Genomic DNA, 72089 nt, shown 5'->3' on the forward strand with positions numbered 1-72089 from the left:
TTCAGCCTGCAGAGGACCAAGGCCTGGTACAAGCAGGGAGCCAGAGGGAATGGTCCTTGGGAGCTGCAGACCCGCAGCCCAGGTGAGTGCACTCTGTCCTCAGACTTGACCAACATCAGCCAAAGAGGCCATTTCCAGAGACAAAAAGGATTTTGTAAGAGGCTGGAAATCCCCTACCTATGGAGTGTTTCCTTACAAAAATAGGCAGGAAATTTGAAATACTAGTAACAGTGCTGCCCTGATTTCTCCTGTATTTTGAACTGATTCAAGGCATTAACTACCCCTGCTCCCTCCCACCCAATTACTGCCCTCCCCTGTGCTTTTTTTTTAAAGGTTTCCTTCATGATCCCTGAATCACAAAGACAACCACTTCACTCATTCCTCTTTATCCTGTAGGGGTCTTGTCTTTGCTCCCTTTATCCAAGCCTAGCACCCTTCCCCCACATGCATAGGACTCCCCCCTCCCCTTTGCTTCTTTGACCAAACTCTCCCTGCCAGACCTTGAAGGCAGGATGCTTAGCTTGTCCTCCAAGGTCTGAGCTCACAAACAGTTTATTGGTCTGGTGCACACTGACCAGTCCTATCTTGTAGCTGGTTTGACTCTCAAGGGCACACTCACAGGGCAGTGACTGTTGAGAGGAGCAAGTGCTATGAGCTGGGGCTGGGGTGGGGGCAGGCAGAATGAGAAGGGTGTGGGAGCAGGGTCCTGGCCTCCTGTATACACTCGTGCAGTGTTTCTGGAAAATATGGCAACTGAAGAAAACAGGTTAGGTTGACTTCTGGGTCACATTCCCATGTGCAGAGGCCCTTAGCAGAGCTGTTTGGACCAGGCCAAAGGGAAGAGCACCTTCTTTAGCTGATAGTATATTAGCTTTCGTGAAGGCCTAAGACTTCCCTTGTTAGAGAGGATATAGGGGAAGGGCTGAGTTTGCTGAACTATTCAAAGTCCTGGGAGTTTTCTTTTCCAGTAGGGGGAAGGGAGATACTGAAGGAGACACTCAGCTCTTGTCAGAGAAGCATCAGGCTCAAAGGCAAAGACACAATGGAAGGACTTACTTTCTCCCCAAAATTCACTTTGGACTATCTTCACAACAACATTATGTGGGAGGTTTTCTTATTATCTGTTTTTCACAGTTCAAGAAACTGAGGCAAACAGGTTCAGTCACCTCCCAGGGTCACATAGCTAGTGAGTGTCTGAGGCTGGATTTGAACTCAGATCTTCATGGTCTTCTACCATTTCCTAAAATCAAGCTGTGATTGGAAGACCTTCAGGGTTGCTGTTACAAAGAGAAACTGTTACCAGAGACATTCACTCTAAGCCTGGAGGGCCCAAAACAGAGGCATTAAATGGAACTTGGGCAGGGACCTGTTGTGGTCCAATCTATGAGCTTCAGAGTGAACTGGGTTTAAGGTACTGAGAAAGGGAGGAAGTAAGTAAAGAAGAAAGAAGGAAAGATGGAAGGAAGGAAAGATAAAGAAGAAAAGAAATCTAGGCAGTAAACCCCAAGCTAAGTGGGCAGCTTCTGGCCGTCAAAATTTGCCTTCCTTTGGAGAGGAGAGGGAGAGGAGAAACTGAGTTTCCCAACTAGCTGGGTCCCCTTTCAGGCAGCTTGGTGTACTCACAGGTTGTGTTTGTCCTTCATTTTCGAAAAAGACCATGGCATCAGGGAAATGATGACATGACTTGCAGTTGACTTTGATTTGAGTAAGAGACAGCTCTGCAAGCTCACCAGCTTCACTTGCTCCTGAGCCATGTGGGCTCAGTGGCCAGATATTCTTCAGAACACCTGGAGATGGTCCAGGATGCAATGGGAGTCCCTGGCCCTTTTAGGCTAAGGCCTTCTCATGAACTCACTTAGAGTGAGGTAAAACCCATTCAGTGAATAGGCCTCTTTATGAAGTCAGTCAAGGGAAGTCCCCTCTAATTAGAAAAAAAGAAAAAGAAGTCATGTCATCATTTCCCTGATGCCATGGTCCTCTTTGAAAACGAAGCACAAACACACCCTGTGAGTAGACCAGCCTGCCTGAAAGGGGACCCAGCTAGTTGGGGAACTCAGCTTGTCCTCTCCCTCTCCCTCTCCTCTCCAAAGGAAGGTAAATTTTGATGGCCAGAAGCTACCCACTTAGCATGGGGTTTACTGCCTAGATTTCTTTCTTTCTTTATCTTTCCTTCCTTCATTCTTCCCTTTCTCAAAACCTTAAACCCAGTTCATTCTGAAGCTCATAGATTGGACCACAACAGGTCCCTGCCCAAGTTCCACTTAATGCCTCTATTTTGGGCCCCTCTGGCTTAGAGCAAATGTCCACGGTAATGGTTTCTCTTTGGAACAGCAACCCCAGGGGTCTTCTTCCACCTTGATTTTAGGAAATGGTTGAAGATCATGAAGATCTGAGTTCCAATCCAGCCTCAGACACTCACTAGCTCTGTGACCCTGGGAGGTGACTGAAACTGCCTCAGTTTCTTGAACTGTTAAATAGAGATAATAAGAAAACCTCCCATATAAGGTTGTTGTGAAGATGGTCCAAAGTGGATTTGGGGGAATAAGTCCCTCCATTGTGTCTTTGCCTTTGAGCCTGATGCCTCTCTGACAAGAGCTGAGTGTCTCCTTCAGTATCCCCCTTTCCCCTATTGGAAAAGAAAATTCCCAGCACTTTGAATAGTTCCCCAAACTCAGCCCTTTCCCTACATCCTCTCCAATAAGGGAAGTACTAGGCCCATCACAAATGCTACTACACTAACAGCTAAAGAAGATGCTCTTGTCTTTGGCCTGGTCCAAACAGCCCTGCTAAGGGCCTCTGTTGCAACAATCTGCTAGCGGCTGCTGTGGGGGTGAAAGACCAACACAGGCCCAAGAACAAGAATGCTGCAAGACCAGGTCCTTTTGATCTTCTTTACTAAGGAAAGCAACATTAAGGGGTTAAAAATCTTACTTTAATCCAACATACAAATATCATTGACTCTACCCCGGGGGAAAGGCCAGCACCCTGAGCTTCAGAGCAAATACAAACAGAGCAAATGAACATGAATCAACAGATTTCTGTCTGACAAAATCACAATATACAGTCACCAGAGAAGTATCAGCATCTGGGTTTTCTTCAGAGCTGGGGACCTCATAACAATTGCTAGCCCAGAGTCACATGCCACTCCTGCTGTAGCTCCCGGAGCTCCTCTGGGTTTTTATATCTTGTTCAGAGTCAAAGGTGAGTCACACTGTGACTCACCCATGTGAGGTAAAAGCATCACAAAAATGGAACTTAAACCCACGTGGTCTAAAGCCTCTAATGTCACAAGCATGTCACTCGAACCCATGTAAACTAGGCTTTCCCTTCGGGCAAGGAGGTCATCCAGGACTCCTAATTTAATCAAGGAAACAGAGGCCAAACTCTTCAAGGGCACTTGGTTAAATAAGTGCTAAGAGCCCATCTTGATTCCCAATACATCATTTCATTACCAATATATTAAAGGTGTAAATATTATTGTTCAGTCTCCATTTGGGTTTGTATCTTTTTTGGTCCCTCAGCCAATTTCCATTTTTATTTCATAATGGAATGAAAGGATATGTTGAGAACATCTGCCTTTTTATATTTGTCTATGCCCTAGTCTATTGTAAATTTTTGTACAAGTTCCATGTGGTGCAAAGAAACAAATGATGCCTTCAGTTCTGATTTTCTTTCTTTTTTTTAAATTATAAATTTATTTTTTATTTTTAGTTTACAACATTCAATTCCAAAGTTTTTGGGTTCCAAATTTTCTCTGCCCCCACCCCCCAAGATGGCACGTAATCCAATGTAAGTTCTTCACATTGAACTTATTTATATGGTAATCCGTTTGTAAAGAAGAATTGTAGCCGATGGAATGATGGAATGAATCATGAGAAGGAAGAGATGAAACCCAAAAAAAGGAAGAAGAAAGGGAGCTAATAGTTTGCCTCGATCTGCATTCAGACTCCATAATTCTTTCTCTGGATGTGCGTAGCATTTTCTATCATGAGTATTTGGGAGCTGTCTTTGAACCTTGCATTGATGAGAGAATCCAAGTCTGTCAAAGTTAGTCCTTACTGATACCGTGTGTATCTAATTGTGTATAATGATCTCCTGGTTCTGCTCCCCTTGCTCAGCATCAGTTCATATATATCTTTCCAGGTTATAATGAAGTCTGTCTGCTCCTCATTTCTCATAGCCCAATAGTATTCCATTACATTCATATACCAGAATTTGTTTAGCCATTCCCCAATGGATGGGCATTCCCCTTGATTTCTAGTTCTTTGCCACCACAAAAAGAGCCGCTATAAATATTTTTGTACATCTGGATCCCTTTCCCACTTGTGTGATCTCTTTAGGATACAGTCCTAGAAGTGGTATTGCTAGGTCAAAAGGTGTGCACATTTTTATAGCCCTTTGGGCATCATTGCAAATTGCTCTCCGGAATGGCTGGATCAGTTCACAACTCCACCAACAATGTATTAATGTTCCAATTTTCCCACATCCTCTCCAGCATTTACCATTTTCCTGTTTTGTCATTTTAGCCAATCTGACAGGAGAGATGTGGTACTTAAGAGTTGTTTTGATTTGCATTTCTCTAATAGATAGTGATTTTGAGCATTTTTTCATATGCCTATAGATAGCTTTAATTTCTTCCTCTGAAAACTCCTTGTTCATATCCTTTGACCATTTCTCAATTGGGGAATGACTTATATTCCTATAAATTTGGATCAGTTCCCTGTATATTTTAGAGATAAGGTTTTTATCAGAGACACTGGCTGTAAAGATTCTTTCCTAGTTTTCTGCTTCCCTCCTGATCTTTGTAGTATTGGCTTTGTTTCTACAAAAACTTCTCAAATTAACATAATCAAAATTATCCATTTTGTATTTTGTAATGCTCTGTATCTCTTGTTGGGTCATGAAATCTTCCCTTTCCCATAAATCTGAGGAGTAAATTATTCCTTGCTCTCCCAAATTGCTTATAGGATCAGCCTTTATTCCTAAATCATGAACCATTTTGACTTTACTTTGGTATGTGGTGTAAGACATTGGTCTATGCCCACTTCCTGCCATACTGTTTTCCATTTTTCCCAGCAGTTTTTGTGAAATATTGAATTCTTAACTCAGAATCTGGATTCTTTAGGTTTACCAAAGCATAGATTGCTATAGTTGTTGACTACTGAGTCTTGTGTACCTAACCTATTCCACTGACCCACCACTCTGTTTCTTAGCCAATACCAAGTAGTTTTGATGACTGCTGCTTTATAATAGTTTCATATCTGGTATAGCTAGGCCACCTTCCCTAGCATTTCTTTTCATTAATTGCCTTGATATTCTGGATCTTTTGTTCTTCCAGATGAATTTTGTTATTATTTTATCCAGCTCTGTAAAATAATTTTTGGTAGTTTGCTTGGTATGGCACTAAATAAATACATAAATTTAGGTAAAATTGTCAGAGCAACTGATTTTTTTCCCCATTTTTTTAGATCTGACTTTTTTTGCCTGAAGTGTTTTGTAATTGTGTTCATATAGGTCCTGGGTTTGTCTTGGCAAATAGACTCCCAAATATTTTATAGTGTCTACAGTAACTTTAAATGGAATTTCTCTTTCTACCTCTTGCTTTTGGGCTTTGTTAGTAATATATAGGAATGCTGAGGATTTATGTGGGTTTATTTTATATCCTGCAACTTTGTTAAAGTTTTTTATTATTACTTGATTCTCTAAGTAAATCATCATATCATCTGCAAAGAGTGATAATTTAGTTTCTTCTTTGCCTGTTCTAATTCTGTCAATTTCTTTTTCTTCTCTTATTGCTAAAGCTAACATTTCTAGTACCAAATTGAATAATAAGGGTGATAATGGACATCCTTGTTTTGCCCCCAATCTTATTGGGAATGCATCTAGGTTATCCTCATATATAATGCTTGCCGATGGTTTTACGTATATGCTACTTATAATTTTAATGAAGATTACATTTATTCCTATGTTTTCTAGTGTTTTTAATAGGAATGGATGTTGTATTTTTTCAAAAGCTTTTTCTGCATCTATTGCGATAATCATATGGTTGCTGCTAGTTTTGTTGTTGATATGATCAGTTATGCTGATCGTTTTTCTAATATTGAACCATCCTTGCATTTCTGGAATAAATCGTACCTGCTCCTAGTGTATTATTGTTTTACTAATATTTTATTTAAAATTTTCGCATCTATATTTACTAGGGAAATTGGTCTGTAATTTTCTTTCTTTTGGCTCTTCCTAGTTTAGGTTTTAGTAACATATTTGCATCATAAAAACAATCTGGTAGGATTCCTTTGGCTATTTTCCCAAATAGTCTACAAAGCATTGGAATTAATTGTTTTTTAAATGTTTTATAAAATTCACATGTAAATCCATCTGTCCCTGAAGATTTTTTTCTAGAATTTTTCCATTGATGGCTTGCTCAATTTCTTTTTCTGAGATGGAGTTATTTATGATCCTCTTCTGTCAGCCTGGGCAATTTATATTTTTGTAAATGTTTATCCATTTCTCTAAGGTTCTCAAATTTTGGGCATTCAACTGTGCAAAATAATTCCTAATTACTGTTTTAATTTCCCCTTCATTGGAGGAGAATTCACCCTTTTCATTTTTGATACTGGTGATTTGCAATGATATTGCTTCTTTGTCTATAGTGCCTTTTTTCTTTTTTTAAATCAAATTGACAAAAGGTTACCAATTTTATTGGTTTATTCACAAAACCCAGCTCTTAGTTTTGTTTATTAGTTCAATAGTTTTTTTCTATTTCAATTTTATTCATCTCTCCTTTGGTTTTCAGTATTTCTAATTTGGTATCTAATTAGGGATTTTCAATTTGTTCTTTTTCTTGTGTTTTCAGTTGCATGCCCAATTCATTGATCTCTTTTTTTCTCTATTATATTCATGTAAGCATTTAGAAACATAAAACTTCCCCTAAGAACTGATTTTGCTGCATCCCATATTTTGGTATGTTGTCTCATTATTGTCATTCTCTTGATTGAAGTTATTGATTGTGTCTGTGATTTGTTCTTTGACTCGCTCATTCTTTAGGATTAGATTATTTAGTTTCCAATTAGTTTTTACTTTATCTTTCCATGGTCCTTTACTACAAATAAGTTTAATTCCATCATGATCTGAAAAGGATGTGTTGACTACTTCTGCATTTCTGCACTTGCTTGTGAGGTTTTTTGCCCTAGCACATGGTCAATTTTTGAGTATGTGCCACGTACCACTGTGAAAAAAGTACATTACTTTTTATGCCCTTTCAGTTTTCTCCAGATGTCTATCATATCTACCTTTTCTAAAATTCTGTTCACCTCCTTAACTTCATTCTTGTTTATTTTGAGGTTAGATTTATTGAGTTCTGAGAGGGGGAAGTTGATGTTCCACACTAGTATAGTTTTGCAGTCTCTTTCTTCTTGTAATTTCCTTAATTTCTCATCTAAGAATTTGTATCCTATGCCACTTGGTGCAGATATGTTAAGTAATAATATTGCTTCTTTGTCTATAGTGCCTTTTAGCAGGATATAGTTTCCTTCCTTATGTCTTTTAATTAGATCTATCTTTGCTTTTGCTTTGTCTGAGATTAGGATTGCTACCTCTGCTTTTTTCTTTAGCCAAAGCATAATATATTGTACTCCAGCCTTTTACCTTCACCCTGTGTGTATCCCCCTGTTTCAAATATGTTTCTTGTAAACAACATATTGTCGATTATGATTTTTTTTTTCCATTTCAATAGTTTTATTGAAAGGTCACTTTCTTAGTATGAGAACGTAATGGTACTTTGTTAGGTTACTTCACCCAACTTAAGTTTGCATTGATGAATTACAAAGTAAATTCTTCAATGAATCAGGTGTTTAGGAGTAACTGAAGAGTGCATCTGCAAAAGGCTTTACAGTATGAAGCATAAGACATACGAGACATACTGTGGTCCTTGGTATCTTTAAAGGGAAGATTTTTTCCCACAACATGATGTCAAAGGGAAATTTGAACTAGTTATAACCATTGTGGAAATTAAAGTATATATTGCTCTGATTAACTATATGCTTTCCCAACCCTGTATGTCAGTTTAGATTCTTTAACCTACAATTAGCCTTAAGTGCTCCACCTGCCACATAAGTAGTCAATTAAATTGCTGCTTACTTGAATCTGGATAGACAACTCACTTTAGTCTCTAAGTTGAATTGTTACAGGAGCACCGTGATAATAGCATACCCATATGTACTGCTTTTAAATAGCAAGCTCTGTAGTAACGGTCCAGTTTCATACCTATCGTAATCCTTATTTAGAGTGTTAGCATTAGCATATATTGCTTTAGAAGGGCACAGCTGAGGTTTCAGAGTTACAAGACTGTAATAGTTGCTTGTAATAAGAGAAATTTATTTGTTTTCTAAGGGGCTAGATATTGAGATAAAAATCATTCTATATAAAACTTTGTATACTGTATCACTTGTGTCCTAGGATAACCTTGAAGATCACTTAAATTTAACATGTCTGTCTACAACTTTAATAGAATTTTATAATCAAATTTAAAGGAAAAATATGCCAAACGAAAATAAATCTTTAGAATTACTGGCTCGTCTAGCTGTATAAGGCTCCAAGAAGGTTGCTTATACTGCCTCAAAGACTAGTAACCTGGACTATACTAAAGTGCATCATACCATTTTTCTGAAGTTGATCTGTTTTGATATGAACTTGCATCACAATTCAAATAGCATCAATTAAAATCAATCACACCTTGCCATCAATACTACCTATAATCAGTGTACTGATCAGTTCACAGTATAGTCTCCCATCCTTATTCCACATTAGGATTTTTCACATTTGAGTTTTAGTTTTTATGAACATGCTTCAAAGAAGATCATAATTTAGTCTGGAATACTTTTCCAACTGCAGCGCACATAATCAATTTCCAACTAGAGCCTGTTTTCCTCTCGAATCTGAAAACATCGATGCTAACCTAGTTGCTGTTTCAGGCTTCACAGCTTAAATCCATTCTAATATTGGAGTCCACAGTTCTGATGTGAAATAAGCCTTCAAAATAGTGGGAATTTCTTCACCACAAGAATCCTGTGAAGACCCAGTTTCAGAGATTGTTGGAAGATGAGCGATTTTGTAATAACTATGCTTCAGTTGAGGTGCAGTACGTCCAGACACAATCCATTTCAACTTCTGAACATTTGGTTTAGAACACTTGTTTGAGTGTTCAGTTAGGCACTTTGCTACAAGTTCCTGCCAGAAGGTCAGATCTCTGCAGTTTATCTTGGAATGTTTCTGAAGTCATTCTACTCCTTCTGTCAATTCTAGAAATTTCTGTGCTTGAATCTCCAGTGCAATTATAGACAATGACAATTCAGGAGGCTTTGCTTTAGAAAACATAATCCTACAGTGGCATGCCTTAAGCTGAGCTTCCAGTCTTTCAAAACTTAGGTTCTTTCTCCTTTCAAATGGTAAGTTTTCATGAAAAAGTAGAAACTGTAAGACAGTAGTAGCTTTGACTTTCCAACACACCTTCTCTAACACAATCTTTTCCATTCTCATCAGGTCAGAAACTGAATTCGTATTGGCTTATTCATATCAAACAGTGGCTAATGGGCCATTTCTCTCTTTCTCTGTTGATTTCACAGCCAGATAGCAGCCACTTAATCCCACGCATCCAAGGGGTTTGGGCTGTACCTTCATTTTGAATGGAAATCTGTCCAGTAAATTCACAGCTAGAGAAAAAGTCTCTGTGTCAAACCAAAGAACTGAGTCAGGCTAAGAAGGTCTTTCACTTCCAAGTCCCTCAGTCTTGCCGTCATCCGAAGGCCATTATCATGAGCAGATTTAAATAGTCTCAAGCCACAGACCTTTGGCTGACATCTGGACTCCTGTTCCAACAGAACATTCAGCTGGTACAGCAGTTTCTGAGCCTCAGTTGTTACCAGTGCCTCTACCATCTTGAGCTCTTTGCGGCAGTTCTTCCTCAGGAGCAAGCCTCCCACCCAGGGCCTGTCCTCTCCTCACCCTGAAAAATTAGTCCAAACATCCCGGATGATGCGGGAACTATGTAAGGGAGAGGAGAGGGACCCAGGGGGGAGATGATGAAGGGGGTTTATGGGGCAGCAGCTCCAGTGATCTGAGAATGAGACCAGTCCCAGGCTGTAGAGTGCTCAGGATTATGATTTTTAATCCATTCTGCTATCTGCCTCCATTTCCTGAGAGTGTTCATCCCATTCACATTCATAGTTATGATTACTATCTGTGTCTTTTTCTCCTATTCCCCCCTCCTTTTTATGCTTTTATTTTTCCCTTCCACTCCTCAAAAGGATTTTGCTTTTGACCACTGCCTTCCTCAGTTTCCCCTCCCTATTGAATCCCCTCCCTTGTCTTACCCTTTTCCCCTTGCTACTTCTTCCGTCCCTTCTGACCACCACCCCTTTTTCCCTTCCTACTTTCTGTAGGACAAGTTTGATTTCTCTGCTTTTCAGAGTATGTTATTCCCTCCTTGAGCTAAATCTGATAAGAATAGAGCTCAAACACTGCTCTTCTTCCCCCCTTCTTTCCCTCTACTATAATATGTTTTTGTGCCTCTTCATGTGATGTAATTCGCCATTTTTCTACCTCCTCCTTACCTCTTCTCCCAGAACAATCCATTTATACCCCTTGATTTTGGTTTTTTTATCATTATATCATTTACTTTATACTGACACCCTCAGTCTATGTATGTCCCTTTTAATCATTGTAATAACTGTACCATTCTCAAGATTGACACACACACACACACACACACACACACACACACATATATATAACATACATAAGACAATATAATCCTATATAAGGATATAAATATTTTTTCCTTTTTGAATAACAAGTATTTTTTTCCCTTTTACCTTTTTATGTCTCTCTTGGGTTTTGTATTTGAAGATCAAATTTTCCATTGATCTCTGGCCTTTTCATCAGGAAAGTCTGTAATTCCCTTATTTCATTGAATGTCCATCTCCTTGCCTGAAATTTATGCGCATTTTTGCTGGGTAGTTGATCTTTGGTTGTATCCCATGCTCCTTTGCCTTTTGGAATATCATAGTCTAATTCCTCTTGTCTTTTGATGTAGAAGCTGCAAGATCCTGTGTGGTCCTCACTGTAGTTCTGTGATATTGAAATTGTTTCTTTCTAGCTACTTGCAGTATTTTCTCCTTGACCTGATAATTCTGGAATTTGGCTACAGTATTCCTTGGACTGTTATTTGGGGTCTCTTTCAGGGTGCAGTGTGTGGATTCTTTTGATGACTATTTTACCCTCTGGTTCTGGGATCTCAGGCAGTTATCCTTCATGATTTCTTGGAAGATATTATCCAGGCTCTTTTTTTCATCAAGCCTTTCCAGTAGACCCATAATTCTTAGATTATCTCTTCTGCATGTACTTTCCAGGGCAGTTGTTTTTCCAATCAGATATTTTAGGTTTCTTCTATGTTTTCATTCTTTAGGTGTTGTTTGACTGATTCTTGATGCTTCATAGAGTCATTAGCTTCTACTTGTGCAATTCTAATTTTTAACAAATGGTTTTCTTCATTTAGCTTCTGAAGCTCCTCTTCCATTTGGCTGCTGTCTGCTATAGCTCTGACAGATTCCCATCCTGGGCTGAGAGGCCTAGGGATTACCACCAGTTTCATATGCTCCGTGCTCTCTTAGCCCAGTTTGCTGGCTGAGTTCTTCTGTTGCTCCTGTTCTTGTGTGTTTTGGTGCAGTTCTGTTGGCCAGGCACTCTCCTAGCCCACAGATCCATCCTGTCAACCCTGTGGACTCTCCTGGCTTAGAAATTTGCCACACTCAGTCTGCTAGTGGCTTCTAACTCTCCCAGATCTGCTCAGATTCACTTTTTCAAATGTATCTGACAGAATTTATAAGACAGTTGTTCTAAGTCCCTGCTTTTACATCACCGTCTTGGCTCCACCCCTCTGATTTTCTTTCTAAAAATATTTCACACTCTTTTTTGTCATTGAACACCCACTCTTTGTCCCACAGTGCTACGCACATATTTGTAGGATAGGTCACCCTGGGCTGCACACTGAATGCATTCTTCCCTTTCCTCCTCATTTCTAGTCCTTTTGGAATAGTTTTCCATATTTCAGTGTCCTCTCCATTGTATTTGAAAGGCTTTCTTTGGATGCCTTTTAGAACTCACTGAGCCTGGAGGACCTGGAAGTGTAACAGAGGAAGACAGCACAGAAAGGCATGATGAAAGCAGGTTGGAGTGAGGAGAACATACCTCAGTACAGGGGCACAATGGAGCAGCCACTTAGAAAAGTCCCAAAGATGCTGAGCCTGGTGAGAAGTGAGATGTCTGAAATGAGCCTTCTACTTAATTGGAGGTTTGGAGTTCATACCCTCATCCCATGGAGGAGAGATCATTGTGGAAGGCTTGAAAAGGAAAGAGGTTTGGAATAGCTTTTGCTGGGTGTGAGTTAGGGAATCAGAGATCAATTATCAATAAAAGGACTACCTTACTCCATTGAAAGCCCTCCTGATGAGGGCTGGAGAATAGTAGCTCAAGAGATCCCAGTGGAAAAAAAGAATTATAAATTCTTGGGAATCTCAAGAAGTGCAAAAAATAAATAGCTTAATTATACCCAAGTAAAATAATAGAATAAAGACAGTTCAAGGTGATATATGGATTAGAAACAGACCATGAGTCAGGTGTTTTGAAGAAGAAATCACAATGTTAAAAAAGTAATGGAGAGTTTTGTCCATATGATGTAAAATTGTTCCTAAATAGCAGAATTTCTGATAAAGCGAGTCATATGCTAATTATGGAAATGGAAGACCACCAAATTCCAGGCATGTTGGCCACACTCTCATTTGTGCATGTAGCAGATAGGAAACACAGATGCCTGCTCCAAGTATCAAGGTATTTTCAGGTTTGGCCTTTTGTTCTTCCAAGTTTCCAGAGTTCTAGAGGCATGATTAGATCCTTTATTTCTCTTGAGGAAACTGTCAATGTTTTTCTCGTTAGCTGAAACACAGCCTACATTAATGAAATATGGCTTTTTTAATGTATGAAGGAACTCTCCACAATTACTCTTGTTTCTATGTAACTAAGTAGCAGAGTATGGATCAGTTCTCTACTGCTTGTGCTAATTTTGGTCTGACAGTAAGACCAGGAAAATAGAAGTTCTCCAAAAGGTCAAGGATATCAAGGTAACCGATTAAAAAAAATTCAAGGAAGGTGATCTGGCTGTACTATATCTTAAACTGTATTATAGACCTGTAATCATCAAATCAATCTGGTCTGGCTAAGAAGGAAAGTGGTGGATTGGTGGAATAGGTTAGGTACAAATTAAATTATAGTAAATGACCATGGTAATCTGCTATATGATCCCAGAGAGCCAAGCTTTTGGAAGAAAAACTTTTTTTTTGACAAAAACTGCTGGGAAAACTCAAAAACTGTATAGCAGAAACTAGGCATAGACCAACATCTTGTACTGTATACCAAGAAATGTTAAAATGGGTACATGTTTCATACATAAAGAGTGATATCATAAGCAAATTAGAAGAGTATATCTGTAAGATCAATGGTTAAGGGAAGAATTTATGACCAAAGAAGAGACAGAGAACATTACAAAATATAAAATAGTTAATTTTGATTTTATTTAATTAAAAACATGTTTTGCAGAAACAAAGCTAGTGTAACCAAAATTATAAGGAAAGCAGAGGACTGGGAAAAATTTTTTCCAACAGGTACCTCTCATAAAAGTTGCAACTAGGTGGCACAGTGAGTAGAGCACTGGCCCTGGGGTCAGGAGGACCTGAGTTCAAATTCGGGCTCAGACACTTGACACAGGTACTAACTGTGTGACCTTGGGCAAGTCACTTAACACCAATTGCCCTGCCAAAAACAAACAAAAACAACCACAAAAAAAATATGTAGAAAAGTGAGTCAAATTGATAAGAACACAAATCTTTCCCCTATTGATAAATGGTCAAAGGATATATACAGGTAGTTTTCCAAGGAATCAGAGCTATCTATGGGATAGCTATCTATAGTCATATGAAAAAAATGCTCTAATTCACTATTAATTAGAGAAATGTAAATTAAAACCACTCTGAGGTACCACCTCATACTTATCAGATTGGCTACTATGACAAAAATAGAACATGATTGATGTTGGAGGGGATGTGGGAAAACTGGGACACTAATGCACTGTTGGTGGAGTTGTGAACTGACCCAGCCATTCTGAAGAGCAATTTGGAGCTATGCTGAAAGAGCTGTAAAACTGTACATATCCTATGATACCCCTGCTAGGTTTATACCTTGAAGACATCAAGAAAAAAAAGAGGGAATGGACATATTTTTTTAAAAAAAATATTTATAACAGTTCTTTTTGTGGTGGCTCAGAATGGGAAATTGAAGGGATTCCCATCAATTGGGGAATGGCTAAACAAGCTGTCATATATGATTGTAATGGAATATTATTGAGCTTTAAGAAATGACAAGCGGGATGACTTCAGACAAACCAGCAAAGACTTATATGAAGTGTTGCAAAATGAAGCGAACAGAACCAAGAGAACATTGTACAGAGTAACAGCAGTATTGTTCAGTGAAGACCTATTCTCAGCAATACCGTGATCCAAGAACATCCCAAAGGACTAATGATGAAGTCTACTATCCACCTGAAAAGATAGAAGTGATATTGTTTAAATACAAACTGAAACATTGGATTTTTCACTTTCTTTCTTTGTCTTTGTTTTTTTCAAGTCTTCCTGTGTAAAATGACCAATATGGAAATGCTTTCCCTGATTTAACATGTATAACCTATATCTGTTTGCTTAATGTCTCAGGGAGGAAGGAGTGAAGGAGGGATAGAATTTGGAATTCAGTACTTTAAATAAAACCCCAAATATTAAAAATGTTTTAATGTGTAATTGTGGGGAGGGGAAGAAAATATATTTTTTAAAACTGTGAAAAAACAATTAAGAAAATTGAGGTTCTCCATCATCCAGCATGGCCCCATCCACACGTGGCACCATTGGTTACAGCCAATTGGTCACAGGAATTTTCAATCCTGTGAATCATTTCATTTCCCTTGGCAGTATATTTTCCAGCATGTCCGTATAGATAATGACATTGTAAAAAGAGAGAACCTTTGAGTGAGTTACTCTATAATTATATTTGATTGTAGGACTGAGTGGCCTTCTTTGGGAAAAGCTTGCCCTAACTGCTAAGTCAGACTAACCTAGATATTCTCTTAAGTCTGAGTCACCTGTAGATATAGGGAATAGTTAAACTGATAAGACTCAGTCACTTAGTAGCAGGTTTTAGTGTAAGACACATGTCTTTTTATGGCTAAAATAGTCATGGGATTATAAGATTCTTTTCAAAGGCTAAATTCCTCTTTCAGGCTACTGGAGGAAAGTGGTTGACGAAAGGCTAAATTCTTCTTTCCAGTGTGAGTGGATAAGCTCCTTTTTACTTTTTCTGCATCTAGAGGTTAAGTCTAAATTGAGTAGTGTAATCTTATAAGGTTGAGTTGCCCTCTCTGGCAGCTGGAGGATGGGGAGTGGCTGCTAACTAGAAACCATGAGCTCCCCTTTTCCAGTCTTTCTTCAAACTATGGGCTCCTTTAAATAATACTTTAGTTGTAAAACTCATCAGCTGCAAAACAAGGAATTCTGGGGTGATCTCAATTTAATAGACAGGTTGAAAGACACATGATGAATCTGGTACAAGAAAACACAGAAGTACATACTAAGCTTATCTGCCTTGTCCAATTGAAGTATGTTCACAACATGTTTCCTGAGATTATTGTAATTTTTCTCTTCCTCTTCTGTTACAAAAACAAGCTCTGGAAATCACACCTTTGTCACAAATTACTGAGGAATTAGTTGGCCTTAAAGGTAACCTGTCAACTGGTACAATCAAATCATTACTTACTAGCAAATATTGTACCTCAGATTATTTTCTATTTAAGATACTTAATTTTGAATTGATGCCTGCTTTGTTCAAGATAGTTCAGGGTTTGGGAGCTGCCAAGGAGAGTGTGGGAGAGAAGAGGTGTTAGCCTGGGTACCAAAGTTAAGGTCTATGGAGGTACTGTGTGACCTTTTTCTTAATATGCCTATGAAAACTGGACAGTCTACCAGCGCCATGCTAGCAAACTTAATCTCTTCCATTTGAAGTGTCTTAGAAAGGATCTGAAGATCTCCTGGAAAGATAAGGTACTGGACAGTGAGATACTTTCTCAAGTTAGACTGCCAAGCATCTCCACTCTACTGCAAAGAGTGCAGCTCTGATGGGCTGGCCATGTTGTTCAAATGCCCAAAGTATGTTTGCCTAAAACACTATTTTTCTGAGAACTTTGGAGGATTATCAATTACTAGAAAGGGAAAAGTGCTGGTCTCCTGTATCCAAGAAACAGGGTACTCCTGCTGCCTGGTCTTACTATAAAATGTCAATACATTATGTGAAGAGAACCTGGAAGTTTCCTGGTTGCTCTTAAAGCTGTCTCTTGCCAGTTCTGGGTAGCTTGAGGTCAAAGTTCAGATTGGCTTTGAAGCTTCTCAGGTGTGGAAGTAATCCTACATTATGTAGTCCAACCTCTTCCTGGACGTGAATTTTGTCTGCCAAATCTCTGAAATCTGCTAAGGCGGCTTTTCCATGTACCCTCTTCCTTTTTGGGAGGGGCCAAGTATTTAGGACATTCTTCTTTGTGAGAAGCATCAGTTTGTAGCTCGCAGCTCCAAGCTGTGCCTGGTAGGGTGTGTTTGTCCTTCATCTTTCTTTACCTTGCCCCAAATTCCAGCATTGATGATGGGAAAGGAAGGAAGGGAACAAGCATTTCTGTTTACCAGTTGTTCACCAGCTGTTGTGCTAAGTGCCTTCTTTACAGTATGATGTCATTGGGTGATATTATTATCCCTGTTTGATATTTGAGAAATCTGAAGCAAATTAGAAGAGTAGGGTAAGGGTGATGATGAAGGGGCAGGTGCTTAATAGCCCTAGAGAGCATTTTATTTTTCATCCTTTTGCTAGGGAGCCATAGGAGGTTGTTGACTACATGCTTACGTGGTCAGTATAGAACTTTAGGAAGATGAGCTTTGACAAGTGGGTGGAGGAATGACTGGAGTGAGGGGAGACTTGAGACAGCTGGGGCAAGCAGCACATTCTTACAGCACCTCAGGTATGAGAAGATTGGGGCCTGAACAAAGGCAGTGGCAGTGCTGGGAGAGAAGGGTGTGTGTGGGAAAAATGTTACCTAGGTGGAATCCTAGGACTTTGCAGCAGATTGAATATGGAGTCAGAAGTATGCACGTGTGAGAGTCAGTGAAGAACGCATGACACCTCATTTGTGAGCCTGCACTATTGGGAGGGTGCCTTGGAGAGCCTTAGGCAAGTAGGAAGAGGGGAAGGTTGGGGGAAAGAGAAGGAGCTTAGGTTGGAGAAGCGGACTTTCCCAAAATTCTCTCTGAAGAACTTTTGTAATCAATTGTGAGATATGGAAGACACTGGCAAAGGACCCCTAGGATGGCGTGCCTGCATCAAAGACCATGCCGTGCTGTGTGAGCAAAGCAGAATTGCCGTCACTCCAAAGAATGGTGAGATGTGCGTATTGAGAGCCATCTCCACCCCAAATGTTTACATGGACTATTTGTGCCCAACCTGAGGAGGAGCCTTCTGGGCCCCATTAGTCTGATCATCCATGGTCAGCCATCCCTTGACCCTGACATAATGATGTCATTTTGATCTTCTTTGAGCACAGAGAACCACAGAAATGACCAGCAATGTAACTAAATATTGTAATAAAGAAATATATATGTATATTATTGACAAATGAAAGCAATCATGAAGTGAAGGCATGAGATGTTTTGGCCATGGCACATCATATGCAGGGCAGCCTCAAGCTTAGCTGGAAAGTCTCATATTGTAATTAGTATTTCTTATGAGTCCTTTCCATCTTTTGTCTGGAGAAGATTTTGTTTCAGCTTCTCAGGAAATGAACTAGATCTTTTCTTTTTCTTTCCTCTCTTTTCTTCCAAATTCTTCACAGAATTTTCTTCCTAACCTTGCTTTATCAGTCCTGATAGAAGAAATTTCACATCATTTCTCATTTTCCTTGACACATCATTCATTTTCACCTACTTTCTCCCAGATTTCACAGGGAGACACATTCCATAATAAGACATTTCTCAACTTACCGTATTGACTGCTTTTCTTAATATTCCATTGGGCTCTTAATGACTTGGTTTCAAGTTTTGACTCTGACACTTCGGGTAAACCCCTTTCTGTGCTTTGGTTTCCTCCTCTTACTTGAGGAGGATTAGATTACTTGAATTCTGCAGTCTCATCCACCTCTAAATTGTGTGACTTTTGATAGTTTAGGATTTGGTAACATTCCAGCATGTGGCTGTGGACTTCACCCCAGAGACTTGACCCCCAAGAGGGGCCTCTTGGACCATCCTCAGAAGGAGTTGTATAAGGAGGTCATGCTGGAGAATGCCAGAACCTGCTCTCCCTGGGTAAGGACACTTCCCCTGGCCACTCTGAGTCTGCTATCAAAGGGAATATCTTCAATCCTAAGTGTGCTGGCTCTGGAGCATTTATTAATTACTAGGAAGAGAAAAGTGCTGGTCTCCTGTTACCCAAAGACAAGGTCCTCCTGCTGCCTGGTTTTCCCATAAAAGGTCAATACATTGTATAAAGAGAACCTGGGGGTCTCCTAGTGTATTGGCAATCAAAATGGGCTCTTAGCCCTTAATTCAACCAAGTGCCCTTAAAGAGTTTGGCTCTTATTTCCTTGACTAAATTAGGAGTCCTTGATGACCTCCTTACCTCAAGGGAAAGCCTAGTTTACATGTGTTTGAGTGACATGTTCATGACATCAGAGGCTTTTAGATCAAGTGGGTTTAAGTCACATTTTTTGTGATGATTTTAGGTCACGTGGGTGAGTCACATGTGTGACTCACCCTTGACTCTGAAAAAGATATAAAACCAGAGGTTGGCTTTCCTTTTTTGGAGCTCTGACCCACAGCAGTAGTGGCACATGTGACCCTGGGCCAGCAGTTGTTATGAGCTCCCTGGCTGAACTCAGATGTTGGTAACTATGAATTGTATTTGGTCTGTCTGTCGATGTTTGTAATTTTTTTGTATTTGCTCTGAAGTTCAGGGTGCTGGCTTTTTCCCCTGAACTAAGTGAATTGTATTTGTATGCTGGATTAAAATTGAGATTGTTAATCCCTTAATGTTGCTTTCCTTGGTAAAGCAGATCAAAAGGACCTGAGCTTGCAGCATTCTGTGAGCTGGTTGTTGTTGGTTTTACACCCCCACAGCAGCAGCTAGCCAGATTGTTGAAACAAATGGCATAGTCATGGGCAGGATCTGCATTTTAAAAGGAAAGTATGGTGTTTTGGGGTACTGGGATGGCTGAATGTTTCCCAGTTTTGGGATTGCTCTTTGTACTTGGTGTGGCTATGGTTCCATGGAGCCCCAGGAGCAACAAAAGCCTGAAGGAAAACATGCAGGTGGAAGTGGGAGATAATCTGGAAGATAATCCCTCCTTCCCTCTCCTCATAGTACTAGCACTCTGAAAGAGACAGGCCAGAGCAACGGCTGTGGGAGAAAAAGCCCAGGGATGGGAGAGGGTTGGATGGCTGGAACAAGGGCTTGAGCTGATAAGCCTGGCCCCAGAGGACTGTGCTGAAAGGGTGAATGCTTTGAGACTGTATTGTATTCTGAGTTTTGAAACAGGAGTAGAGAACAGCCTTTCTACAGATTTCAGAAAAGCAGAGAATGGCCTTTGTGCAGATTTGGTGGGAGCAGCTGGTGAGGAGAGAGAAAAATCTGAGGGTGTCTGCCTACATATTAAGTCAGATGGAGTGGAGGACTGCTTGCATGGGAACTTTGGAAAGTTGAAAGTGCTGAGCTGCCTTGGAGCTGACTTTGGTGAGATGAGAGAAAAGGTGAAGAATCACCTACATTCTGGCAGCAGCCAGGAGAGGCCAGGCAGAAGCCAAGCATGGCCAGCCCTCGTTGGAACCCAGGGGCTTGGAATTTAGCCTTGGGGCAAGATGAAAACTTTGCAGCAAGGAGCTAATTGTATCTCTGTGGTTCTCAACCGCACCCCCCAGCCTGTTTGGGACCCAGGATGGAGGGATAGATTTGTTTGTGGTGGGGTGGAGGAAGTGCCTTGGACCCCCAGGGACCCCACCCTGTTGGCTTTATTGCGCAGCCACCCCTCAGGACTTGGAAGTGGGGACTGGAACAGCATGGGGAAAACAGACCCCCAACAGAACTTTGATTGGACTTTTTCTTCGAATTGCGTCTTTGGGTGCCAAGAGAAAACCTGCAATGGCAGTGTGTGTAAAAGGACAAATGTTCAAGAAGTACTTTACTTGAACACTCTAATTAATTGAAGATATTAACTTGCTTTGACCTAGGGGTGGACATTTGAATTGTAAACAAATATTTGGAAGTGGCACTGAATGATTTGTTTTGCTTTGTTGTGAATGAAATGTTTTAGTTTCCTGCATGATTGGATCATGATATATAATGCCTCTATTTGTTCCATGGCTATTTAGATTATGTAAAGTCATGTATCCTGTTACAGGGGTGGAGTGTATTGGCAATCAAAATGGGCTCTTAGCACTTGATTCAACCAAGTGCTCTTGAAGAGCTTGGCCTTTATTTCCTTGATTAAATTAGGAGTCCTTGATGACCTCCTTCCTTCAAGGGAAAGCTTAGTGTACATGGGTTTGAGTGACATGTTTGTAACATCAGAGGCTTTTAGATCAAGTGGGTTTAAGTCACATTTTTTGTGATGATTTTAGGTCACGTGGGTGACTCACCCTTGACCCTGAAAAAGATATAAAACCAGAGGTTGGCTTTCCTTTTTTGGAGCTCTGACCCACAGCAGTAGTGGCACATGTGACCGTGGGCCAGCAGTTGTTATGAGCTCCCTGGCTGAACTCAGGTGTTGGTAACTATGAATTGTATTTGGTCTGTCTGTTGATGTTTGCAATTTTTTTGTATTTGCTCTGAAGTTCAGGGTGCTGGCTTTTGCCCCAGAAATAAGTGAATTGTATTTGTATGCTGGATTAAAATTGAGATTGTTAACCCCTTAATGTTGTGTTCCTTGATAAAGCAGATCAAAAGAACCTGGGCTTGCAGCGTTCTGTGAGATGGTTGTTGTTGGTTTTACATTCCCACAGCAGCTGCTAGCCGAATTGTTGAAACAACTAGTTGCCCCTGAAATTGTCTCTTGCCAATTCTAGGTAGTTTGAGGTCAAAGTTCAGATCAGTGTTGAAGCATCTGAGGTGTGAAAGTAATTCCACATTACATAGTCCAGCCTCTCCCTGGACATGACTTTGGTCTGTCAAATCTCTGAGATCTGCTCAGGCGGCTTTTCCCTGCACCCCTTCCTCTTTGGGAAGGGCCAAGTATTTAGGACACTGTTCTTTGTGAGAAGCAGCAGTTTGTAGCTCCCAGCTCCTGGCTGTGCCTGGTAGGGCACGTTTGTCCTTCACCTTCCTTTGCATTGCCCCAAATTCCAGCCCAGAAGATGAGAAAGGAAGGAAGGGAACAAACATTTCTGTTCACCAGGTGTTATGCAAAGTGCCTTCTTTACAACATGACGTCATTGGGTGATATTATTATCCCCATTGGACATTTTAGAAAGCTGAAGCAAACAGAGGTTAAGTGACTTGTCCAGGAGCACACAGCTAATAATTGTCTGAGGCTGGATTTAACCTCTGGCATTCCTGACTGCAGGCCCAGGGCTCCCTCCACTGCACTACCAGCTGCCTCTAATTTCTAGATAATGGAAGCTCTGCAGTGAGTCCCTCCTCCTATGAAGAAGATGCACCAAGACCAAATGTTCTGACTCCAAATTGGCTCCATGATCTTCTCCCCATCTCTCTCCAAAGCTCCCAAAATAAATGCTATGGAAATCTTGCTTCAAGACTTCTGGGAACCATCCCATTCTGGGAACCATCCTGTGCTCCTTGCTTGCAGGCCCCTGTCAATGCAGGAATAACAGACTGGCCAAGAAGCAGAATTTGGTCAAACTAAGGTTCATTGAGCTCCCCAGCAAGAGAATCTCACCAGCAGAGGCAATGACTCCCTGAGTGAAGAGTCCCAAGGTTTACATAGGTTTCAGGGACTGAGGAGCTGGGGAGGGGACAGGGCCACAGCTGATTCATCAGGATCTAATTTTCAGACGCTCAAGGCTGATCTGGCACATCCTAGTCTGGGTTACTTGCATTACAGGTATTAATGGGAGAATAAGCCAGATCTGTGTGAAGATGATGGAGTGCTTCTCTAGCTTTGTATGCACACTCTTTTCCCTAAAGAGACCTAAATTACAAGTTTTTCTCCATCCTCATCCCTCATTCCCCATGCCCAGGGCTGCAGGTTCCCAGAAAAGATCTGATTTGTTGTTTGGAGGAAAGGGAAGCACCATGGCTGCTGGAGCAAGAAGGCCTGAGGAGCTGCTGTCCAGGTCAGTGAGGGGAAAGGAGGTCTATGAGAGCTGGGATTACAAGAGGCTTTTGGGTGTGGGGGTGAAGCAAGTGCTAGATCTGGGGCAGGAAGACCTGACTTGGAATTCTTTTTGAGACACTTTTTAGCAGTGGGATCCTGGACAAGTAACTGACCCATTGAGCCTCAGTTTCTTCATCTGTCAAATGAGGGAGTTGGACACCATGGCCTTGAAGCTCTCTCCCACTGATAAATCTCATATCCTATAAAAAGTTATTGTTGGCAATTTGGGGGCAGGAACTCCACTTAAAGGGCAAAAAGGGGTTAGGCTTTCTAACATGGGCTCTTTCTTCGAGTTTCTTCAAGTCAATGAGCATTTCTTAAGGGCCTTCAGGAGAACATTATACATGATTACAGACACATGGTCTGTGCAATGCCCAGCTTTGATAGACTTGGCTCTTCTCAGCAATACAAGGTTCTAGAATAGCTCCAAAAGACTCATGATGGAAAAAGCTATGCACATCCAGAGAACGAATTATGGAGTCTGAATGTACATTGAAATAAACTATTGAAAATAAGTGAAAATAAGTTTAATGTGAATGTATAAGCAGAACCTATATCAGATAACATGCTGTCTTGGTGGTTATGGGGGAGGAGAGGGAGAAGGAGAAAATTTGGAACTAAAAAACTTGTGGAACTGAGTGTTGTAAACTAGAAATAAAAAATAAATTTAAATATCTTGGACATTAAAAAAAAAGAGAACCTCATCTCTCCTTGCTATTCTCTGGAATTCTGCATTCATTAATTCCCCATGTATAAGATGCACCTTAATTTTGGGGCCCAAAATTTGCAAAAAAAAATGTATTACATAAAGTTATTGAACTCAGGTTTTATTCATCTGCTTATAGCTTTCAGGCATCTTTTGGGCAAGTCTGGTATATGTATGCATGCTTAGTCCATTCTGTTTCATGAACCTGAACCACCAATTGTGTCCTCCTTTGAAATCAGTAACTTCTTTATCATCAGCAGTTCTTCTTTCCTCATGCTGAACCATCTTTGTGGACACAGGAATTCCAACTGCTCTTTGCTCTTCAATCCATATGTTCAATTCCCTCTCTAAATCAGGCCATTTTAAAGACTTGCCTCTCATGTCTTTCTTCTGCCGTGGCATTTTCATTAGGGGTTCTTCTTCCCATAGCCAGTCTCTGATTGTTTTCTCAGTTGGAGAAGGACCAAACTTACATTCAGCAGCACAATTTCCATTCACTTTTGCAAACTGGATCACTTTTAACTTGAATTCAGCACTGTACGAAAATCTTTTCTGAGCCATTTCTGAGCAGAATGTGGCAAAACATAACCTAATATACTGGTAACAAATGTGAAACAATAAGTGCAAAGACAAGAAGTGCGGAAAAAGCAGGAAATGCAAGTAAAAAGAAACTACAACCACGGTATAAGACACACCCAGTTTTTAGACCTCAAATTTTTTGAAAAAGGGTGCATTTTATACATGGGGAACTATGGTATCTTTCCCTTTCTCTTTTTCTTTTCCTTTTCTTTCTTTCTTTCCTCAGCTATTAGTAAGGCCTCCTCAGACAACCATTTTACTTTCTTGCTCTTCGTTTTGTTTGGGATATATTTAGTTGCTGCCTCCTGTACAATATTAAGAACCTCTGTCCATAGTTCTTCAGGCACTCTCTCTACCAGATCTAATCCCCTTATCTATGTCTCACTTCCACTTCATATTCATAAGCAGTGTTATTTAGGTCATGTCTGTCACATCTGATGGTTTTCCCTATTCACTCTGAGTTGGAATTCTGCAATAAGAAGCTCATGATCTGAGCCTCAGTCAAATCCAGGTTGTGTTTTGATGGATTGTCTAGAACTTCACTACCTCTGCCTTTTTTCCCTAGAAAATATTTTAGGTTTTCATAGAACTGAGTAACTTTGGGCTCTTTGGAGTCAGTGGTTGGAAGACAGATTTGTTACCGTGACGTTGAATGGTTTGCCTTGGATTTGAACACTACTTGACTATACCTTGGAATAATGTTGCTGGAGATAAAACTTATGGATCCAATTAACAAGGTTAGGTCTCTTGCTGAAGACCTCATTAGATTTCCCAGTGTAAGAGACCTCATTAAACATCCAAAATTCCTTACTGTGAATAAATCCCTATAAATGGCTTCATGGCTTTCCCCCCTGAAATCCCGATGTTTCTCATTACTGTTCAATAATATTCCTTTTAATTCATATACTGTCATTTCTCTAGCTACCTAACAATTGATGGGTACTCACTTTGTTCCTTGTTCTTTGCTGGCACAAAAAGTTCTGGTATAAATATTTTGGTAACTGACTGCCATCAGAGTATTAAAATCATAGCTAGACAGAGTGATTTTCTATGTAAGATAATTTGGAAAATATACTCAACTGAATTGATATCATTTGATTGACAACAAGGCTGTGTTTTAAATCTGTTTTGTCCAAACAATAACATTTGTTTTGACTCTGTAATATTGTATTGGTTATTATGCCTCAAAATTTCCTTTTATTGTGCTTTGGGGAAATTATTTGATGAGAAATGTTATTAATTTTTAACATGTTACCTGGAGGGTGATGCAATTGTATTCTTAGGAAATCAACTCCTCTTTTGATCTGGATGCTGTGAAATGATGAATTAAACTCTTAGACAATGTGGTTACAATGTTTCTAAACTGCTAAGTATTTAATTGGATGAGTATGGCTTTTACTAGAATAATCAGAATAATTTACTGTTTGGCAAAAGTAGAAAAGACTTCTCAATCCTCCTTCTCTGAGAAGTTCTTTGGGGACTAACCAAATGCTTTGGGACCTTCCCTTTGGGCATGTCCACCAAATCTTCTGAGCCCTGGGGAAGAAGGAGCTGTTAACTTCTAACCTAATGAAGCGACTTACTGAGTAATTAAGACCTCTAAGAGCCAAAGCAGGGTTTGGGGAGGGGAACGTGCAAGTTTGTTTGTGATGGAGGAGCTTTGAGAATTTGTCTGGCCACTGATTATGAGAAGTACGAAATTTCACCCAGAGTAATATGTATGGCAGTTACACCTTTGACCCAACTCAGGCTCTGCAGACTTAGAGATTCAAAATTGGACCCCTTCCTTGAGTGAAAGTGATATTGTCAGATCTTGGAAAGCAGAAAATAAGAGAGTGGCTCCAATCCCCATGATCTGGGGACTCCATCATGTCCATTCAAGAAGCCCTGGTTATGTGCCAGGCACTGTGCTAAGTGCTGGAGTTACCAAGCAAGGTGAAATGGCTGCTGCCCTCAAGGAGCCCCCATTCTAAAGGGTTTAGTCAGGTAATTAAGTCTGCAAGCTTTGGTTAAGCATCTGTTGTGGTCTAAGCAACTAGTAGGTTCTTGGGATTCCAAGATGGAAAATGAAAGTAGGGTTTGTTAAACCTGAAAAATTGGTTGAAGGAAACAACAGAGTTAGGTGATAGAAAAATCCATGTTGTTTATTATTTTCCCTTAAAGCATAGCTAAGCTAGCTTACTTGTATGTACAAGGAGTCAGAGCATAGGCTCTGGCTGTCTGTACAAAGGAATGAGGAAACTTATATACGTTAATTTAGCAGACCCAGCAAGCCTGTGTTACCTCACCTTTATGGCCCCCATGTATGTTTAACCCTGATACAAGAAGAGGATTTTCCTTAATGGAATAGGGTTGTAAAGAATGTTGACAAAGGTCACTTAATATTCTCCCTTGGAGTTAGGGTCTCACCCTTTAATGGCTAACAGGTATCCGGCCTTGCTGACAGAGGTAAGGGTATTTCCTGAGCAAACTCTAGAGAACAAAGAAGCCCAGGTCCTGGATCTTCATCCAGTTACTCATTAATTCAGGCTCTGGGTCTAGTTGAAATTAAAAATGATGTAAAATGGTATAAAACATTCCACAGGTTACAACTTACACAAGCACAGACATGATACATACATATGTACATACATATATGATCACCAGGAGATGCTGCGGATAGAGTGCTGAGCCTGGAGTGAGGAAGACCTCAACCCAAATCTGGCCGCAGACACCAGCCAGTTTGCCTCCATTTTCTCTCCTGTAAAATGGAGCTAATAGGACCCACAAAGCAGGCTTGTTGTTGGGATCTAATGAGATAGTATCTGTAAAGTGCTTGTGCCTGCCACAAAGCAGGCACTTACACACTGTTGGCTTCCTTGTTTCCTACATACAAACTATATACAAGGTGAATTAGAGGCGATTAAACAGAGATGGTGGACCAAAGAAGGCTCCTGGGAGGAAGCCAATGAAACCAGGGGGTGAGACAAGGAGGCACAGCATTCAGGGAATGTGGGGAGGAATGGGGGCAGGGGAGGAACCAGTGAAAATGCAGAGTCAGGAGATGGAGAGTCATGTGTAACCAACAACAAGGAGGCCATTGTCACTGGATCCTGAGCCTATGGAGAGGAGCAAGGTGAGTGACACCTGGAGGACGAGCGTCAGGACAAATAGCTCTGCCTGAGTTCTTGTGGTGGGTAACTGCTACCGCAGAGAGATTTCCCACAAGGCAGAAATTATGGAGGTGAAAACCTAGGCTTTAGGATGATGCTCATGCGTGGGTTCAGGCCTCAGAAAAAACCTAGACAGTCATGAGGCTTGTTTTAGGCAGACTGGCATCAGAGGGACAGAGAAGTCATTACAAAGTTTTTCAATAAAAGCTGGTTCCATCTTGAATCCCTTGCAGCCCTAAGGTGACCAACCCATCAATGTGCTACTGCCTTGACATGAGATAAAAAATTCTCTTTGTCCTTTGCCTCCTTGATCAGAGTGAAAGCCGGAATGAAGGATTTACAGGGTCCTTTGTACCCAATTAAATGTGTAACAGTTTTTAAACAGTGTAACCACACTCTTACAGCTTAATTCCTAATTTCACAGCATTCAGATCAAAAGAAGAGCTCCTGTCAACCATTCACCAAAGGCTTGCTCCAAAGAAACAAACAGAATCACTTTCCCCCTCAACACATTGTTTGTCCTAAGAGCAAACAAAATAGGGTTCTCCTTGTTAACCCCTCCCCAAACCAATTTGAACAGCCCGCCTCACCTGAGAAAGCCCTAAAACTTGGATTGCCCAATCATGAAAGATATTGACCCACTCTGAGATTAACCTACATTAATACCTTTTGTGCTCTGGCCTAACAGACGTGCATTGTTTTGTTCTCTGAGTGAACCCAAAATGGCCCTTCCTGTGTCAGCAACTACCAGGCCAGATGAAGCTGACCAGGAGCATTTTTCTGTTTATGAATGCCAAGGACAAAGCACCTTAAAATGTATACAATCTTGAATAATGGGACTTTTTCTGATCTTGGTATTTTGTGGACACATGTTATATCATATACAATCATGTTAATGATATAAGAAACGCAGATGTCCTGGGTCAATAATTTCACTGGTCACTTTGACACTTCTCCTATTTCATTATATTTACAACCTATCCAATCAAGAAATTCCTTTCTCATATCATGGCTAACAGATATGGAGACAGTAATTTTGGCTGACAAAGGCATCCCGAGCAAGGAAGGTAGGGAGGGGTGAGGGGAAATTACTCTGAAGACATAAAATCCCCTTGTCCTTCTTGGACTCAGGTACATTGAGCTCCCATGCATATCTTGTATGTCCCATGCATGTCTCAGTAAAGGTTAATGTGCTTATTTATCCTCTTTAAGCCAGAGTCATGCATGATGGAGTCAGAAAATAAGAAAAATAAAAATATTTGAGTTGAGCATGTCATAGCACATGTACAGCCTGATTTTGATTGTTCCTTGCTGAAACCTGGTCAGATGAACCTCATTCTGTTTGTTCTTGAAGAAACCTTTGGTAAGGGATGTTGACCGTTAGTGAGTTTCTTCCCAAACAAAATTAGATTGCATGTGTATGTTTATTTCTCTCAAAGCTGGTGGATCCTGCACAGAGAGATATGCATGAGAGTTCATTGTCTGTTATGCCAGAGCAAGCAGGGCATTATGGTAGGTTAAGCTCAGAGTGCACCAAAATGCCTCTCCTCATTGGCCAATCCGGGTTTTGTCTTTCTCAAGTGGGGGTGGGGAGTGGCTCCAATGGTTTGGGGAGGACCCTGGCTGGTTCACACTCCTTTTCTGAGGGCACAATTGTATATCCCTCTAGAAATCATTTTTTCAAATTAAGAGCCTAACTTATAGCATGATTTCCTCCAAATCCCCAAATGAGAAAAATTTGAAGCATAATAACACAATGTTACAGTTTTAATACATGAAACAAAATTGCCAGTCACATAGCATCTATTCAGTTGATTTTGTTAGAATTGTCTCAGATCTAAAACCCACTTTCTCCACGTATCCCTTTGACCCTGTAGACCGAATGCAATCAGACTACAACAGGGTAATTCTGATCCAGTTACATAGAATTCTCCTTTTTCAGCTCCTAATCACATCACCTTAAATGCCAAATTTTAAGTGTATTTTACATTACGGGTGGATCTGCCCTTAGAGGGTCAAACACCCCGATTATCCTGGGATCTGACGGTAAATGAGCCCCATTCTAATTGAAGTTAGAGAAATGTGCTAACCAGCCTGCCTGCATTTGGTGAACAACCTCCATTCTGAAAGTAAGCCCTATTTTGCTGTGAATCACTTGCTCTCCTGGAAATCTCCAGGTTGCCTCTTCCTTGTTCTCCTCCTCCCACCTCCTAGAGTCCCGAATCTTTCTTCCAATCACGTGGTAGTGATGGGGAGGAGGGGCTCTCAGAACTGGCCCGCCTGGTGGGTGGTGGCCCAGGTGGAATAAGAGCCCTGGGGTGGAGTTTGGAGCCGTGGGCGGGATCTAGGGCAGGAGAGGGCTCATCCCAGTGGCCAAGGCATTCCGTGTGATGGAGGGCTTGGCTTGGGAGGAGAGGCAGGCAGGGGGCTGACCTCCCGGCTCTGGGTGTGATTGGAGGAAAGGGCCCGTCCTGGGGACCTCAGAGGCTGGGCACAGGGGGGAGGACCCTCCCAGAGGGGGCTGGCTGAAAACTGGAACTTGAGCTGAGATTGATCTACCTTCTTCCCTCAGAGTTGAAATCTCTCCACCTTCTTCCCCCAGAGCTGAGATCACTCTGCCTTCTCTTGGACCCTCCATCTCTGCCTTCTGGACCCCGGCTCTGTGGGTGCAGATCCAGGTAGGTCTGAGCCAGCCCCTCACAGACCTGCTGGCTTCTGCTGCCTGTCCCTACCTTTGGGTTTCACCTTCCTCCTCTGACCACGTGGTGAGTGCCCTCCAGGTCCACAATTCTCCCTCCCAAGCCTGGCTATTGGACAAGCTTCCCTCCCCTAACTCTTTTCCAGACTCCCAGTCACTTCCCAAATGTCCAGGTCACCCTCCCCAGATTTAAGATTGGGTCACCTTTTCCCAGAATTAAAATCTTGGCCACAGGGACCTAGGAATACTGTCTCCCTCTCTCCACCTTTTGGTTAGAGACTCAGTTGTTCTTCCTTCAGACCACGTCCTCTTTAAGAAGCTAACCTTCTGCCTGCCCTGAGGACGGCACTTTGGATGCTAGAACCAAAGCTCCTGCCTGTCCCCCCTTACCTGGACCCTCAGCTGCTCCCCTAGCACATCCCAGGCATTGACCCCCTGTGTCTGGTCTCCCTTGAGGGATTCTAGGCCTAAGCTCTACCAGAGAGTCCCAGGAGTACTCCCCAGCTCCTGGTTAGACCCCAGGACACAGTCCTCCTGCTTTCCCAGGCTCAGTGTGCTACTGGAGCCCTTCTATCACTCCAGGATCCCTGACCTCCCTGCCATGAGCTGGGTTAGAATGTCTTCCTCCCAGACCCTACCTGGGCTCCCCTTCCCCAGGCCCCCTGCTTCCCTGCCCCCTCTTCTTTCAGAGCCCTCAGGCCCCCTGCCAGGGAGCTGTATCCCAGACTGGATTTTGTCTCCCAGCCTCAAGCTTCCCTTGTTCATTCCCTGGTAGCTCCATCCCAGAGCTGTCCCCACCCCCAACCTTCATAAGCTTCCCTCCTCTCTAGATCTAGCAATCAGTCTGTTGTCTAGATAAAGTGTCAGTGTGTTAGTTGGGGAGAGGACAGGCAGGGATGGCAGAGAACCAACTGGAGGGAGATCTCAGATTCAGGAGCCATTGAGGCTCTGAGTGGTCTCATCTCCCGTGGGATCCCAAACCCCTTCTGCCTCTTGGTCCTCTAAAGGAGGATGGGGGAGGGGAAGGAGACTGAAGAGAAAGAGCTAGAGAGGGTGAGTTCATCTTTTCATTTAGGGTGGGGTCTCTGGCCTGAAGGCAGGACCTGACCCTCTGTAAATCCCCCATAGGTCAACCTCCAGCCCTGGAAGAACAGGGGAAGACTCTGTCCCTCTGGGATCCTTCAGCCTCCCCAGCTCAGCCTGTGGAGGACTAAAACCCCACCCAAGCAGGGAGCCTGGAGCCAGAGGGAATGGCCCCTGGGAGCTGCAGACCCCCAGCCCAGGTGAGTGTACTCTGTCCTTAGACTTGACCAACATCAGCCAAAGAGGTCATTTCCAGAGACAAAGAGGATTGTCTGTGAGGCTGACAGTCCCCCACCTATGGATTTTTTCCAATAGGCAGGAAATTGAAAACAGTAGTAACAACACTGCCCTGCTCTCTCGTTCAGATTTCTTAAATGTTTGATGGGGTTAATAATATCACCTAATGACATAATATGTAGGATCCAAGCTGCACAAACAGTTTATTGGTCTGGTGCAACTGACTGGTCCCTGTCTTGTAGATGGTTTGACTCTCAAGGGCGCACTGAGCAGGCAGTAAGGGCTGGAAGGAGCAAATTTTATGAGCTGGGGGTGGGGGGTTTAGGGTCCTGGCCTCCTGCACACTCTGGTCCAGTGTTTCTGGAAAATAAGGAAACAGAAGAGAACAGGTTAGATTGGCTTCCGGGTGACACTCCTATGTTCAGAGGCCCTTAGCAGAGCTGCTTGGATCAGGCCAAAGAGAAGAGCGCCTTCTTTAGCTGTTAGTGTAGGAGCATTTCTGAAGGGCCTTTCCTTGTTAGAGAGGAGTTTTCTTTTCCTACTGGGGAAAGGGGGGTACTGAAGGAGACACTTAGCTCCTGTCAGAGAGGCATCAGGCTCAAAGGCAAAGAAACTATGGAGGGACTCTTTTTCTCCCCCAAATCCACTTTTGACTGTCTTTACAACAACCCTGTGTGTTAGGTGTTCTTATTCTCTCTATTTCACAGTTCAGGAAACTGAGGCAAACAGGTTCAATGACTTACCAGGGTCACAGAGCTAGTAAGTGTCTGAGGCTGGATTGGAACTCAGATCTTCATGAACTTCTACCACTTCCTAGCTCCCCCAACATTGTCTTAGTGTGCCCACCTTCCCACAACCCCTCCAGCATTGACTGCTGCCATTTTTTTGTCACTGTGGTCAGTTTTGCAGAGTATGAGATGAAGCCTTAGTGTGGTTTTGGTTGACCTTTCTCTTATTAGTGGCTTGGAGCATTTTTTCCTGTGGTTGGGAATACTTGGCAGGTCTTCTTTTCAGAATTCTTTGTTCATATTTTTTGACCATTTATCTATTGGGGAATGGCTATTTGTTGTTTTTGAGTTTCAGTCCTGTCTCACTCTTTGTGATGCACTTGGGGTTTCCTTGGCAAAGATACTGGAGTGGTTTGCCATGTCCTTCCCCAGATCATTTTACAGATAAGAAACTGTGGCAGACAGGCTTAATTGACTTGCTCAGGGTCACCCAGCTAGTATGTGTCTGAGGCTAAATTTGACTCAGATTATCCTGCCTTGAGGCCTGCTGTTCTACCTACTGGGCAACCTACCTGCCATTTGTTATTAATCTTTTTAAAATAATATTTCATTTTTTCCCTAGTGACATATAAAAACATTTTTTATTCCTGAATTGAGTTTCCAGTTCTCAAGCTACCTCCTTCCTTTTAACCCTCCAACACATTCTATACTATCATAAATTGGATGTACATATACAGTGATGTAAAGCATTTCCATACTAGTCCTTTTGTGAAAGAAAACTTGAACCAAAGGAAAGAAAGTGTATTGACACTTAATTAGTTCTCTCTATGGAGGGCCATACTATGTTTCATCATGAGTCCCTTGGGATTGTCTTACATCAAGGTATCACTGAGAATAGCTGAGTTGTTCACCATACTGTATTGTTGTGTACAATGTTCTCCTGGTTCTGCTCACTTCACTTTGCATCAGTGTTTCTAGGGGTTTCTGAAATCATCCTGCTTGTCATATACCACAACTTGTTAAGGCATTCCCCCATTAATAGGCACCTCCTCAGTTTCCAATTCTTAGCCAATAGAAAAAGAGCTATTATAAATACACTTCTCTTAATAGATCCTTTTTTCACTCTCTTTTAAACATCTTTTGTGGATATTGACTTAGCAGTGTTACTGTTGGGTCAAGGGGTATGCACAGTTTTATAGCCCTTTGAGTAAAGGTCCAAATTGCTCTCCAGAATGGTTGAATCAGTTCACAAATCCACCAACAGTGCTTTAGTGTCCCAGTTTTCCTACTTCCCTCCAATAATGATTGTTAGCCAATTTAACAGGTGAGGTGGTAACCTAGAGTTGTTTTTGTTTGCATTTCTCTCAACAATAGGGATTTATGTTATTTGTATATCACTACAAATAGCTTTGATTTCTTTGTCTGAAAACTGCCTGTTCATATCCTTTGACCATTTATCAGTTGGGTCATGATTTGTATTCTTATAAATTTGACTGAGAGCTCTATATATTTGAGAAATGAGGCCTTTATTTTATTTTTTGGAGAATGGAGGAGAGGCAATGGGGGTTAAGTGACTTGCCCAAGGTCACACAGCTACTAAGTGTCAACGGTCTGAGGCCGGATTTGAACTCAATTCCTCCAGATTCCAGGGCCAGTGCTCTATTTGCTGTGCCACCTAGCTGCCGCCAAATGAGGCCTTTATTAGAGATACATTCTGTAAATTTTTTTTCCCAGTTGTCAGTTTTCATTCTAATCTTGGTTTCACCAATTCTGTTTCTGAAAAAAAAACTTTTTAATTTAATACAATCAAAATTATCCATTTTACATCTAGTAATGCCATTAATATGTGAGTTCATTCCATTCATGTTTATAGTTATGATAACTAACTGTGTGTTTCATGCCATCCTATTTCCCCCTTCTTTATTCTTCTCTCTCACCTTTCACCCTGTCTCTCCTCACCAGTGTTTTGCTTCTGACCATTGCCTTCCCCAATCTGCCCTTTGTTCTATCAGTCCCCCATCCCCATCCCTGTCCCTTTCTACTTCCCTATAGGATGAGATAGATTTCTATACCCAATTGAGCATGTATGGTATTCCCTCTTTGAGCCAATTTTGATATGTCAGATTCAAGCCCTCTCTTCCTACCTTCCCCATTTTCCTCTTCCCTGTAATAGTTCTTCTCTGCCTCTTTTATGTTAGGTAATTCACCCCCTTCTACCTCTCCCTTGCCTCTTCTTGGAATGCAGTTCTCTTTGTCACTCATTAATTTTGTTTTCTTGACTATCATCCCATCACAGTCAATGGATACTCCTTCTAATTGCTTTGATAGTTATAAAGGTCTTAAGAGTTTCCCATATAGGAATAAAAACAATTTAACCTTATTGAATCTCTTCTGTTTTCTCTTTCCTGCTTGCTTTTTGATGTTTCTCTTGGGTCTTGTATTTGAAGGTTAACTTTTTTGTTCAGCCCTGGCCTTTTCATTAGGAATGCATGATAATCTTCTATTTATTGAAGGTCCATGTTTGCCCCTGAAGGATTATACTCAGTTTTGCTGGGTTGCAAGTGCTGCTTGGTTATAATCCTAGTTCCTTTGTATTGCTGAATATCGTTCCACACCCTCTGACTTTTTAATGTAAAAGCTACTCAATTTTGTGTTAGCTTGACTGTGGCTCCATGACCTTTGACTTCTTCTTTCTGGTGACTTACACTTTTTTCTCCTTGACCTGGGAGCTCTGGAATTTGCCTATAATATTCCTGGGAGTTTTCATTGTGACAACATTTTTAGGAGGTTATTGTTCGATTCTTTCAACAATGAAAGGAGTGTCACTAAAACCGAGAGAGAGAGACAGAGAGAGAGAGAGAGAGAGAGAGAGAGAGAGAGAGAGAGTGAGGGAGGGAGGGAGAGAGAGAGGGAGGTGATTGAAAGGCTAGTTTCCTCTTTCCAGTCTTAGTAGATTAGCTCCTTTTCATTTTTTCTTCAGCGGGACATTAAGACCATGTTGAGAAGTGTAATCATGTAAGGTTGCGTTTCCTTTCTGGCAGCTAGAGAACAGGCTGTGACTGCTCACTACAAACCACAAGTTTCTCTTCCAGTTGTTCTTCAATCTGTAGTCTCCTGTAAAGTATTACTTTTGGTTGAAGTACTCATCAGCTGCAGAGCAAGGACTTCTGGGGTGATTTCATTTGACAGACAGGGTGATACAGGATGAATCTGGGTCAAGAAAACTCAGGGGGAGTAAGTGGTCAGGTGACCTGCCTTGTCCAAAAGAATTTTGTTCAAAACATGTTTCCTAAGATTGTTGTCACAGTTCTCTTCCTCTTCTGTGATAAAAATGAGCTCTAGAAATCACAAATTTGTCACAAATTACTGACTAACTAGTGACCTTGAAGGTAACCTGTCACCTGGTACAATGAAATCATTTACTAGCAAATTTCGTACCTCAGATTACTTTCTATTTCAGATAACTAATTTTAATGGTTGTTGCCTGCTTTGCCAGAGATAGTTCAGTGCTTGAGAGGCTGCCAAGGAAAGAGGGAGAGAAGAGGTATTAGATTGACTACCAAACGGAAGGTCTACAGAGCTAGTGTGTTGACCTCATTCTTGTATGCCTGTGGAAACTAAACAGTATACCAGTGCCTTGCCAGCAAACTGAACCTCTTCCATTTGAATTGCCTTAGGAAGATTCCAAAGATCGCCTGGCAAGATAAGGTAGTGGACACTGAGGTCCTTCCTCATGTTAGACTGCCAAGCATTCGTATTCTACCACAGACAGCACAACTCTGACAGACTGGCCATGTTGTTCAGATGCCTAAAGTATGTTTCCCTAAAAGACTATTTCATGGTACACTCATGCAAAGAAGGTACTCACAAGTTGGTCAGAAGAAGTGATACACGGATATTCCCAAGGTCTCTCTGAAGATCTTTGTAATCAGTTGTGACACATGGGAGACATTGGCAAAGGATCACCCAGCATGGCATGCCTGCAGCAAAGAATGCACTGTGCAGAGTGAGCAAAGGAGAATTGCAGTAGCTCCAAAGAATGGTGAGATGTGCAAATTGAGAGCCATCTCCACCCCAAATGTTCACACAGACTATCTGTGCCCAACTTGTATTAGAGCCTTCTGGGTCCCATTATTCTGATCATCCACGGTCAGACAGACATTGACCTTGACATAGTGGTGTCATTTTGGTCCTCTCTGAGGAAAAAGAAACACAAAAACTACCAACTATGTAAGTAAATCTTAGAATAACGAAATAAATGCTATTGACAAATGAAAGCAATGAGGAATGGAAGGTATAAGGTGTTTTGACCAATGGCACATCATACTCAGAGTAGCCTTAAGCCCTCAAAGTAATTTTGATTTTATTTAATTACAAAAGTTTTTTTTCCAGAAACAAAGCTAGTGTAACCAAAATTACAGGGAAAGCAGAGAACTGGGAAAAAAATTTTCAAACAAGTACCTTTGATAAAAGTTTCATTTCTTAAATATGTAGAAAAGTGAGTCAAATTTATAAGATAGAATTTGGAATTCAATACTTTAAAACAAACCCCAAATGTTAAAAATGTTTTAACATGTAATTGGGCAGGGGGGAAGAAAATATACTTTATAAAATGTAAAAAACAATTAAGAAAATCGAGGTTCTCCATCATCCAGCATGGCCCCATCCACATGTGGCACCGTTGGTTACAGCCAATCGGTCACAAGAATTTTCAGTCCTGTGAATCATTTCATTTCCCTTGGCAGTATGTTTTCCAGCATGTCCATATAGATAATGACGTTTAAAAAGAGAGAACTTTTGAATGAGCTACTATATAATTATATTTGATTGTGGGACTGAGTGGCCTTCTTTGGGAAAAGCTTGCCCTAACTGCTAAGTCAGACTAACCTAGACATTCTCTTAAGTCTGAGTCACCTGTAGATATAGGGAATAGTTAAACTGATAAGACTCAGTCACTTAGTAGCAGGTTTTAGTGTAAGACACATGTCTTTTTATGGCTAAAATAGTCATGGGATTATAAGATTCTTTTCAAAGGCTAAATTCCTCTTTCAGGCGACTGGAGGAAGGTGGTTGATGAAAGGCTAAATTCTTCTTTCCAGTCTTAGTGGATAAGCTCCTTTTTACTTTTTCTGCCTCTAGAGGTTAAGTCTAAATTGAGTAGTGTAATCTAATAAGGTTGAGTTGTCCTCTCTGGCAGCTGGAGGATGGGGAGTGGGTGCTAACTAGTAACCATGAGCTCCCCTTTTCCAGTCTTTCTTCAAACTATAGGCTCCTTTAAATAATACTTTAGTTGTAAAACTCATCAGCTGCAAAACCAGGAATTCTGGGGTAATCTAAATTTAATAGACAGGTTGAAAGACACATGATGAATCTGGGACAAGAAAACATACAAGGAGTACGTATTGATCTGACCCACCTTGTCCAGTTGAATTATGTTCAAAACATGTTTCCTGAAATTGTTGTAATTTTTCTGTTCCTCTTCTGTTACAAAAATAAGCTCTGGAAATCACAGCTCTGTCACTAATTACTGAGGAATTAGTTGTCCTTAAAGGTAACCTGTCATCTGGTACAATTAAATCATTATTTACTAGCAAATTTTATACCTCACATTATTTTCTATTTAAGATAACTAATTTTGAGTTGATGCCTGCTTTGCTCAAGATAGTTCAGGGTTTGGGAGTGGCCAAGGAAAGTGTGGGAGAGAAGAGAAGTTAGACTGGGTACCAAAGTGAAGGTCTACGGAGGTACTGTGTGACCTTTTTCTTAATATGCCTATGAAAACTGGACATTATACCAGGGCCATGCCAGCAGACTGAATCTCTCCATTTGAAGTGTCTTAGAAAGAATCAGCTCTCCTGGCAAGATAAAGTACTGCACACTGACGTACTTTCTCAAGTTAGACTGCCAAGCATCCCCACTCTCCTTCAGAGAGTGCAGCTCTGATGGGCTGGCCATGTTGTACAAATGCCCAAAGTATGTTTGCCTAAAACACTATTTTTCTGAGAACTCTTGTAAAGAAGGCACTCACGTTGTGGTCAGAGGAAGTGATACAAAGGCCTTTCCAAGGTCTCCCTGAAAAGCTGTATAATCAATGGTGATATATGGGAGACACTGGGAAAGGACCACCCAGAATGGGGTGCCTGCATCAACGAATGTACTGTGTTATGTGAGCAAAGCAGAATTACAGTCCTTGAAAAGAATGGTGAGATATGCAAATTGAGAGCCATCTCTACCCCAGATATTCACAGGGACTATTTGTGCCCAACCTGTGGTAGAGCCTTCTAGGCTTGTATTGGTCTGATCAACCTTGGTCAGACACACTGTACCTTGACTTTGACATAGTGATGTCATTTGGTCCTTTTTGAGCACAAAGATCGACAAAAAAGACCCAACTATGTAACTAAATATTATAGTAAAGAAATAAATGCTGTTGACAAATGAAAGCAATCATTAAGTGAAGGCATAAGACATTTTGGCCATGACACATCATAGCTGGGGTATACTCAAGCATCAATGTAACAACAGATAACTGTTCTTCATTTGGCTGTAAAGTCTCATAGCCCTCAGTTCAGTCTAGATTGTAATTAGTATCTCTTATGAACCCTTTTCATGTTTTGTCTAGAGAAGACTTTGTTTCAGCTTCTCAGGAAATGGACTAGATCTTTTCTTTGTCTTTCTTTCCTATAAGCACACATAAATGCCCCCCTTTCTCCACAAATACAGTGCATTTGCCAGCTTCTCACAAATTCCTCACACAATTTTCATTGTAACATCACTTCCATCATTTTTGATAAGGGAGAAATTTCACATCTTCTGTCTGTCTCTTCCACAGATCTTCCTACCTCACAAATAAAACATATTTTGTCTGAGATTCCACAGGGAGACACATTCCACAGGGAGACACATTCCACAGTAAGACCTTTCTCATCTTTATTCCAGTTGACCACATCAACTGCTTTTCTCAACATTCCATTGGGCTCTTAACAACTCTGGTTTCAAGTGCTGACTCTGACATTCATCAACGGTACAACCTTTGGGTAAATCCCCTTTCTGCCCTTTATTTCCCTCCTCTCACTTGAGTAAGGTTAGATTATAGGAATTCTGGAGTCTCTTTCTGCTCTAAATCGTGGGACTTTTGATGGTTTAGGAGTTGATGACATTCAAGGATGTGGCTGTGGACTTCACCCCAGAGGAGTGGGGCCTCTTGGACCATTCTCAGAAGGAGTTGTACAAGGAGGTCATGCTGGAGAATGCCCAGAACCTGCTCTTTGTGGGTAAGGACACTTCCCCTGGCCACTTGGAGTCTGCTATCACAGAGAATATCTTCATTCCTGAGTGTGCTGGCTTTGGAGCATTTATCAATCACTAGAATGGGAAAAGTGCTGGTCTCCTATGTCCCAGAGACAGGGTCCTCCTGCTGCCTGGTCTTACTATAAAATGTCAATACATTATGTGAAGAGAACCTGGAAGTTTCCTGGTTGCTCCTAAATCTGTCTCTTGCCAATTCTGGGTAGCTTGAGGTCAAAGTTCAGATCAGCTTTGAAGCATCTCAGGTGTGGAAGTAATCCTACATGTAGTCCAGCCTCTCCCTGGACATGAATTTTGCCTGCCAAATCTCTGAAATCTGCTAAGGCAGCTTTTCCATGTACCCTCTTCCTTTTTGGGAGGGGCCAAGTATTTAGGACATTCTTCTTTGTGAGAAGCATCAGTTTGTAGCTCCCAGCTCCTGGCTGTGCCTGGTAGGGTCCATTTGTCCTTCATCTTCCTTTGCATTGCCCCAGATTCCAACCCAGAAGGTGGGAAAGGAAGGATGGGAACAAGCATTTCTGTTCACCAGCTGCTGTGCTAAGCTCCTTCTTTACAATATGATGTCATTGGGTGATATTATTATCCCCATTGGACATTTGAGAAATCTGAAGCAAACAGAGCTTAAGTGACTTGTCCAGGAGCACACAGCTAGTAACTATCTGAGGCTGGATTTAACCTCTGGCATTCCTGACTTCAGGCCCAGGGCTTGTTCTACTGCACTACCAGCTGCCTCTATTTTCTAGATAATGGAAGCTCTGCAGTGAGTCCCTCCTCCTATGAAGAAGGTGCACCAAGACCAAATGTTCTGACTCCCAATTGGCTCCATGATCTTCTCCCCATCTCTCCCCAAAGCTCCCAAAGTAAATGCTATGGACACCTTGATTCAGGACTTCTGGGAACCATCCTGTGCTCCTTTCTTGTGGGCCCCTGTCAATGCAGGAATAACAGACTGGCCAAGAAGCAGAATTTGGCCAAACTGTGGTTCATTGAGTTCCCGAGCAGGAGAATCTCACCTGATGAGGCAATGACTCCCTGAATGAAGCATCCCAAGGCTTTTATAGGTTTCAGGGAGTGGGAAGCAGGGAGGTGATAGGACCAAAGCTGATTCCTCAGGATCTAATTTTCAAGAGCTCAAGGCTGATATAGCACATTCTGGTTTGGCTTACTTGCATTATGAGCATTAATGGGAGAATAAGCCAGATCTGTGTGAACATGGTGGGATGACTCTCTAGCATTGTATGCACACTCTTTTCCCTAAAGAGACCTAAATACAAGTTTTCCTCCATCCTCATCCCTCATTCCCCATGCCCAGGACTGCCAGTTCCCAGAGAATATCTGATCACTTATTTGGAGGAAAGGGAAGCCCCATGGCTGCTGGAGCAAGAAGGCCTGAAGAGCTGCTGTCCAGGTGAGTGAGGGGAAAGCAAATATATGAGAGATGGGATTACAAGAGGACTAGAAGCAAGTGCTAGATCTGGGGGCAGGAAGATCTGTCTTGGAATTCTTTTTGAGACTCTTTTTAGCAGTAGAATCCTGGACAAATCACTGAAGGACTGAGCCACAGTTTCTTCATCTTTAAAAGGAGGGAGTTGGACACCATGGCCCTAAAGCTTTCTCCTAGTGAAAAATCTCTGATCCTATAAAAAGTCATTGTTTAGAATGCGAAGGCATGGACCTCCCCTGAAAGTGCAAAAAGGGCTAGGCTTTCTAACATTGGCTCTTTCTTAGATTTTCTTCAAGTCAGTGAGGATTTATTAAGTGCCTTCTATGCACCAGACCCTCTGCTAAGCACCAGGACATAATGAGATTCGATGACCTTCCCCTGTGCTCCTGGATCTCAGACTGGGGGGGCAGACAACATGCCAACAGCAATGAAGAAACCTGTCCTGGACCAGACAAATTGGAGCTTATTGAGAGAGGGAAGCCACTGTAGTGAAGGAGGACTAAAAACGTTTATTGTGGAAGGTTGGCTCTGGCTGGGGCTTAAGGGAGGCCAGGGTGAGGATTCCAGGCAGGGGGATGGTGAGGGAAGCCTGTGGAGTCTGAAGGTGGAGTGTCCTGTTCACCGAACAGAATGAAGGCCCATACCACTGAAGCATAGCATACTTGGTGGGAAATTAAGGTGAAAGAAAATTCAAAGAGCAGGAGAAGGGCAGATGATGAAGGGGTAGGTGATTAACAGCCCTAGAAAGGATTTTATATTTGATCCTTTTGCTAGGGAGCCACAGGAGGTTGTTGAGTACATGCTGACAGGGTGAGTCCAGAATTTCAGTAAGATGAACTTTGACAAGTGGGTGGATGGAGGAATGACTGGAGTGCTGGGAGACTTGAAACATCTGGAGCAAGCAGCAGGTTCTAACAGCACCTCTGGTATGAGGTGATTGGTGCCTGAACAAAGATAGTGGCAGTGCTGGGAGAGATGGGGGTATGTGGGAGAAATGTTGCCTAGGTGGAATCCTAGGACTTTGCAGCAGATTGAATATGGAGTCAGAAGTATGAATGTGTGAGGAAGTGAGGAAGGCATGACACCTCATTTGTGAACCTGCACTATTGGGAGGGTGTCTTGGAGAGCCTTAGGAAAGTAGGAAAAGGGGAGGGTTGGGGGAAAGAGAAGGAGCTTATGTTGGAGAAGAGTGTCACTAAAAGAGAGAGGCAGGAGAAGGCTGATTGACTGTCTAAAGGCAACAGAGAAGTCAAGAAGGATGAGGTTGTAAAAATGGCCAGTGGATTTAGCAAGTTGGAGATTTTTGGTTATTTTGGAGAGAGGAGTTTCCATTGAACCATGATATTGGCAGCTAGACTACAGGGAGTTTCATGGAAAGCAAAGTAAAGGAGTTGGAGACACCAGTTGTAAATGTGCATCTCCAAGTGTTTAGCAAAGAAATGGAAGAAAGATGTTGGAAAATATCTCTTGGGTTGAAGGAATCAAGTGACTGTGTTTTGAGGATTAGAGAGAAATGGTTTCATTTGTGGCAATAGGGAAGGAGTCATTAGTGCAGGAGAGACTGAAAAGTAGTGAAATAATGGGGATGCTGGAGAGGCAGCATGCTGAGGACAATGGCGAGCTGAAATGGGGGTGATTTACACTTGGAAAGGAATTTGCTATAGCAAGCAAAGGGAGACCATTTCATCTGATAGTGGTGTCGTAAAGGAAAAAGGCCCTTGATTTATGGGAGATGAGGAGGATGAGATAGCCCTTTATAAGTATGCAATTTTTTCAATGTCTTAGAAGACAAATTTCTCTGCTGAGGAGGTGATTGGGGGTGGACAGTGGGAGCAAGCAATAAAGGAGGGTTGGGCAAAATGAAAAAAAGTGGAAAAGCTGCTGTGCTGAATGGGATAGTGCATCAGTTATGAGGTTGCTCAGTCATTTCAATTGTTTCTGACTCTTCATAACCCAATGTGGGGTTTTCTTGGGAAAGGTAATGGAGTGGTTTGCCATTTCCTTTTCTGGCTGATTCGACAGATGATTAAACTGAGGTCAGTGAGGCTAAGTGACTTGTCCAGGGTCACACTGCTAGTATTTGTCTGAGGCTAGATTTGAACTTGTCTTCCTGACCAGCACTCTATCTCCTGCACCATGTAGCTGCCCCAAGGGAGTCAGTTAGGCAGATGTCAAAGGGCAGCCTTGCCACAGTGAGGGCCACACTGAGATTATCTATCCTAGATGTACAGTGGACCCAGGCAGCCTGTTTGTATGATTTTCTTTCTCCATTCAGCAGCATCTAAGTAGTTGCAAAGGTTGCTGCCTTACTTAGAATTAATCTAAGGCTATGCTTTATGTAAATCATCAACCTGTGTCCCTCCCTTGATCTCTAAGGCCAGTCTTTGGCCCATTCATGGAGCATCATTGGCCAGATTCTTTGAGGTGATAGCTTCTCTTAGTTTGGGGAAATGGGAGGTAGAAACTCTCAGGTGTCCCATAGTATGAGATGCTCCAGGAACCTCAAAAGAAGTCTCTGTGATTTTCTGTATGGTCAGGACCCATCAGGGTTAGAACCAGGTCATTCTATAACATAAGGGATAAGGTGAAAGAAAGAACCAGAAAGAGGCCTGAGGCCAGAACCTGCATTTGCCAACTAAGACAGAGACCAGAGTACAAGGAGCAATGTAGAGGCTGGGGCCTGGTTTCAGCCCTGGGCCTGGTCAGTCAGTCGGTAAGCATGGATTAAGCACCTCCAGTTTTCTAGGTATTTCACTAACCTTTTGGAAAGGGAAAGCCAGTCCCTGCTGTTGAGGAGCCTGCAGTCTGGCATACAAACGTGGAGATGGTTGAGAAGAAGTAACAGCTCAGGAATCTCACTCTTAGCCTATCCAGTGAAAAGAGAGTGTTTAGGAATGGAAAGAGATCTAATTCAGTGGGATATATGGGAACGCAGGGAGTGAGGCTAGTAACACTTTGAGAATCAGGGCAGGATTAGGGAAGAAAGAGTCAAAATCAAAAGAAGAATGACTACAATACAGGCACATCTCAGAGATATTGTGGGTTGTGTTCCAGAGCTCCATAGTAAAGCAAATATTGCAGTACAATGAGTCACATAAATTTTTTGGTTTCTCTGCATGTAAAAGTTATGTTTACAATAGACTGTTGTCTATTACATGCACAATACTCTTATGTCTAAATGAATGTGTATACTTTAATTTTAAAACATTTTATTGCTAATAAAAGCTGTCTATCATTTGATCTTTCAGTGATCCTTAATTTTGTTGCTGATGGTGGCTCTGGCCTGGTAATGATGGATTGTTGATTGGCCTGATTTAAATATTGTTATTTCTTAGGGAATAGGAAGACATGAAGAGAGGGAGAAAAGAAGTCAACATGCAACAATAAAATAACTTTTCTTAAAAGGAAAACAAAACAAAAGAAAACTCAGTAGAGAAAAACTGTCTAGTACCATGGACAGAGCATGCCTACTTGTAGGGGTGGAATTCTAGTTCTCACCTGCAGGGATGTTGGGCAGGTCCTTCAGCCATTCTTTGCTCATGGCCACAGCTGTGAATGTACTGAAATGGTGTGCTGGAGTCATAGGTGTTTGTGAGGATCTGATGTGATTGTGTCTAAGCTCTTTGTAAACCAACTTATCCTGCAGATGTGAGCTAATGGCATTTTCAATGACTGATTCTGTCCATTGAACTTTGAAGGCTTTTCTCTTAGCCTGGGCAAGTAGGATGTAGATGAGTTAGTTTACTTTCTCCCAAAGGAGGGAATGGATTACAATTATATATGTGTGTACGTGCGTCTCTGTATATATGTTTTATTGTTTGTCTCTTGCAGAAGGAGAGATTAGACCTGAAATGAAAGAGACTACTGTGAAGCTAAGCATTTCTATGGAAGAAACTCATGAGCAAAGCTTCATGAGTGATGTTCCTTGTGACGTCACTGACAGTCAAGTCTGTGCTGGACTTCACAGAATCCACACAGGAGAGAAGCCTTATGATTGTCATCATTGTGGGAAAGACTTGAGTCAACAGTCTCCCCTTATGTACCATCAAAGAATTCATAATGCAGAGAAACCTTATGAATGTAAACAGTGTAGAAAGGCTTTCACACAGAAGGCCAGTCTTAATGAACATCAGAGAATCCACACTGGAGAGAAACCTCATGAATGTAATGAATGTGGAAAGGCTTTCACACACAGGGCTGGTCTTACTGCACACCAGAAAATCCACACTGGAGAGAAACCTTATGGATGTAATCTATGTGGAAAGGATTTCAATATCCGTGGCAATCTTGCTGTACATCAGAGAATCCACACTGGCGAGAAACCTTATAAATGTAATCAGTGTGGTAAGGCTTTTAAAAGAAGCTCTCATCTTGTTGCTCATCAGAGAATCCACACTGGAGAGAAACCTTATGAATGTAATGAATGTGGAAAGGCTTTCACACAGAGGGCCGGTCTTGCTGCACATCAGAAAACCCATGCTGGAAAGAAACATTTTGCATGTAATCAGTGTGGAAAGGCTTGTAGAAGTACCTCTGACCTTGCTGTACATCACAGAATCCATACTGAAGAGAAACCTTATGAATGTAAACAGTGTAGAAAGGCTTTCAGAAAGAAGGCCAGTCTTACTGCACATCGGAGAATCCATAGTGGAAGGAAACCTTTTGCATGTAATCAATGTGAAAAGGCTTTTAGAAGTACTGCTTCCCTTACTATACATCACAGAATCCACACTGGAGAGAAACCTTATGAATGTAAACAGTGTAGAAAGACTTTCACACAGAAGTCCAGTCTTACTGCACATCAGAAAATCCACACTGGAAAGAAACCTTTTGCATGTAATCAATGTGGAAAGGCTTTTAGAAGTACTTCTGCCCTTACTATACATCACAGAATCCACACTGGAGAGAAACCTTATGAATGTAAACAGTGTAGAAAGGCATTCACACAAAAGTCCAGTCTTACTGTACATCAGAGAATCCACACTGGAGAGAAACCTTATGAATGTAATCAGTGTGGTAAAGCTTTCACAAAGAGGGCCAACCTTAGAGTACATCAGAGAAGCCACACTGGAGAGAAACCTTATGAATGTAAACAGTGTAGAAAGGCTTTCACACACACCGCTGGTCTTACTGCACATCAGAGAATGCACACTGGAGAGAAACCTTATGAATGTGATCAATGTGGAAAGGCTTACAAAAACAGTTTCAATCTTGCTGTACATCAGAGAATCCACACTGGAGAGAAACCTTACGAATGTCAACAGTGTAGAAAGGCTTTCACACACAAGGCCAATCTTACTGCACATCAGAGAATCCACACTGGAGAGAAACCTTATGAATGTAATGAATGTGGAAAGGCTTTCACACACAGGGCCAATCTGACTGCACATCAGAGAATCCACATTGGAGAGAAACCTTATGAATGTAATCAATGTGGAAAGGCTTTTAGAAGTCGCCCTGACCTTGCTGTACATCAGAAAATCCATACTAGAAAGAAACCTCATGAATGTAAACAGCGTAGAAAGGTTTTCACACACAGGGCCAATCTTACTGCACATCAGAGAATCCACACTGGAAAGAAACCTTATGAATGTAAACAGTGTAGAAAGGTTTTCACACACAGGGCCAGTCTTACTGCACATCAGAAAATCCACACTGGAAAGAAACCTTATGAATGCAATCAATGTGGAAAGGCTTTCAGTTGTAGTTTGAAGCTTACTCAACATCTGAAAATCCATTAGAGAGACACCTTATGAATGTAATCAGTGTGGAAAGACTTTCAGATGTAATTCTTATCTCTTTAAACATCAGGGAATCCACACTGGGGAGGAATCTTAGGAGTGCCTTAAAATTATAAATAGCATCTACCTAAAACCATCAGCAAGCATTATATGTAATGGGGATAAGCTAGAAGCATTTCCAATAAGATCAGGGGTGAAACAAGGATGTCCATTATCACCCCATTATTCAATTTAGTACTAGAAATGTTACTTTTAGCAATAAGAGAAGAAAAAAAAATGAAGGAATTAGAATAGGCAAAGAAGAAACTAAGTTATCACTCTTTGTAGATCATATGATGATTTACTTAGAGAATCCTAGAGAATCAAGTAAAAATGACTTGAAATAATAAAAACTTTAGCAAAGTTGCAGGATATAAAAGAAACTCATATAAATCCTTGGCATTCCTATGCATTAGTAACAAAGCCCAACAGCAAGAGATAGAAAGAGAAATTCCACTTAAAGTTACTGTAGACACTATAAAATATTTGGGAGTTTATCTGCCAAGACAAACCCAGGGCCTATATGAACATAATTACGAAATGCTTTTCACGCAAATAAAGTGAGATCTAAATAAATGGAAGAACATTAGTTGGGCATGGGTTAAGCCAAGCTAATATAACAAAAATGACAATATTACCTAAATTAATTTACTTAGTGCCATACCGATGTTACTACCAAAAAGTTACTTTACAGAGCTGAATAAAATAACAAAATTCATCTGGAAGAACAAAAGGTCCAGAATATCAAGGGAATTAATGAAAAGAAATGCTAGGGAGGGTGGCCGTACTATAAAGCAGCAATTAAAACTACTTGGTACTGGCTTAGAAACAGAGCCGTGGATCAGTGGAATAGGTTAGGTACAGAAGACTCAGTAATCAACAACTATAGCATGCTATATCTACTCTTTGATAAACCCAAAGAGGCCAGCTTCTGGGCTAAGAATTCACTATTTCACAAAAACTGCTGGGAAAATTGGAAAATGGTAGGGTAGAAAGTGGGCATAGACCAATATCTTACACCGTATACCAAAATAAAGGGAAAATGGGTTCATGATTTAGGAATAAAGGCTGATACTGTAAGCAACTTGGGAGAGCAAGGAATAGTTTACCTATCAGATTCATGGGAAAGGTAAGAATTCATGACCCAACCAGAGATAGAGAGCATTACAAAATGCAAATTTGATAATTTTGATTATGTTAAATTGAGCAGTTTTTGTAGAAACAAAGCCAATGCAAGAAAGATTAGGAGGGAGACAGAAAACTGGGAAAGAATCTTTACAACCAGTGTCTCTGATAAAGGCCTCATCTCTAAAATATACAGGGAACTGATCCAATTTATAGGAATACAAGTCATTCCCCAATTGAGAAAGGGTCAAAGGATATGAACAGGAAGTTTTCAGAGGAAGAAATTAAAGATATCTATAGGCATATGAAAAAAATGCTCTAAATGTATTGGTTAGAGAAATGCAAATCAAAACAACTCAAGTACCACATCTGTCCTGTCAGATTGGCTAAAATGACAAAACAGGAAAGTGATAAATGCTGGAGAGGATGTGTGAAAATTGGAACACTGTTACATTGTTGGTGAAGTTGTGAACTGATCCAGCCATTCTGGAGAGCAATTTGGAACTATTCCCAAAGGGCTATAAAAATGTGCATATCCTTTGACCCAGCAATACCACTTCTAGGACTGTATCCTAAGGAGGTCACACAAGTGGGAAAGGGATCGAGATGTGCAAAAATATTTACAGTAGCCCTTTTTGTGGTAGCAAAGAATTGTAAATCAAGGGGATGCCCATCAATTGGGATATGGTTGAACAAGTTGTGGTACCTGAATGGAATACATATAAGAAATGAGGAGCAGAGAGACTTCATAATAATCTGAAAAAACCTACATGATCTGACAATGACTGAGGGGAGCAGAAGCAGAACATTGTACACAACCACAGTCATATTGCTTCTGTGATGACTAACTTTGAAAGACTTGGCTCTTCTCAGCAATACAGGGTTCAAAGACAACTCCAAAGGACTCATGATGGAAAGAGCTGTCTGCCTCCAGAGAAAGAACTACGGAGTGTGAATGCAGATTGAGGCAAACTATTTACCCTCTTTTTTTTTCCCTCATCTTTTTTGGTTTTGTTTCTTCTTTCTCATGATTCATTCCATTGGTCATAATTCTTCTTTACAACTTGACTATTGTGTAAATAAGTTTAATATCAAGGTAGATGTAGAACATATTTATAGGATTCCATGCCATCTTTGGGGGGCGGGGGGCAGGGAGGAAGGGAAAGATAATTTGGAACTCAAAAACTTGTGGAACTCCGTGTTGTAAGCTAAAGATACAAAATCTAATAAAAAATAGTTGGAACAAAAGTAAAAAGTAATAATAAAAATGAAAAAAAAGTCTGGGAAAGATCAGGCTAAAGGGAGAGAAAAAGAATTTAAATTCATAAGTTAAATTAAAAAAAAAACCCAAGGCAAATTCATTAATAATTGGTAAACACACCTTAACTCAATATTGTTGAAGGTATGAACCCCACAAAGTGACCAATATAGGACTAGTGCAGGAATCAGGACAGATTTGAAAATGTCTTGCTCAATTTTTTATTATCTCAGAAACAAAAGTAAGAAATACTAGAAACTATTTCATGTGGAATTCTCTTTTTCTGGTTATATGTATTTATGTATGTGTGTGTGTGTAAAAGTATACATATATACATGGTTGCTATGTTTCATTCTTGAAGAGGACCAAAAGGACATCACTATGTTAGAGTCAAGTTGCAGTAGGTCCAATCAGAACAAAGTAGAGTGGGTACCTGATCAGAATAATGTGAACTCAGAATGTTCTACCACAGGTTGGGCACAAGTAGGCCCTGTGAATATTTGGTGAAATCTCTAAATTTGTCTATCCCGTGTTTCTTTTGAGCCATTTCAATTCTGCTTTTCACATAGATCACAGTATCTTCTGTGATATGAGCACACAATACTGACTGGCCCTGTGCCAGTGTCTCCCATGTCACACATTTCCAAAGTTCTTGAGACCTTGAGAGTGTCTGGTGTAATTAAGCTTAATTAGGTTCAGATTCGCATCTACAATAAGACACACTCCCAACGGAATTATGCTTTTATTAAAAGACAGGGAATACTACATTGGATTTACAACAGCAATTACTGACAATTCCTAATAACACAACTAACAGCAAAATTGATGAAGACACACAGACAACAGGAAGCGTCATCATTCCGGGGAACTCCGACACCTGAGTTTTCAAGCCGGGGAATCCCGGTACAGCCATCAGCGTCCTGAACGAGGGTCCCAGGCAGAGCATCCTCTCTGTGGGTGAGATTCCAATGCAACTCACTCACGTGGAGACTCAAATAGGGCTTTGAACAAAGAAGGCTCACTGCTAACTGTCCAGGATGTTTCCTGCCTGGGAGGGGAGCCACCCCTCACAGTGGGGTCTTGTGAGATGTTTCACTCTTAAGAACTGGCTAGGTTTTTAGAACAGCAGTTTCTCCAGATGTTTAACCTCAACAGTGTTTATTATTCTTTACTCAAGGCCTGTCTCCAAGTGAAAGAGAGAGTTCATGCAGGGGAGAACCTAATACATATATGCAAAGCCTGCACTGTAAAATGGAGGCTCTTTTATATATATAATGATTTATCATTCATTCGGCCTTAAGATCTGACATATTTAAGTGTAGGCTGTGAAAATTTGAGGGGTCATTTTGGCATACATTTTTTTTTCATTCAAAAGAACATGTAACAATTACACAGGCATAAAAGTACAAGCACTACGGCCAAGATCTCACTAAATGCAAGTCCTCTAGGAATTTGCTGGCAACAATATGAATTGGCATTCAATGTTCATTGAGTGCTCTTTGATCATTTTTCAATAGTTGCATAAGCTCTAAAGAGGAATTCAATATGGAAATCAGATAAGTAAGTGGAGGGTAAAGGGAAAGGTTGGGGTGTCCAAGAAAGAGTTACATCATCCACTTGGTCAGGAGAAAAGTAAAAATCATCGTCCTACTAGCTGTGTGACCTTGGGCAAGTCACTTAACCCTGATTGCCCTGCCAAAAAGCAAAAAAAAAAAAAAATCATCATCCTGCCAATGGAGATAAGACACAAGAGTCACATCACCCAGCAAAAGCGACTGTCTGCCCTACAGAACTCAAATCAGTTTGATTGTTAGAGACCATACAAATACACTGAGCAGAATCTTCATACAACATAGCAAAATTAGATATGGGGTACAGAGTAAGGTCACATAGGTTGGAGGAATGGTTAAGCAGATAGAGTTCTATCTGTCACATGGCCATTCCACACACAAGTCCATGATTACAGCTAGTACAGTCACAGAGAAATACATGTTTTCCATAGAACATTGTGTCCAATTAAATAACAAGGAGACATTAGTATAGGCATGTAAGACAGCAAGGGTTGAGGAATTAAAAACAGTCAGATATTGTTTCTGATAATCTAGAGTAAGTTGGGGGGGTAGGATCATTATGGGCAGCCACTGAGCATCAATAGTTAAAGCTTGGGTTGTATCCTGTCCAGCACTATACAGTCTGCTGGAAAGGGTCTCAAGATCTCCAGAATTTACTATGCCTGAACCTATTCCTGCTCCACCAAGCAAAGTGTCATGCCAAGCTCTTTTGTGTTAAGTGCATGGTTTCAGTGGAGGAAAAGTAATATTATAATGTAGCATTAGCTTTTGCATACTCTGGGGTAACCCATTAACACAGCTATTAGGGACTCTGACTATTGAAGAGGGGTGTGTTAGTGGTTGGGTGGGTGTGCAGGACAGGATCAGTATCCCTAAAAGGCACTTTATTCATGCAAAAATACATGGATTAGTGGAACAACATGCCAAGTATCTTCACCAGGATAGCAAACTAGTACAAACTAGTATTATTTTTCCCTTCTGCAATAATTTCTGCGGCTTTTGGTCTATCTGTAGGCTTACTTTTTACCCAAACTTTGGATCCAACCTTCATGTCTGTAGAGCCAAAACTGCCTAAGATGAGGATGACTCGGGTTTTGATGCCTTTTCCCAATTGACACTTAAACATGGGATAATTACTAGTTGCACAACTCATTTTCCTTCAAATGTCTTGTTAGACAAGATGAATATAAGGGAGTATACATTAGACTATGTCTGGGATACATGTAGGGAAGGTCAGGAAGTAGTAAATATTGTTGTTTCCCAGTGCAAGCCAATGAGCACGTACACAAGGAATCAGACCAAGAAATTCTATATTGCAGCTGGCCACTGTATCAGGAGGACAGATAAGTGTTTGGCTAAGGCATGCTGCCCTTGAACTGGAGAGAAACAGCTAGGGTCAATTCTTTGAAGTGAGGGAGAGATGTGATTTTAGAACTGGGATCCAGGCACAGGCACCCAAGCAGAGGCTAAGGAGAAATGTTAGAATTAGAGTCCAAGCACAAGCACCCCAGTATCCAATCATTCCCCCCTTAAATAGATGGGACCCAAAATCATTTGAGATAAGGGACGAAGGCCTCAGCTTCTGGAACTGCTTCATGCTGAGGGAGGACATACAGCAGTCCCTGCCTCCCAGGGTCCTTCATTCAAGGACTTGGGTCTGTAGCCAGTGTCTGGAACTTGGCCAACGCCAGGTCCAGGGGGTGATGAGACAGAGGTTGGTATCCAGCTTGAACCATCATTTGCAAGGGGAGTGCACTGAGTCTAGAAGAGACAAATCTGACAAGGAGAGTTAACAAATAAGGGCGAAAAAATAAGTGGGGTGAGTATAGGCTAGTAGAAATTTGATCAAACTATCAATTTTCAAATCAAGCTACATAATTTTCCTTTCTAATTATATTTACTCTGGAAGAAAGAAAAACTTCAGAAATTGAATCTTTTACATGTAATAAGTTGAAACATTAATTTAACTTTTGCTTAGGCCATGGAATGACTACAAATTCAGATCAAAACGGCAAGATCTATCCTTCTTTACAACTCATTACATTAATTTAGCAATTAATTTCTTGCAAATGAAAGTTTAGTAAGCCTTCTAAAAATCACAAAAGATTTTTTAAATTATAATTTACATTTACTCCCCCTGAATAAATGGGTACCTCCCCTGAACAGATTACAGGAGAAAGTACAAAGGACTCAGATGGACACCAGTCCTTTAATAGACCCTCACCTTCAATCTCCCACCAGGCTCTTCATTGGCCAGATACAACCTCCTGACTGCCTATGTCATGCCCTCCTCAAATGGCTCGTTTAAGCATGCGTACAAGCCTCTCACCTTTCACCTGAGCAATGTGAGGCCTGGTTTCTGCTGAAGCTGGGGTAGGGGAGGGGGAAAGGTACACCTTCAATTCTGTGGAAACAAAATTCCTCCTCCCATTTCTTACAATTTCCCCCCTCTTTTATTCAAATTTTTGTTTCCACATTTTTAATACTCACTCTCTTTCTCATCTGAATTTTTCCCCTTAACCATCACCCCTTTAAGTAAATATAGGAAGGATTGATCAATGCATTGACAAATCAAAGGGGGCAGTCCCCTTTGTAAATACAGATACAGAGACCCAAAAGAAAATGATAATGCAATTGTCCTTTTAAGATTCGAAAGTCTCTTCCCATAAGGCTGTCTGGCAGGGAACATCCACCAATGAAGCCCTGTGATCCTTGGTATTTGTTCCAGCCATCTCCAGCATGAAGCCCTCTGATCCTTGGTATTTGTTCCAGCCATCTCCAGCATCTTCTTCTAGCCTTCTTGTAGGAACCAGCTTTCTTTCCATTCTCCTACAAAAGTTACCTTAGCACAATTTTAAGTTACCATTTCCAATCCTTATACCCTAGTCATTTTTACAAATTCAAAATTGGAAATTTGGCCAATTGTCATGTTTAAGAAATTCACATCAGAACCTAGTTTCTTATACTTTACATTAAATCATTATTAATTTCCTCACCAGGGGATGACATTTAACTAAGGAATTAACAACAGGCTCCAGCACATAAATACATTAAATAATCATTTTTTAACAGAGTACATATAACATCATAAACTTTTAGTCATGCCATGTTTCTTTAATGGCATTTACAAAATAATCCACAGGCCATTCTTCTTTTAACATTACTAATTGTGACAAAGCTTTAGAGAAGCTTGATATTAACCAAATAACAAAATAATATTCTCACAAGCACTTGACCTAATTGTCTCCATACCATTACCAGGAAAAAACCTAATTTATACAAGACCCCGTACAAGAACACTACTCCCAGTCCCATGGTAATCTAAGATGTTCCATAATCAATTATTTTAATAGATTTGTTACTGTACTTACAAAGCCTTCCAATTATAGAAATTTGCCACTAAGTGATTTAAGAGTAAGGAGAACATATTTTCCCCAGCTTCCTATCAACTCTAGGAAGAAGTAGTGTCAAATTGCGAGTTGCATTGAGCCAGGCCTAGTCTGCCAGGTTTCAGTTAAGGCATCAGGTCAAGAGGGTCCCACCTAAGCACAGGCTGAACAGTTGCCCTCTCAACCCTCCCATGAACTCATACCTCCAACTCATGCCTGCCCTCCCACAGGGCTGCTGGCATCTTGGGTCAGCCTTCCTTGATACTCACTCCTGGAGTTAGACTCAGAAAAACAGTCAGTTAACAGTCCCATTAAGTATTTGAATAGCAAGTTCCAATAATCGGTTTAGGATATGACTATATTCTCACATTGCTTAAGGAACATCCTTAAAGCTAGCTCTAAACAACTTACATGCACTTCCTCCCTTGTTCATAAAATCTTCCCATTAAGATCATAAGTTATTGCTCTAACATATTTGCATCAGTTTCTCCTCTGTTTTTCTATTCTTCTCTAATTATGCCTGATCTGAAAGAATTGAACCATATAACCTTATCTTTATGTTTTAGATGATGGAATGAGTTCAAATCCACATTTAACTTTTCCCATCAATACAAAAATATTCTACAACTTATCTCTCTTAGAGACTTACATTGAAATTCTTTTCCATAAACTGAAAATGTCTCTGATTTAGTTTCAGTAATTAATTACACTATTTGCATTAATACCTGATTGCTCTTATATCACTTTAAAACATCTAAGGACTTTTTACGTAGGCTCTTTGACTTTGTTGACTTCTTTTGGCTGTATGTTTTGGTCTTCTTTGTCACCAAAGAAAGATTCCAAAGTCTGAGACTGAATCTGAGTCCATTTTCACTGCCTGGCCATGTTCCCAGCCAATTTATTTGACCCTTGAGTTTTTCATTGGGGTATGACTGCTAGTAGAGTAAAGAGTACTTTGTTCCAAGCTTGAGGGGATGTGCTGTTGTTTTCAGAGCTATTTCTATACAGCCAGCTCTGCCACACCAGCACTCCTCCTTCCCCAAGAACCATCAACCTGGACCTGACTCAGATCTTAAGCCAGCTCTGCACTCCTGCTCTGATTCGCCACTTAATTCCTCCCACCAGGTTGGCCTGGGGCTGGAAGCAACTGCAGCTGTAGTTCTGTAGCTGCACCACCCCTGCTGATTCCAGAGCTCCCAGATCAAGGAGAAAATACTGCAAGCAGCCAGAAAGAAACAATTTGAGTATTGTGGAAAAACAATCAGGATAATACAAGATCTAGCAGCTTCCACATTAAGGGATCGAAGGGTTTGGAATACAATATTCTAGAGATCAGTGGAGCTGGGATTAAAACCAAGAATCACCTACCCAGCAAAACTGAGTATCATGCTCCAAGGCAAAATATGAATTTTCAATAAAAGAGGACTTTCAAGCTTTCTCAGTGAAAAGACCAGAGATGAATAGAAAATTTGACTTTCAAATGCAAGAATCAAGAGAAGCACGAAAAGGTAAACAAGAAAGAGAAATCAGAAGGGACTTACTAAAGTTGAACTGTTTTGTTTACATTCCTACATGAAAAGATGATGTGTATGATTCATGAGACCTCAGTATTAGAGTAGCTGAAAGGAATATGCATGTGTGTGTGTGTGTGTGTGTGTGTGTGTGTGTGTAGGTATATATATATATATATATATATATATATATATAGACAGAGGGCACAGGGTGAGTTGAATATGAAGGGATGATATCTAAAAAAATAAAATCAAATTAAGGGATGAGAGAGGAATATATTGAGAGAGGGAGAAAGGGAGAGATAGAATGGGGTAAATTATCTTGCATAAAAGTGGCAAGAAAAAGCATTTCTCTAGGAAGAGTAGAGGGGGCAGGTGAGGAGGAATGAATAAATCTTGCTCTCATCGAATTTAACCTGAGAAGAGAATACCATACACACTCAACTGGGTATCTTACCACACAGGAAAGAAGGAGGAAGAAGATAAAAAAGGGGGGACAATAGAAGGTAGGGCAGACAGGGGGAGGAGGTAATCAAAAACAAACACTTTCAAAAAAGGACAGGGTCAAGGGAGAAAATTCAATAAAGGGGGATAGGTTAGGAAGGAGCAAAACATAGTTAATATTTCACAACATGAGTATTGTGGAAGGGTTTTACATAATGATACACATGTGGCCTATGTTGAATTGCTTGCCTTCTTAGGGAGGGTGAATGGGGAGAGAAGAGGGGAGAGAATTTGGAACTCAAAGTCTTAAAAACAGACATGCAAAAACAACAACAAAAAGGTTTTGCATGCAACTAGGAAATAAGATACACAGGCAATGGGGCATAGAAATTTATCTTGCCTTACAAGAGAAGAAGGGAAATGGGGATGGAAGGGGAGTGGGGTGATAGATGGGAGGGCTGACTGGGGAATGGGGCAACCAGAATATATGCCATCTTGGAGTGGGCAGTATATTATGAAGGCAGAATTTAGAATTTCAAAGAGAATCCCATATATGTCTGAAAGGTTCGGAACCGCAGGATATAAGGAATTCTCAAAGTAGGAGGCAGAAGAATCAAAGCATATATTTAAGCTCCAGAGTAACAGACCCACAAACCAGCATCCTCATTTTGATATATTGATCAAAAGCCTCTAGGCCCAATAAGTCCGCCTTACAAGAGTAACCAGGAGGCCACAGAGAAGCATGATGGTATAAAGCAAAATCATATACATGCTTCCCCTCTACGGTAAAAAGATTACCCACTGGCCTCAAGTCCTTACTCAGCACTCCTCGGTCCACACGTAGGTCAGCTCTGCTACCAGCAGCTCCTGCTTCAGCTTCGGCTGTAGCTGTAGCTGTCTCTGGCTCCAATGGAAGCTATTTTTAACCATCCGGCTAGCAGCTTCTGTGGGGGTGTAGCCAGCATGCCGGGGAAGCACAGGTTCTTTCGATCTGCTTAACCAAGGGAAGCAAGGTGAAGGGGCTGAGAAGCTTACTTAAATCCAACATACATTTCAAGGGAAAAAGCCAGCACCCCAAACTTCAGAACATTTATTTAGTTCAGGGGAAAAAAGCCTCTGCTATCCCAGACATGTAAAACTAGGCCCTCCCTGGAGTTAGCCTTACTCCACCAAGGTTCCACACCTAACAGGGGCTCTGGGCCTGGGGCCCAGCACCCAGCAAGGCTCAATGAGATAAACTGAGTCACTCAAAGAAAACAAAGGCTATTCTGTAGAAATGGGGAGAAAATTTGTAATTCAAACTCTTGTGAAAAAAATGCTGAAAACTAAATATATTAAATAAATTAAATATATAAAAAAGAAGTCCACCTCTCATTATAATATTGATTTTCTCATCAACTGTTAACGAATCAGAATTGATTGCCACCTGTTGGGAAGTGTTGCCACACTTCCAAGGGTATTTAAGCATGAAGAGGCCTCCAGGAAGCGTCTTTGGTTTATGCTAGAAAGTGAAATGACCATCCTTTTATTAATTTTTCACTAGCCATAATTAATAAAATGATTACCAAGAAAAAAAAAGAACAGGAAAGTGCCTTTTCTTTACGTTTTGGAGACCAAATTTCTCACTAAGCTTGTCTTGTTTGGATATCCCCTTCACAAACCACTTTTCTAGATTATGTTGAGGCCAGGCTGTATTACAGTGGAACACTAGACACTTTTCATTAAGATCTCCTCCCCTCAATTTCCTATCCTAGCAGTCTCCTAGCAGCCTTCCAAGACAGAGGAAAGAAAAAAATGTGACCAACCCATTGCAAGGGAGTCCCATTACACTCAGAAGGCAGTGGAGCTTCAGATGTGGCTGGCTGTATCTGGGCCCTCCTGGGGTCTTGCAATCAGGGAGCAGTAGGAGCAGAAAGGTCTGGGAGGAGAACAACGAAAAGGGCAATTACTTTTTATCCTGGTGTCTAGGAAGTCAGTGGAGTCCAATGATTATTATTTGGACTCCTTGGTTCCAGCACCATTTTACGTTGAGGTCAGAGTCTGGAGAGCAGTTTGGGTGGTAAATAAATCACTTAGATGACTTTCTCTTTTAGTCTTTGGGAGCTTTATTTAACACGAAAGCAAGGGGACATTTACTATAGACACAAGGCTGAGTGAAGGTAAAGGTATTTAGCGGGGGAGGGGAGTAGGCTTATATAGACAGAAATCTATACAGATTGTTCAAGATGATAACGTAGTTTTAGGGTTTTATTGTGGTTAAAGATTAAGGAAAGGAGGGAGGGCAACACAAGTTAAAGATTAAGGAAAAGGGGGCCACAGGATAAGGGAGAAGAAAGCAATTCTTCCGGTACTTGGAGAAGTTTTATGGTATTATGGTTATATAGGGTGTGATATTATGGTTATATGCACATCACTATCAGATCCCAGGCACTGGCTTCCTGAGTCTGGTCTCCCTTGAGGGATGCCAGGCCTAAGCTCTACCAGAGGGTCCCAGGAATCCTTCTCAGCTCATACTTAGAACCCATGACACAGTCGTCTTGCTTTCCCAGGCTCAGTGTCCACCTGGAGCCCTTGTCTCACTGCAATGTCCCTGACTTCCCTGCCATGACCTGGGTTAGAATGTCTTCCTCCCAGGCTCTACCCCAGGCCTCCTGCTTCCCTTCCACCCTTTTCTTTCAGAGGCCCCAGGCTCCCTGGCAGGGGGCTGAATCCCAGACTGGATTTGGTCTCCCAGCTTCAGGCTTTCTTTGGTCATTCCCTGGTGGCTCCATCCCAGAGCTTCCCTCCTCCTTAGATCAAGCAGTCAGGCTGTGTAACAACAATGTTACTTGCAGCTACTGTGGCTGTGTAAGCCCAACAATAAGACCAACAACACCAGGGCACAGGAGGGCTCCTAGCACAGGTTCTTTGATCTGCTTTTCTAAGGAAAACAACTTTAAGGGGTTAACAATCTTACTTTAATTAAACATATTTATATAATTCAATTAGTTTAGGGGGAAAAGCTTAGCTTCAGAGAAAGCACAAACAGAAATTACAAGCATAAATTATGTAAACAGAGCAAATAAACACTATCAATAGACAAGCTTCTGTCTGACCATAGCAATACATACACAGGTACCAGAGAGAGGAGCACCAACATCTGAGTTTTCAAAGCTGGCAGGCTCCTTAACGGCTACCCGGAGTCTCCACACAACACTCTTCCAATGAGTGAGACCCAAGCAAAATGCTAACCTTAGAGTATATATAGACTCCTTCAGGGCCAGAGGGCATCACAAATGTGCCACTCAAACCCACATGACCTAGTCCTTCCTGTGACTTAAGCAGATCATCAAAGACTCCCTATTCAATCAAAGACTCTTGAGTGGAACAAGAGAAAGCCTCAAAGGCACTTGATTACCTTAGTGCTGAGAAGCATTCCAAAACAAAAAACAGCAAAAAGTCCCACGCTGCTTGCATTACAGTCTGTTGTCTAGATAATGTGTGTGTGTTAGCTGGGGAGAGGAGGTGCAGGGAGGGCAGAGAACAAACTGGAGTGAGATCTCTGATTCAAGGGCCATTGAGGCTCTGACTGGTCTCACCCCACCTGGGATCTCAAACCCCTTCTGTTTCTTAGTTCTCTTAAAGAGAAGGGGGGAGGGGACAGAAGAGAAGGAGTGGGAGAGGGTAAGATCATCTTCACTTCCATGCTAACTCTAAGCGTAAGTTTCAGACCAGCTGTAAATCCCATTAGGCCAGCCTCCTGCCCAGGAAGAGAAAGGAAGGACCTCTGCCCCTCTGGGATCCTTCAGCCTCCCCATTTCAGCCTGTAGAGGACCAAGGCCTGGCCCAAGCAGGGAGCCTGGAGCCAGAGGGAATGGCCCCTGGTAACTGCAGACCCCCAGCCCAAGTGAGTGCACTCTGTCCTCAGACTTGACCAACATCAGCCAAAAAGTCCATGTCCATGAGCAAAGAAGATTGTCTATGAGCCTGGTGTCAACTATTTACCTAAGGTTTGGTACAAAGAACGAATCAGTTTCCCCCTGAACCAAAGATTTGTCACAAGAACAAACAGAATGGCCTTCACTTTACCAAAGGTTTGACCAAGGAACAAACAAAATCAGGCTGTATATGTGCTATAACATGCTTATTTATTCCAATTAAGCCAGGGAATAGTGCAAGATGGAGTCAGAAAATAATTTTGAACTCATAGTAAACTAGCTGAAGGAGACACTTTATACACTTAAATATAGTGTCCAGTTCATGGCACCTTGTCCTTGGCATTCATAAACAGAAGAATGCTCCTGGTCAGCTTCATCCGGTCTTGTAATTGCTGACACAGGAAGGGGCATTTGGGGTTTACTCTGAGAACAAAGCAAAGCATGTCTGTTATGCCAGAGCCTGCAAAGCGTTATGGTAGGTTAAACTCAGAGCAGGCCATATTGTCTCTCCTGATTGGCCAATCCAGGTTTTAGGCCTTTCCCTGGTGATGGGGGACTCCAATGGTTTGGGGAGGCCTCTGGCTGGTTCACACTCCTTTTGTAACGGTACAATTGCATATCCCTCTACAAATAACTTTTTCAAATGAAAAGCATAACTTATAGCATGATCTCCCCCAAATCCACAAATGAAAAAAAAATAGAAACATAATAAGAACATAAACAATGTTACAGTTTTAATACATGAAACAAAATTGCTAGTCAAATAACATCAAGTCAGTTGATTGTGTTAGTTAGAATTATCATAGATACTCTAAGAAACGGGGGCAACAGTTTTGTTTCCACAGAGTTGAAAGTATTCTCTTCCTTCCCCTCTCTCCCCCCCAGCTTTAGCAGAAACCAGAGCACTGGTGGGTCAGGTGAGTGGGTAGACACATGCTTAAATGAGCCATTTGAGGAGGGCATGATGTAGGCAGTCAGGGCGTTGCATCTGGCCAATGAAGAGCCTGGCGGGAGATTTGATGTGGGGTCAATAAAAGGACTGGCATCCATCTGAGTCCTTTGTACTTTCTCCTGTACCCATTTATTCAAGAGGAATAAATGTAAACTATAATTAAAACATTCCTGACTTCCCAATGAGAATTGTTTATTCCTAGACAATGTAAATATGTTTCTAACAGTTGGGGGCTCATCAGAAGAAAGAAATTTTGCCCCAGAGAATGGGTGGCACCCCCACTGTTTTGCAATGGGCCCTAGTATCTGCAGGTGAAAATTTCCTTCTTCAGACTGCTAACTTCCCAGGAGTATTTTTGTGGAATCCTTGGGAACCCAGGAATCTGAGTAAAGGCGAAAAAGGGAAGGAAAATGGCCATAGACAGAGCAAGTCAAGTGCCTGAGCACCTGCCTTGTCATGTCTGGATTCACTCCAAGTTGGGAAATAAGATTTGCTTGGAATGGGGAAAAGAGCTCTCAAAATATTTGACCTAGATTGGGAGAATGGATTTCTCCTAGTGCTTTGAAGAAAAGCACTGGTGGGTTGACCCAAGGAAAGGGATTTGGAAGTTTGATATGTGGTAAAAAAAAATTCTCTCTCGGGGAGAGGTAGATTGATTTGCAGTTCAAAATCTTTCACTGCTTCACAGAAAGGAGGTTTGTGGGGGGGGGGGGGGAATACATAGCCTCGAGGTGAGATGTGAAGCATGAAATGTGTCATTTTTAATTCAATGCTTGGGATGGGTCTGAATTCGAATTCTAAGTTGTTTGTGTGCAATGTATTGTCTAATGTCTTGTCTGTGTGTTTGAGAAAAGTTTTCAAACGAAAGGCCCCTGGAAGGCTGTGGAGAAAAAAAACAGGTTGGGGGACAGAAATGGGCTCCTTTAGTATGCAAATCGTCAGTCATTAAACTTTAAGTGTTCAGCTGGAAAAGAAGCTTGGTGAGTATAATTTTTTTTAAATTTATTTGAAATGTTTGAGGTAGTTTGGGTCAAGAGTAGGAAAGAGATTGAAACTGGAGTGAGAATACAAAGGGTAAAATGTTTCAGTAAAGATTGGGAAAGAAAGATAGAAGCTGGAGGTAAGGATTGGTTCCCAAACTACAGCTAAGGGTCCATGTGCTCTTAGCCACCCCCTCCCCCACCCTCCACATTGGAAGACTGTATGTGTGTTAATCAGGAGATGAGACTGAAAGAAGCCTGTAGCCTGATTGGAAAATAAGGCTGATTAGTTAAGTAATGAAAGGGCTTATTGAATCTGGGTATTGACTATAGTAAAGATATTGATTTGTATAATCATAAAATAAGCTTTGCCTGTGTAAGGTATGACTGAATTTTGTTTCCACAGAGATTATATAAAATTATGATTCAAAGCTATGTATTAGTGGCTAGGGATAGGAAATTAAGATAGCCCCCTGAAAACTAGCATATCTAAAAGGCAGGCTCCTTTGTTCTCAAAAGGGCTGCCAGGCCCAAATGTAATTCACCTAGGGATGAGATCTTTACTGTTGATAATCCTGTGCTCCTCTTCAACTCACGTTTGTCATTTGTCTTTAGCAACTGAAAGGGATCTTCCCCTCCATGCTATCTGAGGTAGAAGGATGAAGGGGAAACTAAAAATATTTTAGCTTGGTATAAAGAATTGGTGTGTATGAAGATGAGAGGGGTGGGGGAGCAGCAAACCCATGTGCTCTTAAGAACCACTCCCTCCTCATCTTTCTTTAGAGGACTTTTTAAAGAGTTCAAAGCTCTTTTTTGCTTTGAGAGGAGGGGGCCACACCTCCTTCAAATTCCTTAGCCATTTTGTTCATTGTGAGTAAGGAATTGGAATGCCTAAGATGAGGCTCAGAGAAAGCAGGACACCAAATTATAAAAGCAAGTAATGATATGAAATAAAAATCTTTTTTTTCTAAGTTCACTCATGGCCAGGCAAATTTTCCTAATACCTAGGCAAGAGGCAACATTTGGCTCAGAAGAAGAGTTTTTTGGTGTATGCATTTAAGGTATTAATGTATTAATATATATGTTATTATGTTAATGTATTTATATATTAATATATTGATGCATTAATATATAAATACCAAAAGTAATAGGAATCTGAAAATGTAACTGAGGTCATCGTATTTCTAAATTGTATTTTTAGAGTTCTCTTAGCCTGTAAAATTTGAGAGACCCTTATGAGGTCTGAATTTTGATACATAGGAATGGATTAAAAAAAATAGGGGTGTGATTTTCAAGCCTGTTTCATCAAAGGAAAGGCTTGGTAAACTTTGTTATTGTTATTTATTTAATTGGATATGTTCTTCTTGACTTACAGAAACTAAGTGTCCTCTCCATTACAAATACCTTTTTGACTAAGGACCTTTGTGATATTTAGGGATTCTGTAATAACTAGGAATTTAGTTTGTCGATAATACTTTGGAATTTGTGTTACTTAAGGACTTTTGCACCAACTTAGCTTTAATGAATCCCTACGTTTAAAGGTTTATTTTTGCTTTTAGGAGGAGAGAGACACAGATCATTTTAGAGCTGTCCAACTGATTTTCTTCATGAAAGTTTAGTGACTATTCCTCTTAATGTCAGGAAATAATTTATTGCTAAGTTAATGTAATGAGCTGTAAAGCACAAGAGGCTTTGCTGTCTTGATCTGAGTTTGTAGCACTTCCATGGCCTAAGCAGCAGACATAATGGCCTGGTAAACGGCTCTAATCCCTCCCTCCCTCCCTCACTGACCCAGAGAATTCCTCAGGGAAAAAAGCTGGAATAGAGGAGACAGAAGTAGGGCTTCAGTAGCCAAACAGTGGCAACTCCTGAGACCCAGAAGGATGGAGCCAGCAAAGGTCAACACCAGGAACCCAGACCTGCCTTTGCACAGCCAAGGAAAATGGCAGACACCAGCACAGACAACAGCTGAGACCACTGAGGCTGAAGAACACCCCTAGGGGAAGAAGAAACTTCCAGCAGCCAGATGACCCCTCCCCCACCCCTCAGATAACCATACGCCATAATGCACAAAGCCAGTAACTAGGCTCACAATTCCCAGAACAAGAAACCTGGGACAGAGATCCCTAAGGCCCCAAAGCAGAAATCCATTGTAAAGACAGGAAAAAGCTAACCAATATGAAGAAGAACATGAAAAAAATGGGGACCATTGATTCCTTTTATAGAGACAGGAAAGATGAAAATACCAATTCAGAAGAGGACAGCATTGACACTATACCCACATCTGATGCCTCAAAAGGGAATGTGAACTGGTCTCAAGCACCAAAAGCATTCCTGGAAGAAATACAGGAGGATTTTAAAAACCAAATTAGGGAGATAAAAGAAAAAATTGAAAAAAAAAATTGGCGAAATGGCTAAGGAGATTCAGAATCTAAATAGAGAAAGTGACACCCTGAAAGGTAAAATCATCCAATTGGAAAAGGAGACTCAAAAGCAAAATGAAGACAGCAACTCATTAAAAATTAGAATTGAGGAAGTATAAGCTAATGACTCTGTGAGGCATCAAGAAGTAGTCAAACAAAATGTAAAGAATGAAAAAATAGAAAAAAAAACGTGAAATATCTGATTGGAAAAAAAGAAAAACTGACCTGGAAAATAGATCCAGGAGAGACAATTTAAGAATTATTGATCTGCCATAAAGCCACAATGAAAAAAGGAGCCTGGACAGTATCTTTGAAGAAATTATCAAAGATAACTGCCCAGAGGTCCTAGAACCAGAGGGGAAAATAATCATTGAAAGAATCCACCAATCACCCCCTGAAAGAGATCCAAAATTGAAAATTCCAAGAAATATTATAGCCAAATTTCAGAATTAAAAAAGTCAAGGAGAAAATACTGCAAGCAGTCAAAAAGAAACAATTCAAATATCATGGAACTACAGTCAGGATCACACAGGATCTTTCAGCTTCTACATTAAATGATAGAAGAAATTGGGGGGGGGGACAGCTAAGTGGTGCAGTGAGTAGAGCACTGGCCCTGGAGTCAGGGGGACCTGAGTTCAAATTTGGCCTCAGCCACTTGACATACTTACTAAGTGTGTGACCTTGGGCAAGTCACTTAACCCCAATTGCCCTGCCTTTATCCCTGCAAAAAAAGAAGAAGAAATTGAAATATGAAATTCTGAAGGGCAAAGGAGCTTGGACTACAACCAAGGATCAACTACCCAGAAAAATTAAGCATAATTTTTCAGGCAAGGAGATGGATATTCAATGAAATCAGAGAATTCCCGACCTTCTTGATGAAAAGGCCAGAACTCAATGGAAAATTGATCTTCAAATACAAAACTCAAGAGAGACATAAAAAGGTAAACAGGGGGAAAACCCCCACAAACCTTGTTAATCAATAAGGGCAAATTGTTTACATCCTTATATAGGATTATATTGTTTTCTATATGTATTATACACACACACACACACACACACACACATATATATATAGTGTGTGTATATATATATATATATACACACACACACACATATATGCCAATCTTGAGAATAGTACAGTTATTATGTCAATTGAAAGGCATACATATAGACTGTGGGTATCAGTATAAAATAACTGATATAAGGATATAAAACATAATTAAGAGATGTAAAGGGAGGGTTCTGGGAGAAGAGGTAAGGAGGTAGTAGAAAAGGTTAAATTACATCAAATAAAAAGGCACAAAAACACATTATAGTAGAGGGAAAGACAGGAGGGAGAAGAGTAGTATATGAGCTTTACTCTCATTGGATTTGATTCAAGAAGAGGATAGCATACTCTGAAAAGTATAGAAATCAAACTTGTCCTGCAGGCTGTAGGTGGGGAAAGGGGAAAGGAAAGGGGGGGTGTTGGTCAGAAGGGAGGGAAGAAGTAGCAAGGGAAAAAGGTAAGATAAGGGAGGGAAATAAAGAGGGAGGGTAAACTGAGGAAGGCGGTGGTCAAAAGCAAAACTTTTGAGGAGTGGAAGGGGGGAGGGAAAAATAAAAGCATAAATGGGGGGAGGAACAGGATGGAGAAAAAGACACAGCTTGTAATTATGACTGTAAATGTGAATGGGATGAACTCTCCCATAAAAGAGAGGCAGATAGCAGAATGGATTAAAAACCATAATCCTACAATATATTGTTTACAAGAAACACATTTGAAAAAGGGGGATACACACAGGGTAAAAGTAAAAGGATGGAGCAGAATATATTATGCTTCAGCTATAGTAAAAAAAGCAGGTGTAGCAATCCTAATCTCAGACAAGGCAAAAGCAAAGATAGATCTAATTGAAAGACATAAGGAAGGACACTATATCCTGCTAAAAGGCATCATAAACAATGAAGCAATATCATTATTTAACTTATATGCACCAGGTGGTATAGCATGCAAATTCTTAGAGGAGAAGTAAAGGGGATTACAGGAAGAAATAGACAACAAAACTATACTAGTGAGGGACCTCAACCTCCCCTTCTGTGAACTTGATAAATCTAACCTCAAAATAAACAAGAAAGAAGTAAAGGAGGTGAATAGAATTTTAGAAAAGGCATATATGATAGACCTCTGGAGAAAACTGAATGGGGATAAAAAGGAATATACTTTTCTCTCAGGGGTACATAGCACATACTCAAAAACTGACCATGTACTAGGGCATAAAAACCTCACAATCCAGTGCAGAAAAGCAGAAGTAGTCAATGCATCCTTTTCAGGTCATGATGGGATTACACTTATTTGTAATAAAGGACCATGGAAAGATAAACCACAAACTGATGGGAAACTAAATAATCTAATCCTAAAGAATGTGTGGACTAAAGAACAAATCATTGAAACAATTAATAACTTCATTCAAGAGAATGACAATGAGACAACATACCAAAACTTATGGGATGCAGCAAAAGCAGTTCTTAGGGGAAGTTTTATATCTCTAAATTCTTACATGAATAAAATAGATAAAAAGGAGATCAATGAAATGGGCATGCAACTGAAAAAAACTAGAAAAAGAACAAATTGAAAATGCCCAGTTAGATACCAAATTAGAAATACTGAAAATCAAAGGAGAGATTAATAAAGTTGAAATCAAGAAAACTATTGAACTAATAAATAAAACTAAGAGCTGGTTTTATGTAAAAAATTGAGAAACCTTTGGTCAATTTGATTAAAAAAATAAGAAAGAAGAAAACCAAGTTACCAGTATCAAAAATGAAAAGGGTGAATTCACCTCTAAAGAAGAGGAAATCAAAACAATAATTAGGAATTATTTTGCCCAATTGTATGCCTATAAATTTGATAACCTCAGGGAAATGGATGAATATTTACAAAAATACAAATTACCCAGGTTTACAGAAGAGGAAGTAAATTACCTAAATAACCCCATCTCAGAAAAAAGAAATTGACCATCCATCAATGAACTCCCTAGGAAAAAGTCTCCAGGGTCAGATGGTTTTACATGTGAATTCTATCAAACATTTAAAGAACAATTAATTCCCATACTTTATACACTACTTGGGAAAATAGGTGAAGGAATCCTACTAAATTCTTTTTATGATGCAAATATGGTACTAATACCTAAACCAGGAAGAGTCAAAACAGAGAAAGAAAATTATAGACCAATTTCCCTAATGAGTATTGATGAGAAAATTTAAAAAAATATATTAGCAAAAAGATTGCAGCAATTTATTAGGAGAATAATACACTATGACCAGATAGGGTTTATTCCAGGAATGCAAGCCTGGTTCAATATTAGGAAAACTATCAGCATAATTGATCATATCAATAACAAAATTAGCAAAAACCATATTATTATCTCAATAGATGAAGAAAAAGCTTTTGACAAAATACAACACCCATTCTTATTAAAAACACTAGAAAGCATAGGAATAAATGGAGTCTTCCTTAAAATTATAAATAGCATCTACCTAAAACCATCAGCCAGCATTATGTGTAAAGCTAGATGCATTCCCAATAAGATCAGGGGTGAAACAAGGATGTTCATTATCACCCCTATTATTCCATTTGGTACTAGAAATGTTAGCTGTAGCAATTAGAGAAGAAAAAGAAATTGAAGGAATTAGAATAGGCAAAGAAGAAACTAAATTATCACTTTTTGCGATGATATGATGATTTATTTATGGAATCCTAGAGATTCAAGTAAAAAACTACTTGAAATAATAAAAAAACTTTAACAAAGTTGCAGGATATAAAATAAACCTACGTAAATCTTCAGCATTCCTATATATTACTAACAAAGCCACACCGCAGCAAGCAATAGAAAGAGAAAGTCCATTTAAAGCTACGGTAGACAATATAAAATATTTGGGAGTCTACCTGCCAAGACAAACCGAGGGCCTATATGAACACAATTATGAAGCACTTCTCACAGAAATAAAGTCAGATCTAATTAAATGGAATAACATCAGTTGCTCATAGTTAGGTCGAGCTAATATAATAAAAATGACAATTTTACCTAAATTAATTTACTTATCCAGTGCAATAACAATCAAACTACCAAAAAATTATTTTACAGAGATGGATAAAATAATAACAAAATTCATCTGGAAGAACAAAAAGTCCAAAATATCAAGGGAATTAATGAAAAGAAATGCTAGGGAAGGTGGCCTAGTCATACCAGATATCAAACTAGAAAGCAGCAGTCATCAAAACTACCTGGTACTGGCTAAGAAACAGAGTGGTAGATCAGTGGAATAGGTTAGATACACAAGACCCAGAAGTCACCGACTATAGCAATCTACTCTTTGATAAAGCCAAGGAATCCAGCTTCTGGGCTAAGAATTCTCTATTTCATAAAAACTGCTGGGATAGTTGGAAAATCGTATGGCAGAAACTGGGCATAGACTTGTATCTCACACTATATATCAAAATAAAGTCAAAATGGGTACATGATTTAGGAATAAAGGCTGATACTATAAGCAATTTGGGAGAGCAAGGAATAGTTTACTCCTCAGATTTATGGGAAAGGGAAGAATTCATGACCCAATAAGAGATAGAGAGCATTATAAAATGCAAAATGGATAATTTTGATTATGCTAAACTGAAAAGTTTTTGTATAAACAAAGCCAATGCAACAAAGATCAGGAGGGAAGCAGAAACTTGGGAGAAAATCTTTACAACAAATGTCTCTGATAAAGGCCTCATATCTAAAATATACAGGGAACTGAGTCAAATTTATAGGAATACAAGTCATTTCCCAATTGAGAAATGGTCAAAGGATATGAACTAGCAGTTTTCAGAGGAAGAAATTAAAGATATCTATAGGCACATGAAAAAATGTTGTAATTCACTGTTGATTAGAGAAATGCAAATCAAAACAATTCTTAGGTACCACATCTCTCCTGTCAGATTGGCTAAAATGACAAAACAGGAAAATGATAAACACTGGGGAGGTTGTGGGAAAATTGGAACATTAATACATTGTTGGTGGAGTTGTGATCAGATCCAGCCATTTTGGAGAGCAATTTGGAACTACGCCCAAAGGGCTACAAAAATGTGCATACCCTTTGACCCAGCAATACCACTCCTAGGGCTAAATCCCAAAGAGATCTCACAAGTGGGAAAGGAACCTGTATGTACAAAAATATTTATAGCTGCTCTTTTTGTGGTTGCAAAGAATTGTAAATCAAGGGACTACCCATAAATTAGGGAATTGCTGAACAAGTTGTGTTATATGAATGTAATAGAATACTATTGTGCTATAAGAAATGGAGAAGATATGGACTTCATAATAACCTGGAAAGACCTACAAGATCTGATGCTGAGTGAGAGGAGCAGAACCAGGAGAACATTATACACAACCACAGACATACTGATTCTGTGATGACTAACTTTGATAGACTTGACTCTCCCCAGCAATACAAGGTTCAAAGAAAACTCCAAAAGACTGATGATGGAAAAAGCTAGCTACATCCAGAGAAAGAACTGTGGAATCTGAATGCAGATTGAGGCAAAGTATTTCTCTCTCTCTTTTTTCCCTCCTCTTTTATTTTTGGTTTTGTTTCATCTTTCTTATGATTCATTCCATTGGTCATAAATCTTCTTTGCAACTTGACTATTGTGTAAATAAGTTTAATGTGAAGGTTTATGTAGAATCTATATTGCACTTCATGCCATCTTGGGGGGTAGAGGGGAGGGGAGGGAAGGGAAAAAAAATTTGAAACTCAAGAATATGTAAAGCTAGGTGTTATAGATAAAAATAAAAAATCTAATTAAAAAAACTCTAGATATTATAAGTCTATATTATGGAACCCCAATGCAGATTCAATGTGATAATGGTTCACATTTCAAAGGTAATGAGATGAAGAGATATTGTGTATTGAGCAATATTGAGTGGATATATCATAGTCCATATTATCCACAATCATCTGGAGGATTGTTGAAAGAACAGTTAAGAAAGTTAAGTTCTAATAATTCATATTAACATTGGAAGGATAATTTTTTCACTGCTTTATGTAATTGGATTAATAGATCATTAGGAGGAAGTACATCTCTGGCCAGAATGATGATCCTGAATCTGCAAATTAGAAAAGAGCAAACACATAAGGTTCAAAATATTCAGTATTGGACTGTGAGGGAAATTCAGAACAGTAGTAACATCACTGCTGTGTTCTCTCCTTCTGTTTTGAACTGACTCTTGGCACTTTGGCATCACAAGCACTAACTCCCCCCACCCCCTCTACCCACAACTTCTGCCCTTCTATGTGCTTTTTTTTTCTTGCTCTCAAGAATTTACCTTCTTTTTTTTTAAAATTAGATTTTTTTTTTTGTTTTTAGTTCACAATACTTAGTTTTACATGTTCTAGAGTTTCAAATTTTCTTCCCTTCCCTCCCCTCCCCCCTCCCCCAAGACAGCACGCAGTCCAATATAGATTCTACATAAACCTTTATATTAAACTTATTTACACAATAATCAAGTTGCAAAGAAGAATTATGACCAATGCGCTTTTTTAAAATGATGATCCCTGAGTCACAAAGATGACCACTTCATTCACTGTTCTCTGTCCTGTAGGGTCTTGTTTTTACTCCCTTTATCCATGCCTAGCACCCCTCCCCGACATCCATAGAACTGCTCCCTCCTCCCCTTTGCTTCTTTGGCCAAGCTCTCCCTGCAAGACCTTGCAAGACAGGATGCTCTGCTTGTCCTCCAGGGTCTGAGCTCACAAGCAGTTTATCGGTCTGGGGCACACCTCTCTATATCAGTTCAGACAACTCTTTTTCAGGTTCTCAGACACTATACTTTTTATCATTTCTTATGGCTCCATAATATTCTGTGTTAAACTTGAAAGCTGGTTGAAGGAAACAACAGGCTAGGTGATAGAAAAATTCATATTGCTTATTTATTTATTTACAAAACAAACCACAAGCCATTCTTAGCAAAGCTTTAGACAGGCATGGCATTAACAAAATAATATTCTCACAAGCCCTTGACCTAATTGTCTTCATACCATTCCATAATCAATTATTTTAATAGATTTGTTATTGTACTTACAAAACCTTCTGATTATAGAAATTTGCCACTAAGAGATTAGGGACTTATAGTAATGGACGATAGTTTTCCCAGTTTCCTCTCTACTCCAGGCAGAAGTCGTGTCAAATTGCAAGCTGCATTGAGCCAGGCTGCCAGGTTTAAATCATACCTGCAGTTCGTGACTGCTTTCCCCGCAAAGGGTTGCTGGCTTCTTGGGTCAGCCTTCCTTGATATTCACACCTGGAGATAGACTCAGAAAAAAATAGTCAGTTAACAGTCCCATTAAGTCTTTGACTGGCAAGTTCCAACTATTAGTCTAAGACGTGACTATAATCTCACATTGCTTAAGGAACATCCTTAAGACTAGTTTTAAATAGCTTGCATGATGTTTCCGATTTAATTCCAGCAATTAATTGCACAATTTGTATACAAAGTAACTTTAAATCCCAGTTACATATTCCCAATGTCCATTTAAAGCAGCATTTTTTTTTTGAATCCCAGATGCCTGATTGTAGTTATCTGGTCCCTAGGTAGTAAAAGAGAGTTCTGCTTCTCTGGTTCAGATCTAGAAATTCTCAAACAATTCTAACTTAATATAACTTAGTACAATCACTTAAATTTGGTTTTCCTTTTTTCTTTTTTGAAACTTCAGAGTATTTCAATTTATATATCATCTGCTGTTTCTGTCCTTACCTAAATCTTGTACCTGGTATAAGAAACCTTTAAAATATGAAGGTCCAACCATAAATTGAACTCATCTTCCTTTTAAAATTATCATACAGATACTTTAATAAAGGAGATACAATTTCACTTGTAACAATATCTTATACAATTTTCTTGTGCAAAAATCCACATTTAAGATCTTACTACCAAAACACACTTATCAGCTTGAATTTCCATGACTGATAAATTTTGGAGCCAATCATATACATCTGTATATAATTTTTAGGGGAATCAATCCAACCTATGGCTTTTTCTCAAAATTTGCTACCCCCTTTCTTTTTTTTATTAGACATTTATCACATTACATCTTATGTCTAGTGACCTCCATCTTCCCGGGAAAGTCAGGGCCCCACTGAGCTCATTCATAATTCTTCTCTCCACAATGAAGTGCTGATATAAAGGAAGAAAAGATCTCAGTCTGAAGACATTCCCACATGGAGTCCTTATAGGGCTTGTTCCCAAGATGAATTTTCTGATGTTTAACAATCTCTGAAC

General features: G+C 40.5%; 1 protein-coding gene and 1 pseudogene across 1 annotated transcript; one reads left to right on the plus strand and one right to left on the minus strand.

Annotated features, from left to right (window-relative positions):
* Positions 1-8979: 8979 nt before the first annotated feature.
* On the minus strand, positions 8980-9932 carry LOC118835481 (annotated as a pseudogene).
* Positions 9933-38886: 28954 nt separating this feature from the next.
* LOC118835484 (zinc finger protein 260-like) lies at positions 38887-46315 on the plus strand. The gene is made up of 3 exons (XM_036742673.1): positions 38887-38964; positions 40311-40406; positions 44274-46315. The coding sequence occupies exons 1-3, from the start codon at positions 38931-38933 to the stop codon at positions 46181-46183; spliced, it is 2040 nt and encodes a 679-aa protein (XP_036598568.1). The 5' UTR covers positions 38887-38930; the 3' UTR covers positions 46184-46315.
* The last annotated feature ends 25774 nt before the right edge of the window (positions 46316-72089 follow it).

Source organism: Trichosurus vulpecula, chromosome 2, assembly GCF_011100635.1.
Source record: "Trichosurus vulpecula isolate mTriVul1 chromosome 2, mTriVul1.pri, whole genome shotgun sequence".
NCBI lineage: Eukaryota > Metazoa > Chordata > Mammalia > Diprotodontia > Phalangeridae > Trichosurus > Trichosurus vulpecula.

Bases quoted from the DNA above. Each gene is read 5' to 3' on its own strand.
- LOC118835484 (XM_036742673.1), top strand. From the start codon at position 38,931: ATGCTGGAGAATGCCCAGAACCTGCTCTTTGTGG. The intron at 38,965-40,310 runs GTAAGGACACTT...CCCCATGCCCAG, and splicing joins CCAGAACCTGCTCTTTGTGG to GACTGCCAGTTCCCAGAGAA. The intron at 40,407-44,273 runs GTGAGTGAGGGG...TGTCTCTTGCAG, and splicing joins CCTGAAGAGCTGCTGTCCAG to AAGGAGAGATTAGACCTGAA.